Genomic DNA, 72089 nt, shown 5'->3' with positions numbered 1-72089 from the left:
CCTGTACTGGAGAGCATGTGTGTGAAGAAGCAGGAAGTAAAAAGGAACTCACCTTGTGGTATAACCGGCAAGAGAGAAAGCCTTTGAGCTCCAAACTGTTTCAGAGAGAATCCTTGATAATCCATGATATGGCGTTTCATCACGGCAGCATTTAGTTTAGACAGTAGCTGCCGGGTCCCGCATGAGCTCAGACCCCTCCTTTTTTATTTGTATCAATTTATTTTTTAAAGCTTTATTCCCAGAATCAGCACTTTTGAAACAGGAAGTGAAATAGAGGGATATGAGGCGTGGCTAGAATGGGTGATCTGTTTGGTATTTTGAGCAAAACACTTCATAGACATGCTTTTTTTTATATATCTGAGACCTGTGCTATTGCCTACAAATAGCATGATAGGTGACCTTTAAGGCTAAACGCAGGAAAACATTGAATGAAACGGAAGACTTTGTTAGATTAAAAAAAACATGGACGTTTTGCAACGGCACAGCCTTGCTCTAACTCACTTTGTAAATCCCATATTGTCTTTGTATTTTTTAGACTCCAGGACACACACCAGGACACACCCCTGCACACACACCTTCAAACAGCCGATGGGATGAAACCCCCGGCCGCCCCAAAGGCAGCGAGACCCCCGGAGCGACTCCCAGTAACCGCATGTGGGACCCCACTCCCAGCCACACCCCCGCAGGTGCTGCCACCCCAGGCAGGGGCGACACACCGGGCCACGCCACACCCGGACATGGAGGAGCCACGGGAAGCGTACGAAAGAACCGCTGGGACGAAACCCCAAAGACAGAGAGGGAGACCCCGGGACACGGGAGCGGCTGGGCTGAGACCCCGCGCACAGACAGAGGAGACGAGTCGGTGGAAGAGACTCCCACACCAGGGGCCAGTAAGAGGAAGTCTCGCTGGGACGAAACCCCCGCCAGTCAGATGGGATCCTCAACACCAACATTCACCCCGGGAAAAACCCCCATCGGAACGCCAGCTATGAACATGGCTACCCCGTCACCAGGTAAATACGCATTAATGTTTGTTCTTGTTTTATGTCTCCGGGCATCTGACGCCAGGAGCGTACTAGAGATAATAATAAAACTTTATTTATATACCACTTTTCATACAACACTGTCTCAGGGCTTAACATTTAACAACCTATGAATGTGTCATACCCACTTAACGGGAAGAAACTCAGCTAACTGACGATACGAACCATTTTTACCGAAACAAAACACAAGTCTCACAAGAAGCGTCTAAATGAGCCCTGAGCAAAAAAATGCTTAGTCAGAACTCACGGTAGAAATAGTTTATTACTTATCGGATCTGCACAAACAAGATATCGATTGGCAAGCTGAGATTCCACAGATTCTGTAAGTATCATAACTCGCGCCCAGACATCACAACTCGTAGCTTTACGGAGGAAAAACGGGAGGAATGTCTTTCCTATGCTGTTGTTCTGATCAAAAGTCGTGTTCAATGGCATTACAACGATAAAAACGCTGCTGAAGGTTAATCCAATGTGTCCGTCACTTTGAAATGATTACTGATAATCCATCTTCATATTTATGTCAATAACGGAGATTTCATATTAGCTGCTACGAGAGTCTATGACAGCTTCAGGTTTTGGGCATTCTGGCTACGCAGCACTCATTCACCAATGGGTAATGTTTAGATGGATTTGAGGAACTTCCCCTCGATTCCATTGGCTCTAACGGTTCAAAAGAGGTGGCAATCATCAAAATAGAACGAGGGGGGCCAGAGATTTGGCAAATGACCCCAAAAGTGTTTTATTTATTTTTAAACCTCTAAAAAGGTCAAATGTCACTTGTTTTGCATCAATCTTGATACAGGGTACTTATTATGTTGTAGTTTGGATTCCTAAAGCTTTTAGTCTACCATCCAAGGTTAGTTTTCACTAGAAGTAATTTGTTTTCTTTTGGACGGACACAATCATTTACATGTTTTTTACTATGTTCAATCTGAATTTACTTTAAAATAAAAAAATGTATATTGAATCTGACTTGTCTACATCCAACTCACAGATGTAACCTTGCTTTGAGATAAAAGATTATTAATGTAATCCTTCTAGAAGGGAAGATATGGTCATTTGTTCTGGGAATGTCATTTTCGAGCCTGAGACCTGGAAAACAGGCTCGGGGCTTAACAGGTTAAAAAGAAACAAGAAAATCCCCTCAGATTATTTGTTAGAAACTTGACCGGTTCATGCAGCAAAATATGACATTCATTCTCTGCAACAGGTACTGTAAGAGACAAGACAACTGAGTCAATGCAACAATATAAAACAAAGTGAGATAGCTAAGCATTATGAATAACTTCCCAATTTGGGTAAAGTACATCTAGCTATCCTTTTTAAATGAAAATGATCAAAACATACAATCAAAGTTAATATGAACAGCTGGTAAAACGAACAAAGTGACATCATGCACTGATTGCAGTAAGATATGTGCAATTGCATTTATACTAACAATGTAGATGTGAGGATTGAAGGTTGTTAAATCAGTTCCCTCTTCGGTTTCCCTCAGGTCACCTGATGAGCATGACTCCAGAGCAGCTGCAGGCGTGGAGGTGGGAGCGTGAGATCGACGAGAGGAACCGTCCTCTCACAGACGATGAGCTCGATGCCATGTTCCCAGAGGGATACAAGGTAAATGACCCCTACTTGCATCTCATTTTCAAAAAATAAAATACAAGTAAACATGATTTAATGTTCCATAGCAACAAATCCAAAACTTCATTTCATCACAACAAAAGGTGTTAACAGTAATGATGAGCTGAATGGTTATGAGCAGGACCTGTGAACTCATACTTGTTATTTCTTGTAACTGTAAAAGCTAACACACAGAACTCACGGTATAAATAGTTTATTACTTATCGGATCTGCACAAACAAGATATCTAATCTGGTAGGGCTGCTCAGTTAATCGCAATTACGATTATGGCTTGCAACGATTACGAAAACAACGTAATCGAAATAAAACGATTATTATTTTATTACTTTTTAAATTGGTTTGTCAGTTGAATTATACTTAAAGTTCAGGGTATACTTAAAGTTCAGGGTATACTTAAAGTTCAGGGTATACTTAAAGTTCAGGGTATACTTAAAGTTCAGGGTATACTTAAAGTTCAGGGTATACTTAAAGTTCAGGGTAATCAACTGTTAAAAACATTCTGTTCCAAAAAAAAATCTCCAATAAATTGATGTTTTCAAAGTAAATGGATAATCGTGATATTGATATTGACCCAAATAATCGAGATTATGATTTTTGCCGTAATCGAGCAGTCCTAATATCTAGCAAGCTGAGATTCCACAGATTCTTGAAATCTAGGTATCATCACTGAGCGATCAAAACTCGCGCCAGGGGAAGCAAACCCAGACATCACTCCACGTAGCTTTACGGAGGAAAAACGGTCTTTCCTTCTGATCAAAAGTTGTGTTCAATGGAATTAACTGTAAAAGTGATTTCTTTTTGATTGTTTTTGTTTACAACATGACGCTGATGACCTAATCTTTTATTTTCAAGAACAATGTACGCTAGAGGGGGACCAGGAACTTTTTTAAGCTTCTTCTTTTCCCTGTTGAACATGACAGAGACTATTTGAGCACTTTTTATTTTTTTGTACCTTGAACGTTTTTTTCTTCTCTCTGTTGTAATAATTATTATTAAAATAAAAAAAGATTGACTCCTGTAACTAACTTCCTGCGACTCATTCTCGCCTGTTCAGTCCCCACATGGCTGCGTCAGGGCTAGTATGTCGCTAGATGAACACCAGCATGAGAATTATCAGAGAGGATCTCCTTGCCTCTCTGTTCTCACCCTGCACCCGTTGGTTACATCGGATTTATTTATTGACTACAACTTTTTTAAAGGTAGCCAAAGTACTGACAGTTTTTCCTTCTCTCCAGGTCTTGCCTCCACCAGCTGGCTACGTGCCGATCCGTACTCCAGCTCGTAAACTATCCGCCACACCGACCCCCATGGGAGGCATGACAGGCTTCCACATGCAGGTGGAGGACCGAACCACCAAACAGATGAACGACCAGCCCTCAGGAAACCTGCCCTTCCTCAAACCTGACGACATCCAGTACTTTGACAAACTGCTGGTGAGCACAACACATAAATATATATAATGTTTGTCCTGTCTGAAGTTCAGGTGATGATTGTGGTTTTTGTTTTAGGTGGAAGTCGATGAGTCCACTCTGAGCCCCGAGGAGCAGAAAGAGAGGAAGATCATGAAGCTGCTGCTGAAGATTAAAAATGGAACACCGCCCATGAGAAAGGTTTGTCGCTGTTGTAACACACTTGTAAATGTATAAACACATACACACCGTCAACCACAGAAAATAAATGAAAGCAGAAAAACCCCATCCCGAAACATTCTATTGAAAGAGAGGAAAAATGTGAATGCATTTACACGATATAGACCTATTTAATAATGCATTCATTATATGGATATGACAGGAAATACCAAACACATACAAATTAAATTAGACAAGCACCCGTTCAAGGGACAAGTGATTCCTTTTTTGAAAGGAAAGAAAGTGTTTCTATGTTCTCCAGAACTAGTAGGATTTTATGAATTTCATAGTTAATTGATTAAGATATTAAAACACACAAATACATACGAGCACTCGCATCTACCAATGGAGTCGTGTGCTGTCCTTTAAGATGGACCTGAATTCCCAAAGGTGATAAAACGTGATAGTTTCAGCTCCTTCTGCACATTATTCCAAGCAGTGGGGGCAGCATATTTAAAAGCTGTTTTACCCAGTTCTGTTACTTTAGGAACCAGCATCTGAATAAAGTCTTGGGAGTATGTATGAAAAACTATTACGGTTTCCTGAGAGTTTAGTTCGGTTGAAACAAAGACTCAGTAAAACGTTTACCTTTACCATCCTAGAGCGCACAATGAACCTCTTTCCACATTAAATGACATATCAATATCCCTTTTTTTAAAACCTCACCAAATGTCCTCTTATAGCAATCCTGTGTATCTGTTCTCATGTCATGAATCTACCAAGGACGTCACATCATAAAACTCAACAATGGTACCTACTGCAAGATCCACACCCAGCGCTCAGCCTTTCCGTGGCTGCAGTGTGAATATTTGCTTGCTAAAGAATCTCCTCTCTGAGGGGCTGCTGCTCTCAGTGGAGGTCGAAGTGTCGGCCATCACTCTGCTGGGAGTAGCAGACAGCAACCATCATGAGACTGAAGCCTGTCTGTCTCACTGTCTCCTGAATGATTAAAGATCGTCTCCTCTCGCTTGTCTTTAGGCCGCTCTGCGTCAGATCACAGATAAAGCTCGTGAGTTCGGAGCGGGTCCTCTGTTCAATCAGATCCTGCCGCTCCTCATGTCTCCCACCCTGGAGGACCAGGAGCGCCATCTGCTGGTCAAAGTCATCGACCGCATCCTCTACAAACTGGACGACCTGGTTCGACCATATGTACACAAGGTAAGGCTCGGTAAAGATAAGATTAGTGCATTGTGTGAGAGCAACTTGATATTGTGGGAAACGGTATTTCGATCTGTCTACACACATACTGAAAGATTGGCAATAAAGCATACTTTGATCTATGACATAGACTCTGATCTCCTCCCATAGACACAAAGCGTTACATTAATGTTTGCATTAACATTAGGTACATATTTGTGACTCCCTCTTAGGGCTGCTCGATTATGACAAATCATGATCTCGATTATTTGGGTCAATAATTGATATCACGATTATTAAAAACGATTATCCATTTACTTTGAAAACATCCATTTATTGAAAAACAACAATTGAACGGTATGTTTTGAACAGTTGATTACTCTGAACTTTAAGTATAAATCAACTGAAAACCCAATACAAAAAATAAATAATCGTTTTATTTTGATTATGTTTTCATAATCGTTGCAAGCCAACATCGTAATTGCGATTTAAAATACGATTAATTGAGCAGCCCTACTCCCTCTTAGCCATAGTGTGAAGCTTTGCTCCTGCCAGACAAGTGCAGCTGCTGTGCTTTGTGCCATGCAGCTGTTGTTTCAAAACATCTGGCCAAATGAAAGCCAGGGTACGAGCCCCGTCGTCTAACTGTGGTGTCTGGGGTCCCTAAGAATGGCAACAAATAGTACAACAACAAAATAATTGCACATCTCATCCACTTTATATTTGTGCTGTTATTTTACATTTGAAAGTCTCTTACTGTGTTCAGTGTAATACACTCCTTCCTTGTGAATGAAAGCAACTTGTTTATATACCAGATTCTGAAACTAACTGTCCTCCTCACGTCCAGATCCTGGTGGTGATTGAGCCGCTGCTGATTGATGAGGACTACTATGCCAGAGTAGAAGGCAGAGAAATCATCTCCAACTTGGCAAAGGTAATGGAAACCTTTCATTTATTGTTTTGTCACACACACTCTGCCTTGCTTCCTGCGAACTATTCTCGCCTGTTCAACCTTTCCATGGTCAGATCAGGGCTAGTCGTTCGCTAGATGAAACTCCAACACGAGAGCTGTCAGACGTGACGTTCAGTTCTCGTCTGTTCTCAACCTGCACCCGTTGGTTACAAACAGACATTACATCAAATAGATGGATTTTAATAATAAACACTGTAATTACGGACAACAATTTCAACATATGCAGACTTTTTTGACACAAGGTTAAGAAAAGAGTATTAAATATCATGTGCACGTAGGGATGGTATCGTTAAGGTTTTAACGGTACTACTACTTTTATCGGTCCGGTCTTTTAACGGATAGGATACTCTTATCGGTTCTTTTGGAGGGAAAAATAAGGTAAACTAACTAAACAAATTGTGAACAAAACTAACATTGCTTTTTATTTCAATTAAATAAATAATATTTCACATCAAAAGAAACAATGCTTTAACAAATCGTATTAAATAATCTGTAAACAGAATAGCTGAAACTTTAACAACTAAATAACTCAGCTTCCTCTAATCATTAACCCATGTTTGTATCATGGAGTTAACTCCGTGTGTTGCTGCTAGCATACATAACACCTGACGTGGAAACGTTACTCGTGGATGGAGCTACAGAGCTGCTAGAAAGACAGTCGGTGCATTCCTCCGTCTGGATGTGGAGCACTTTTACAAGATGTTTAGACAAATTGCTCGTGTTACCTCCCTCACATGCTGAACTGTTATTGCACTTTTGGTAACGAGCATCGAGACGGGTAAAGTTTAACCACGTCGGAGCGAGTTCTCTCCGCCATCTCCTCCGTGTGTTGCTGCTTGTAGCAGCCGCGTGTGTGTACACTGCCCCGCCCCCTCCCACACAGACGGGGGAGAGATCTCATCTGGATTGGAAAGATCGAAAATACTAAAAAATAATCATAGACGCATCTTTTGTCTTTTTGACTGTTGGCGACACTAAAACTGCAATATAATGTTTGTGTAGCAATAATTCATGACATATATTTTTTAGATGTCTCCAGTGCCGATAAAAAGACAGATAACGTCGGAGCTTAACGGTGCCACGGTCTTTAATAGTTCTGCCCCGGGGCCCGGTTAATACTCAGTAATACCCGTTTAATGCTCGTTACCCATCCCTATTTTTGCCTCTATCTATAGTTTGCTGTAACAATGTAATTTCCACCTCTGTAGGACGAATAAGGGATTCTGATACAGTTTGATAAAATTAAGTAAACATTATTTGGATATTATCTCTGGCTGAAATAATAATATTTAGTTGCTCTTTGTAGCGCACTGTTAGTGGACAGTGTTACTATTATGCTGCTGTGTTAATTGTATTTTTGTAACTCTAGCACAACAATTTCCTTCGGGATAAATAAAGTCATCTTATTGTAAAAATCTTTCCATTTAGAAAGCAGCTTTTTGTGCTGCGTGTCTCCGACTACATCTGATCCCTAATATCTGGAGATATTTAACACTCATCTCCTTCCCGTCTCTCAGGCTGCCGGTTTGGCTACGATGATTTCCACGATGAGACCCGATATCGACAACATGGACGAGTACGTGAGAAACACGACAGCCCGAGCCTTCGCCGTGGTGGCCTCTGCTCTCGGTATCCCCTCCCTCCTGCCTTTCCTCAAAGCTGTGTGTAAGAGCAAGAAGTCGTGGCAGGCCAGACACACGGGCATCAAGATCGTGCAGCAGATCGCCATCCTCATGGGCTGCGCCATCTTGCCCCACCTCCGCAGTTTGGTGGAGATTATCGAACACGGTGAGTCATGGTGTTTGTATTTTATTATATATGTTGCATTGTTGGAGGAGCTCGGGCCAGAAGAATTTAATTGCCATTTCTACACGGTAGCTTTGTGCACATGACAATACAAAGTTTTTGAGTCATGGTTTGCACATAAATGGGATTCCAGGTCCTTTTAGACATTGCACTTTTATTGATTATCAAATAGACTTTTTGAAGCCCTTTATCTTACTTATAAAAGTCTTTTCTGTTATATATTTTTAAGAGGAAGCATTTAGGGAGTTTTTACAACCTTTTTGAAGCAACATGATTCCCCCCAGAAGTCCAGTGGGCTACTGTTAGATGTATGTGCTGTGTTGCCATTTATACATCTGTATAATGTTCTACTTTTTAAACTATCCTCATGTTCTCCTGAACTTATTTCTTTTTTCAAATGTCGCATGCATACATCATATTCTCCTTGAGCCCCTCCTGTCTATTTCTCCTCATGTCATTAATCTTTCAAGAACACTTGTTATGACGCAAAGCACAACACAGTATATACTGCAGGATCCACACCCAGCTCAATTCACAATGTGTACAATTGTACAAATATGTGTTTGTCTTATTGCCAGGTATTATTTTGCTACATACATTATATGTATTTTCATTATCGCTCTAATCTGAACCATACAATGGGTTTACAAGTGCCTGAACTTTACGGAACCCGCTGATTTCTTAAAGGGCAACAAACACTGTCATCATGTCTGGAATAAGCTGTTCTCAATCTCTGACTTTTGGTTTTATCTGTGATTCTGCAGGTCTTGTGGACGAGCAGCAGAAGGTCAGGACCATCAGCGCTCTGGCTATCGCTGCCCTCGCTGAAGCCGCCACACCGTACGGTATCGAGTCCTTTGACTCTGTCCTCAAGCCCCTCTGGAAGGGTATCAGACAGCACAGAGGAAAGGTGAGAAGACAAAACGAAATTAAATTGATTCCACAACGCAATTTATATTTGACAGCAAACAATTAGTGTTTTTTCAAGACGTAGGAATCTTAAGTTTGTCTGTCCGAAATGCCTTTTTTTACACAAAGATACATTTAAACAGTAAAAAGTACGAACATTAGGGAGTGATCAAGACTTCACAGTAAAATCATACGTTTGTAAAAATAAAATCACTGCACACTAAGCCTGCATGTTGCTGCAGTTTGCATAGTGCCGCAGTGACGCGTCCTAAAACCAGGAAGTAAACTCCTTCCGGTTCCTTCGACAAAAACGCAATGCAATTTCTCGCCTCTTCAATGTGTCTCAACCACAGACCTTATTTCCAGATGTTTTCCTAAATCCTGGAGAAATGGTATTGCTTTTTGTCGAAGGAACCGGATGTGGTAAAATGCGAACTTACTTGCAGGTTTTAGGATGCGTCACTGTGGCACACTATGTGGGTTCAAACTAAGGGCTAGACTTTGGAAAAGCTATAGGAACCCTGTTCATCATATATTTAGGTACGAAAGACATGCTTTTATTCACAGTTTATTTCCCCCTCCTTGCCACCAGGGTCTGGCTGCGTTCCTCAAAGCTATCGGTTACCTGATCCCACTGATGGACGCCGAGTACGCCAACTACTACACCAGAGAGGTGATGCTGATCCTCATCAGAGAGTTCCAGTCCCCTGACGAGGAGATGAAGAAGATTGTACTCAAGGTAAGAGATGAATACGTTTCTTAACCTTCTCCTGTAGCTAACTTCCTGCGACTCATTCTCGCCTGTTCAGTTCCCACATGGCTGCTTTTTTTTAAAAATTGGACTTCGCATGAAAACACAGTTGTGAATTTAGAACATTTAAAAATACAATATTTTTCTTCATACAAACACAAAGTGACTATTTACACATTTCTGCTTAAAAACTCAAATACAGCAACCATTAACGGATAAAGGAAAAAACAGCAGTAATCTAGATCTTTACAGACGCTAATAGTCATTACTACATCACACAATGTATACTTATAAACCACAAAAGTTGCTTTAATCAGGAATAACATGGAAGGTTTGTTACAAAAAGGTCACCTTAAAGGGGACCTATCGTGCAAAATGCCCTTTTTGATGTCTTTTATACATAAACTCACAAAGGAATGAATAACTTTCTGAACCTCCTCCTGTAACTAACTTCCTGCGACTCATTCTCGCCTGTTCAGTCCCCACATGGCTGCGTCAGGGCTAGTATGTCGCTAGATGAACACCAGCACGAGAATTATCAGAGAGGATCTCCTTGCCTCTCTGTTCTCACCCTGCACCCGTTGGTTACATCTGAGTCATCTGCTTTTTCTTGAACTGACAGAAAATATCCTGAGTTTCCTTCTCTGAACGTCTCTTGTGTTTTTGTCTCATTAAAGGTGGTGAAGCAGTGTTGTGGCACTGATGGTGTGGAAGCAAACTACATTAAGACTGAGATCCTGCCGCCCTTCTTCAAACACTTCTGGCAGCACAGGATGGCTCTGGACAGACGCAACTACAGACAGGTTAGTCAACACACTGAAAATCATCTTCTACTCCAAAATATGTCGGTACCAGAAGGCTCTGTAGGCTGAGATGTCTTCAGTCTTTTCAAGGAATCCATGATACCTTAAATAAGCTGATTTTGCATCTCCCTCACCAACATGAAAGCTGCTTGTTTTACAATATGTCAGCCCGTGTAATCAAAAGATAAAAATGTAAGCTGCGAACTATTCTCGCCTGTTCAACCTTTCCATGGTCAGATCAGGGCTAGTCGTTCGCTAGATGAAACTCCAACACGAGAGCTGTCAGACGTGACGTTCAGTTCTCGTCTGTTCTCAACCTGCACCCGTTGGTTACAAACAGACATTGTGTTTATCGCTTTGATTTATATGAATCACTGCCATTTCTATGACACATGTACAGTTTCAACGCACGCTTGTGGACATAAATATATACCAATGTGGCAATACACAACATGAAAGGATAGAACAGAGAGAGATCAATACACCACAGATATAGTTGATTCATTATTATTTCGCTGCACAACAAACTAATAATGGGAACACTACCGGCTTCAAGCATGTCAATCGTGTAGTGGCCCCCAGACAGAAAAGTCTAACACACTATATAGGTTTTCAATCATACACGAACATTTCTAACACACGAACATTTCTAGAACACATGAACACACGGACATTTCTAAAACACATGAACACACGGACATTTCTAAAACACATGAACACACGAACATTTCTAAAACACATGAACACACGGACATTTCTAAAACACATGAACACACGGACATTTCTAAAACACATGAACACACGGACATTTCTAAAACACATGAACACACGGACATTTCTAAAACACATGAACACACGGACATTTCTAAAACACATGAACACACGGACATTTCTAAACACATGAACACACGGACATTTCTAAAACACATGAACACACGGACATTTCTAAAACACATGAACACACGAACATTTCTAAAACACATGAACACACGGACATTTCTAAAACACATGAACACACGGACATTTCTAAAACACATAGTGAAACGACACATTCCAATCCCCAGCGTCATGGTGTAGTTATGCGTCTGAACCAAGTGAAGCAGACGCAATATACTTGAAATGAAAATTGTAAAAGGGTGTGGTCTTGTCAAGATGTAACGATGATATGATGTTGCCGTTTTTGGGAACTTCTGAAACTCACATGACGTTTGTTTGTAACCGTCGTTCTCCCTCTGCACAGTTGGTGGACACCACAGTGGAGCTGGCCAACAAAGTGGGAGCAGCGGAGATAATTTCTCGCATCGTTGATGACCTGAAAGACGAGGCGGAGCAGTACAGGAAGATGGTGATGGAGACCATCGAGAAGATCATGGGCAACCTGGGCGCCGCCGACATCGACCACAAGCTGGAGGAGCAGCTGATCGACGGCATCCTGTACGCCTTCCAGGAACAGACCACCGAGGTGAGAGCCATGATGTGTCAGAAACATCTTTCAACAGCTTGCAAAGTCAAACAAGTGGAGCTCCAGAAAGATATCTTGGCCTACAATATTCATATTTCTTCCACTGATTAGTAGATAGACAATCCAAAAGTTGGCGAAGAATGTAGTAAGTGCCGGATATACATGAAAACCTTTGAATCTTGAATAAGTGCCAATGATCAGAAAACATGGCAAACAGACGCTAATTGACTCCAACATTACCGCAGTCCAATAATCAGCTCAGTGCGTCAGGGTTTTATCTTTCCAGAATGTTTTTATTAACTCCATCCCTTGTCGCGTTCCTCCAGGACTCTGTGATGCTGAACGGTTTCGGCACGGTGGTGAACGCCCTCGGGAAGCGAGTGAAGCCGTACCTGCCTCAGATCTGCGGTACGGTGCTGTGGCGTCTCAACAACAAGTCGGCTAAAGTCCGTCAGCAGGCTGCAGATCTGATCTCACGCACAGCTGTCGTCATGAAGACCTGCCAAGAGGTACGCTAAGAGACACACAGATCTAAGAGACAACTTTCTTTTATTTTTTATTATTTATTCTACTTTTTCTATAATTTTAGACAGTTTATACATCCGAAAAACAAACAAAATGAGTAGAGGTGGGAGGGCAGAACGCAGCTTATACAGAGGCAGCTCTTTGGATAATTCCATAATTAAATACACACAGATAAACAAAATTATATATATTCATACACATACATATGTACACGTATACACCCCCAATTCCAGGGTTAAAATAATAAAGTAAAACAAATAAAACATAAATTCCTACAAGTCCATGTTCAGATAACAGACGGGTTCATTTCCCATCCTATTTTTATGTAAATTGATACTAAGATAATATGATAATAGTCATTATAATTGTTATAGTATTAATAATTATTATTATCATGTAATCATATACACTTTTTTTATCTATTTTGAAGTTAATCCAAAGACACAATGACCGGATAAAGATAAAAAAAATGAACAAAAAGCATTAGAAGACAACAAAAAACAGCAGCTAGGTTTTAGGCGTTTTCACACCGCAGTACTTTTCCCAGGAATAGCTCCGATAGTTCCTGGGGTTTTGCGTTCACACCAAAAAGATCTGGAATTAGAACTTTTTTTTTGCAAACCATTTTCCCCCTTTTCAGTCCCTGCGAGAGAGGTGGTACTTTCCAGGGGAGAAAAGGGTTCCCATTTCTGATTGGCTGGGAGGATTGCAAACCACGCCCCGTAAAACTCCGAAAAGTTTTTTGAAGTCGCCATTTTTTATTTGCTGGCATTAGCATTATTAGCATTAGCATTCATTAGCATTAGCCCCACGCACCAACGGAGAGAGAATAACTTATGGCAACACAAAAAAACATGGGAGATGAGGAGGTGTCGGCGTTCTGGCGATTTACTCGGAAGGTTAACTCCGGGGACTTCAGGCGGCAGTATACGCCGTGAAGTGGTTTGCGGCCTGCCAGTAAACCCAAAGCAGAAGAAGTGACGTCAGCGGCTGCATTTGTCTAATCTTCCCTCGGGAACTTATTCCGGTGTGAACGCGATTTACTAGATAGTTCCCGGAACTAAAGATTTCCGGCGAACTATTCCTGGGCAAAGTACTTTGTGTGAAAGCAGCTATTGCCATTTTTTTTAACTATACAAGTTATTTGAGATACTAATGCATGCTCTGTGTTTCTGTCCCTGCAGGAGAAGCTGATGGGTCATTTGGGAGTTGTGCTGTACGAGTATCTGGGAGAAGAATACCCCGAAGTGCTGGGTAGCATCCTGGGAGCTCTGAAGGCCATCGTTAACGTTATCGGTAAGTCGCCTCACAATATCAACAATCATTTTATTTTTCTTATTGGGTTTCGCGTGAATACACAAATGTGAATCTAGAACATGTAAAAATACAATATTTTCTTCATACAAACGCATTATAAAAAGTGACAATTCACACATTTCTAAAAACTAAATCTGCTTAAAAACTAAAATAAAGCAACCATTAACGGATAAAGGAAAAACACCAGTAATCTAGATTTTTACAGACACTAATAGTGATTACTACATCACACAATGTATACTTAAAAACCACATGAGTTGCTTCAATCAGGAATAACATGGAACGTTTGTTACAAAATTGTCACATTTTTAAAGGGGACCCATCATGCAAAATGCCCTTTTTGACGTCTTGTATGCATGAATGTGTCCCCGTGTGTCAGGGAACTCACAAAGGAATGAATAACTTTCTGAACCTCCTCCTGTAACTAACTTCCTGCGACTCATTCTCGCCTGTTCAGTCCCCACATGGCTGCGTCAGGGCTAGTATGTCGCTAGATGAACACCAGCACGAGAATTATCAGAGAGGATCTCCTTGCCTCTCTGTTCTCACCCTGCACCCGTTGGTTACATCGGAGTCATCTGCTTTTTCTCTGAACTGACAGAAAAGGTCCTCAGTTTCCTTCTCTGAACGTCTCTTGTGTTTACAGACACTAACAGTCATTACTACATCTCACAATGTATACTTAAAAACCACAAGAGTTGCTTTAATCAGGAATAACATGGACAGTTTGTTACAAAATTGTCACATTTTTAAAGGTCTCCTATCATGCAAAATGCACTTTTTGATGTCTTTTATATATAAATGTGTCCCCGGTGCGTCAGGGAACTCACGCAGCGTCAGAACATAAAACCCTCTCTCTTTTCCTCCGTACCCAAATCTCTAAAAACGGGGAACAACGGAGCTGATCCAGATTTGCGTCCGATATGACGTAATATCTGAAATGTGGACCCACGGCCCAATCAGAAACGTTGCTATCAGAAACAATGCCCGACTGTTTTGGACGTAATATGGTCGGTGTTTACATTAGCATCGCTAACACTCAGAGCTAACCTGTACTGGAGAGCATGTGTGTGAAGAAGCAGGAAGTAAAAAAAGGAGCTCACATTGTGGTAAACCTGAGGGAGAGAAAGCCTTTGAGCTCCAGACTGTTTCAGAGATAATCCTTGATGTGGTTTTGAACATGATGGCGTTTAATCACGGCAACAATTAGCGTATCTGCCGGTTAAAGCTTTATACCCAGAATCAGCACTTTAGTAACAGGGCTGAAATAAAGGGATATGAGGCTAGAATGGGTGATCTGTTTTGTATTTTGAGCAAAACACTTCATAGACGTGTTTTTAATATTTCTGAGACCTGTAATATATGCCTAAAAATAGCATTATAGAAGACTTTTAACTCTTAAGGCGAGACACGGCAGTAGGGCTGCAACAAACGACTAATTTGATAATCGATTAATCAAACGATTTATCGACTATTCGGACTATTATGCCTTGCACAATTTCTCCAAATCTGTTTCTTAAATCAACTTTTAGATTTAGCTTGATGTTGTTTTAGGCATGTGGAAACTAACAATGAAGACAATAAAGATGAATACTTGATTCAAAAATACATATATTATCAAGGCGAGACACGGCAGGCAAAAACATCGTTTTTCAAGTACTGCTCAATTTTGACATTTTGTGCTATTTTGATTCCATAACATGTTTTCTTTCAGGCTTTTGGAAGGAAAACGTACAAAATACACATTTAAGTGTTTATTTTACTATAGTTTGTCTATTTGCGTCTGTAGATTTCTCCTAAATTCACCAAAAGTTAGCATTCTAACGTAACATAAAGTACCGCGACCGCTGTGTGCACCATGTCAACAGAGGTATCGCTGGAAAGCTCCGTCTCTCCTGCACAATCTCATCGGATCCAAATATGGTCATTTCCTTTGTATCAGCAACCAATTGTGAAAGCACAAAGGGGTCTTAAACCAAGAAACGAATGACCCAGAACATGAAATACCTTCACGGAGTGCGTCGAGGCGCAAGCTGTCATCCAAAGAACAGGAGGGTTTAGCTAGCGCCTCACTGCAATCTTTAAAGGTCGTTTTTTTCTCTTACTCTGACATTTCCACTTTAGTAGCACGTAGATACACCAAACCTTCCAGTTTTATTCCTATCAATATTCTGAAGGTTTTTACAGAAAGGGTTTGTTCATATATCATTCATAGCCTGAATTATATAGCATTTTATACCTTAAAACATGGCGAAAATGGATATTTTGTTGACAGTATTTTCTGATTTATGGAGTGATAAAAAGAGATATCCAAAATCCCTTCTGTAAAAACTTTAGATTCTAATATGACTACAAAATGAAACAAGAATTTTGAACCTGGCTTTATCCAATGTTCAGAATTGTGTCCCTGAAATGTATTAAAATATGCGCATATTTAATGAGATTATGGCTCATTTGCATATTTAAACATGCTATTTCAGAAAACTTGTAATACAAAAAACAATTGTCTTAATGTAAGTAATTAACTGGAGACATTTCTAGCTGATATCTTGAAGTTAAAAAAATTACCCTATTCACCTGTAGTGTCTCGCCTTAAGTAATTGATATCATTTTTTCTTACATTTTTGCCATTGTGAAGGTGGTACATTTCATTCCACGATATAAAGAAAATCTTTAAATCTGACTTTGATTAAACCTAAGGAACCCCTTAACGTGAAGATCTGTTAAGCTCTCTATCAAATGTCAGGGTTTCGAATAGTAAACACCTGGATAGCTGCCAAGTAATGCCTCTCCTCATTGCAGGAATGCACAAGATGACTCCACCAATCAAAGACCTGCTTCCTCGTCTGACTCCCATCCTGAAGAACAGACACGAGAAGGTGCAGGAGAACTGCATCGACCTGGTGGGCAGAATCGCTGACAGGTCAGTCGGATAAAACCTGTTAGTTGTGTATTATTAAAGGGGACCTATCGTGCAAAATGCACTTGTTGATGTCTTTTATACATAAACTCACAAAGGAATGAATAACTTTCTGAACCTCCTCCTGTAACTAACTTCCTGCGACTCATTCTCGCCTGTTCAGTCCCCACATGGCTGCGTCAGGGCTAGTATGTCGCTAGATGAACACCAGCACGAGAATTATCAGAGAGGATCTCCTTGCCTCTCTGTTCTCACCCTGCACCCGTTGGTTACATCTGAGTCATCTGCTTTTTCTCTGAACTGACAGAAAAGGTCCTCAGTTTCCTTCTCTGAACGTCTCTTGTGTTTACAGACACTAATAGTCATTACTACATCTCACAATGTATACTTAAAAACACAAAAGTTGCTTCAATCAGGAATAACACGGACAGTTTGTTACAAAATGGTCACCTTTAAAGGGACCTATCGTGCAAAATGCACTTATTTATTTTATATGAAAATGAGCTGATCAGATTTTGGCCACTTTGTGATGTCATAACGATGTCTTGGCTTGTGTAACCATTAGCCAATCAGCAACCAAGGTAACCCCCCCCCCCCCCTCCACCTTATCACCTGAATCTCCTCCTAGAGCACCATTGAGTTCTTTGTAACCAAATGTCTCTCAGAGGGGCGTGGGGAGGGGCTCCTTATTTTCATCTAAAGTAACAGACAGAGAATCAGCACTTTGGAAACAGGGCTGAAACAGAGGGGATCATGGGTAATTCTGCAATGATCTGTTTGGTGTTTCAGCCAATCAGAGACAGGCTCTGGATATATCGGAGTCCTATAATATCCTGATGAAGAACAGTATGATAGGGGACCTTTAAGATATGTTACTAACTTGTCGTGTTTATTGTAGGGGTGCTGAGTACGTGTCGGCCAGAGAGTGGATGAGGATTTGCTTCGAGCTGCTGGAGCTGCTGAAGGCTCACAAGAAAGCGATCCGCAGAGCGACTGTGAACACGTTCGGTTACATCGCCAAAGCTATCGGGTGAGTTTCAACAAGACTTTCATCACTATCTTTTTGTATTTATTAGTTTATGTATCTGGAGCCTTTTTTATGACTTTCATAACCGACAAAACGGACTAAATGTATTAAAAAAAACGTAAGCTGAACTCATTTACAAAAATCTTGAATGTCTCCTTCCAGCTTTCAAAAATCCTTTAGTTGAATTAATTAATCAACACTCAAATGTGCACTATGCTTGGTTTGCATGCATACAGTAAAGTATTAGTATTCCCTCACATGTCAATGCTTTGTTTGATCATTAAACGGTTTATAAAATGCATTTTAAGTGCCAATAAAAACTTAAATTGATCTTTCTGACGCCTGCAGAAACCCTATGATGCTCCGTATTGATTTTCATGATCCGGGGTCTTGAATGTATTGAAAACCTATTTTACGAAATGAGTGTTTCTCTTTTCCAGCTCAAGAGAGTAATGCTAGCTATCAAATGTTTTTATATATTAAACTAAAGTGAGGGAAATGTACTTTATACTTAGTGATGCATATAATATAACAAGAAACAAGAGTTTATCCACCCTTGTTTTTGTTTTTCCCTGTTAGTTCAACCCCTATATTTGACCACTAAAAACCGACATTTAATAAGAATAAAACTTTAATTAGTCAGATCTCCCCTACTAGAATCCCCTTACATTTTCATACTTTATTTCAGCGTAAATCAATTATATTATTGCATTTTAAGTGCCAATAAAGCCTTAAATTGAACTTTCTGACACCTGCAGAAACCCTATGATGCTCTGTATTGTATGGCAAGCCGATTTAGCTTTTATTCATTTCTGGAGGATATATACAAATTAATTCTTACTAGTAAGAATGTTTATTTCTGATATCAAAAATTGAATTTTAACTAGTAAGAATGCAAATTATTTATCAGAAATTCAATTGTAACTAGTTATAATTCAATTATTTATAACTACTTAAAATTGTATTTCTGATATCAACAATTGGCATTTCGACTAGTTCAAATGTAATTCTTGATATCAGAAATTGGTATTTTTACTAGTTTGAATTGTAACTAGTAACAATTGAATTACTGATATCAGAAATTGGAATATGAACTCGAATTCCCATTGAAATGAATGAGAAACGATGCTAATCTCACTCGTTAAAATCGCATTTCTGATATCAAGAATACACATTACAACTAGTTACAATTTGAATTTCTGATATCAAGAATTTGCTTTCTAACTAATTCAAATTGAATTTGATATCAGAAATAAACATTCTTACTAGTAAGAAATTATTTTTTGATATCCTTCAGAAATGAATAAAAGCAAAATCGGCTTGCCATAGTATTGATTATTTCAACCAAACTATTCCCTGTTCTCAGACATATCTCTCCTAACACTTTCCCCTCCTCTCCCCTTCAGCCCTCACGATGTGTTGGCCACTCTGCTGAACAACCTGAAGGTGCAGGAGCGTCAGAACAGAGTTTGTACGACGGTAGCCATCGCCATCGTGGCTGAGACCTGCTCTCCGTTCACTGTGCTGCCGGCGCTCATGAACGAGTACCGCGTGCCGGAGCTGAACGTGCAGAACGGCGTCCTGAAGTCCCTCTCCTTCCTGTTCGAGTACATCGGAGAGATGGGCAAAGATTACATCTACGCCGTCACCCCGCTGCTGGAAGACGCTCTCATGGACAGGTGAGAGTCATACCGAAACACCATGCACTCAATTTTAAGAGCTTGGTTTATTTACTTTTCATAACGTGTCTTATTTCAAACAATACATTTCAGGACCCTTGTAGTACAAAAAAAATAGTTGATTTATTGGTTAAGATGTTTTAACTGTTACCTGTAGTGTCTGCACAATGTATGAGTTTAATAATGAATATCTTTAAAAGCTGTTTTCTCAAAATTAGTTGAGTTGGAAATGCATACACCAAACTGTCCAGCTTTTTCAGAGGTCTTTGCATACATTAGGGCTGTACCCGAATATTGGTTCGTTGGAGTACTATTCGGGTTTCAATTTCGTTATTCGTAGATTATTTAGAAGTTTGTTTTTCCCCCGTTTTTTTCCTTCAAATTGAATTTATTGAAATCTCCAATATCAACGTAAGAGCTTGTGCCTCTTCGGGGGTGCTAACACTTAACCATAAACGTTATTGTTTACTTTCTCCGTCTTTATATGTAGATATTACTTTTCTCCGTTAATCTCCGTCACGTTGTTTCCATAGCAACAACAACTTCCTGTCAACAGCGCTACCTCTCCTTCAAAATAAAAGCATGTCCATAAATAGGAAGCCAAGCCAAATTACACTTAACACATATGCAACGAAAGTAACAAACACAATGCAATATCCTTTTCAATTTCAAAGAACACAAATTGGGTTACATTAACAAATAACTATAAAACAACAATACTGTAGAATAACAAAATGAATGCCGTGAATACACCGACATACACGCGTTGAAGTGGTTCCTGCTGAATACTACGCACCCCCGCGCGCGGGTCGAATATTCGCTGCTGATTACTACCGAATATCCGGAGCCCGAAAAATGGTATTCGGGACAGCCCTAGCATACATATCATTCACGACCTGAATGTCTGTTTATGATATATTATGGATAAAGAGATATTCAAAATCTCCTCTTCAACAAAACGTTTGACTAATATGTCAACAAATAGATATCTGTATTACTATATTCAGATGTACCTGTCGTGTCTCTCCCTTAACTAAACATGGAGCTCCTGGTTTATAAAGACCCTAACGCCTGTCCTCCTGGTCCTCCTCCCGCAGAGATCTGGTCCACCGACAGACGGCCAGTGCAGTGGTGCAGCACATGTCTCTGGGGGTCTATGGGTTCGGGTGTGAGGATTCTCTGAACCACCTCCTGAACTACGTGTGGCCCAACGTGTTCGAGACGTCTCCTCACGTCATCCAGGCGGTGATGGGGGCCCTCGAGGGTCTCCGGGTCGCCATCGGGCCCTGCCGCATGCTGCAGTACTGCTTACAGGTGAGGAGGGAGAAATGTTTAACACTGCTAGATTGTTATCAACTGTGTTTGTAATAATAATTAGAGTAATACTGTCCTGCTGACATATTCTTTTTAACCACTATATTAGCCTCAAAGCGGAATGACACATTAAATTGACAAATGAAAAACTAAGAGGAAAAGTCTATGGATTTGTCCAATATATCCCTTTTTTAGTAGATGTAACTACGAATCAATTATCTACTACCTTTTCTTGTAATGGGTTGTCAACATTTCTATATTTGTATACTATTAAATCAAACATAAACTAACATGATTGGTCACTTTTAGATCTGGTCTCTTGTAATTTATTTGTAGCATTGATAGAATAAACGAAAAAAGGGATTTATTGTTAATAGAAATAATTGTAGTTGCAGCCATAAACGTAGCTTGCATAGGCACAGATATTGTGGCGCTCAAAACAATAACTCTGTTAAAAAGTGGTTACGGTTGCAGAAGCCAGCAAAAGTAAACCAAATGTATTAAACTCAAATTTAAAACTCTGTTCCGTTGAAAGTAGCGAGCAAGGAAGTCGCCGTGTTATCTCTTCACTTCTCCTAAGAAAGCCACACATAATAATATTTCATCATTGGGTCCCAGGGAGTAAGATTTGACAGCAAACACTTCAATTCAAAGTTATAATTGTTACAGAAATAAAAACTAACTGAATAATCGTCGTTTTGTCTTCAGGGTTTGTTCCACCCGGCCAGGAAGGTGCGAGACGTCTACTGGAAGATCTACAACTCCATTTACATCGGCTCGCAGGACGCCCTGATCGCTCACTACCCCCAGGTCTACAACGACGAGAAGAACGCGTACGTCCGCTACGAGCTGGACTACGCCTTGTAAATAAATAAAAATCACATGATCCCCCCCCCCCCCCCCTCTCCCACACTGTTAATGTCCAATATCGTCTCTACTCTCGGTCCAGAACTGAGTCGGTTTTAATTTAGCAACTGTCATATTTCCCAACATTCAGCCGCTGCTTCGTGCAACTCTCCATCGTCTGATTTGAAAAGCTAGCATGAACCTAGGAGAAATAAAAGGAACATTGTAGAGTCTGTATGTTTCATTGTTCTGTTTTTTTGAGTGTTCCTTGTGAGGAATGTCCGAGGTCGGACGAGCCTTGATTTGGGGAAGTCATCACGATGTTTTAAATATTTCCATTTGTTTTGTGTGTGTAATGAAAGGCCTCTGTACCGCCTGCTCTCTTTACACACAGCCCTCTCTCCTCCTTTCACAACTCTGTCTTTATTAGATTGTTGCTTTATTTAACCGAATAAAATGTTTGTGTATAAAACTTCAATTTCTGTGTCTGAGTTTTTATTTTCTTATAACTGAAGCTGCACATTAGATTTACATTCTACAAAAGGGAATGGAAACTTACTAAATTTCTAAAATCACTATCAGTTTTGTGCCCAAGTATTATCAAAATATAGTTAAAGTAGCGACGGTAGAAGTACCAGAGTGTAGTAATACTCTGTTACAGTAAAAGTCCTGCATTCAAAATGTTACTCAAGTAGAAGTACTCAGGTCTTGTTCTTGAGTAAAAGTAGAAGTACTCAGGTCTTGTACTTGAGTAAAAGTAGAAGTACTCAGATCTTGTACTTGAGTAAAAGTAGAAGTACTCAGGTCTTGTACTTGAGTAAAAGTAGAAGTACTCAGATCTTGTACTTGAGTAAAAGTAGAAGTACCAGAGTGTAAGAATACACAGTAAAAGTCTTGCATTCAAAATGTTCCTCAAGTGAAAGTATCATCAAAATATAGTGAAAGTAGTCATTGGTCAGATTGGTCCATTTCAGAATAATATATATGATCCATCCATCCATCTTCTCCCGCTTATCCGTGGTCGGGTCGCGGGGTAGCAGTTCCAGCAGAGAGCCCCAAACGTTATTTCCCCTCATCAACCAGCTCTGACTGGGGGATCCCAAGGCGCTCCCAGGCCAGCGAAGAGATATAATCCCTCCACCTGGTCCTAGGTCTACCCCTTGGTCTCTTCCCAGCTGGACGTGCCTGGAACACCTCCCTAGGGAGGCGCCCAGGTGGCATCCTAACTAGGTGCCCGAACCACCTCAACTGGCTCCTTTCGACACGAAGGAGGAGCGGTTCAACTCCGAGTCCCTCCCGGATGACCGAACTTCTCACCTTATCTCTAAGGCAGACGCCAGCCACCCTGCGGTTCTTTCGGTCATGACTATATGATATATGTTTTAGAATGATTGATCATGAAAGTGTTCTCAAAGCTGGTAAAGGTGCAGCTAGTTTGAATGACTTTGTATACTGCAGGGTAGCTTGTGAATTTACTCCAGGTGGAACTAAAGTCATTCATCCACATCTGTGAAGTAACTAAAGGTATTAAATGTGTGGAGTAGGCCTAGAAGTACACCATTTACCTCTGAATTGTAGTGGAGTAGATCAAAATAGGGTAACATGGAAATACTCAAGTTATAAAGCATAAAAAGTGGCACAATGTTAAAACGACTTCAATTAGGGGATAAGAGCAATCACATGGACCAAGAGTATTCTGTTCTCTGTCCTTTTAAAATTGACTTTAACGCTCCATTCGTGATCAATCTGATTATTCCAGGAGAAGGGGAAGCATATTTAAAGACTGTTTTCCCTAGTTCTGTTCTAACTTTGGGAACCAACATCTGAATAATATCATGGGAGCGCCGGCCATAGAGATCATGTTTATTTACACGTGCACAGACAAGAGGGAAGTTTTCTAATTTAATCAATTGTTTATTTGGTTTGTATTCATTCTATAAACTGTGATTAAGTCCATTGCAATTATCAAAGGTGACACTTTCACATTGTTTCAAACCTATTATATTATAAATATATATGAGGTGGGGCGCAGTGGGTTGTGCGTTGGTGTTCGGTCCAAGGGGTCACAGGTTCAAACCCCACTGCAGTCAGCATCTCGTTGTGTCCCTTGCTCCTGTGGGGATTGCCCACAGTATTGAGTATGTAAGTCGCTTTGGATAAAAAGCGTCTAGCAAGTAACATGTCATGTAATATGAAACAATAATTAAGACTAAAATCTTAACATTGGAGAAGGTCGAACCATGAAATGTGTTGGCATAAAAAATACTAAAACAAGTTCCCAATAATTCTTAGTTTGTAAAGTAACTAAAGCGTTCAATTAATTGTATTGCAGTAAAAAAAAAATACATATTTAATTAGTCATTTCACAAACACACAGGGAGAGCAAGCTAGCATTCAATATTCATAACGGAACTGCTTCAGACAAACAGGAATCTTTAGGGTTAACTTGTGTTGTTAGGCAGGATCCTCCTTATCTTCCTGCAGAGACACAACAACCCGATAAAGTAACGTGTGTGTGTGTGTGTGTGTGTGTGTGTGTGTGTGTGTGTGTGTGTGTGTGTGTGTGTGTGTGTGTGTGTGTGTGTGTGTGTGTGTGTGTGTGTGTGTGTGTGTGTGTGTGTGTGTGTGTGTGGGGCCTCCTTCAGCATGAACTCATTCCTCACATCATGCGCTGAACTCAGTCTGACATAATGGAGGCACATCTCTGAGTTCAGTTCAGTTTCCTGCCACAGACTGCTTGTAGAAACTGATGTGTGCTTCAAGCTTAATTCAATCAATCAATCAATGTTTATTTATATAGCCCAATATCACAAATGTTACATTTGTCTCAGTGGACTTTACAGTTTGTACAAAATATCAGTATGACAATACGACACCCTCTGTCCTTAGACCCTCACATCGTACAAGGAAAAACTTCCGGAGAAAACCCACAGTTTAAAGGGAAAAATGGGAGAAACCTCAGGGAGAGCAACAGAGGAGGGATCCCTCTCCCAGGACGGACAGACGTGCAATAGATGCCGTGTGTAAATTGAAAAGATAATACATTTGCAACATAGGTAGTCCAAATGTTTGGAAATGCATGTGTGTATAATAGGAAGATGAATCCACGAGGATATCCATCCAGGGCCTATGATCCAGGACCACAGCCACGACTCAAGATCCAGGGCTCGCGATCCAGGACAGAGGAGCGCAGGATCATCCATGACTCCGGATCCCGGCGTATATAGACACCAAAAAGAAAGACATTTGGGGAAGCTGGGTTAATCGGAACATGAGAGTACACAGGTATAGACAGAGAGAAGGAAGAAGTAAGATGTCCCCCGACAAACTAAGCCTATATCAGCAAAACTAGGGGCTGGATCTAATCAGCCCTAACTATAAGCTTTATCAAAAAGGAAGGTCTTAAGCGCACTCTTAAAAACGGATAGGGTGTCTGCCGCCCGAACACAAACTGGAAGCTGATTCCACAAATGTGGAGCTTGATAAGAAAAGGCTCTGGCTCCCATTGTACTTTTAGAGACTCTAGGAACAACCAACAACCCTGCATTCTTGGAACGCAATGCCCTAGTAGGACAGTAGGGTATAATGAGTTCTTTAAGGTAAGATGGCACCTGCCCATTAAGGGCTTTGTAGGCGAGAAGAAGAATTTTAAATTCTATCCTGTGTTCTATAGGGAGCCAGTGTAAGGCAGCCAGAACAGGAGTAATGTGGTCCCTTTTCCTAACTCTGGTTAGTACACGAGCTGCAGCATTTTGAATCAGCTGAAGCGACTTGACTGACTTCTTGGTACACCCTGATAATAAAGAGTTACAATAATCCAGCCTTGAAGTAACAAATGCATGGACTAGTTTCTCTGCATCGTTTTGAGGCAAGATATGCCTGATTTTTGCAATGTTACGTAGATGGAAGTAGGCGGTCCTTGAAATTGATTTTATGTGGGCGTTAAAGGATAAATCCTGATCAAATATAACACCAAGATTCCTTACAGTCTCACTGGAGGCCAAATTAATGCCATCCATAGTTAGTATATCCTTAGATAATTTGTTTCGTAGATTCTTCGGGCCAAGTACAATAACTTCAGTTTTGGTCGTGTTTAACATCAAAAAGTTTAAGGTCATCCACGTTTTTAAGTCCTTAAGGCAGTCTTGAATTTTATTTAGATGATTAATTTCATCAGGCTTGATTGATAAATATAGTTGAGTATCATCCGCATAACAATGAAAGTTTACAGAATGATTCCTTATAATATTGCCTAACGGAAGCATATATAATGTGAACAAAATAGGTCCGAGCACTGAGCCCTGTGGCACTCCATGGCTAACTTTGGTTTGCGTGGAAGATTCATCATTGACACGTACAAACTGAGAGCGTTCAGATAGATAGGACCTAAACCAGTCTAAAGCAGTTCCCTGTATGCCAACTAAGTGCTCTAGTCTTTGCAATAAGATATCATGGTCGATAGTATCAAATGCAGCACTGAGATCGAGCAAAACAAGAATAGAGACAAGTCCCTTGTCAGAGGCTATTAGAATGTCATTTGTGACTTTAACCAGAGCTGTCTCTGTGCTATGATGTGTTCTAAAGCCAGACTGAAAAGCTTCAAATAAATCATTGTTTTTTAAGTAATCACACAACTGTTTTGCGACCGCTTTCTCAAGAATTTTTGAGAGGAACGGAAGATTAGAAATAGGTCTATAGTTGGCTAAAACCTCTGGATCGAGGTTGTGCTTTTTAAGAAGCGGTTTTATCACTGCTACTTTGAATGATTGTGGAACATAACCTGATAATAAAGACATATTCATAATATTTAATAAATAAGTGCTAATTAATGGAAAAACTTCCTTCAACAGCTTAGTTGGAATTGGGTCTAACATGCACGTTGATGGTTTAGAAGAGAGAATCATTGAATTTAATTGTTCAAGGTTTATGGCTGAAAAGCATTCTAGTTTACTATCTAGTGCAGGGGTGGCCAACCAGTCAGAGGTTAAGAGCCAATATTTTTCTATTTTACTGCAAAGAGCCACATCAAACACACAGTCACTGATACCGCTTGTTTCAGTTTTTTGTTTTCTGGAGACAATATTTCAACCACGTCACTGATGCATTTTTGTGGCATTGGGATATATATTTTTTTAATCCTCTGGAGCAGAGAGAGGAGCTGTGGATTATTGTTATTGATTAATGCATCAGTGTTTCTTAGGGTCAAAAACACTAAACTCACAACTTAAAATGAAAGCGTTTAGTTTATTTAATAAAAGAGCACATGTTCAATGTGAAAAGTGACAGTAGTTATAGATTATTTGCAATTTGGTGCTATGTATATATTAAAAAATAATAATAATTATATATATTTTTTAAACACCTTGAATTCCAGGGGGGGCGTGGGGCTCCGTTGGCGGGGCGCAGCGCCCCTCCAAGACAATGGTAGGGGAAACACTGGATAGTGTTTAATCAACGATAGGTTTCCCCCCCCTCAAAGGTGATTGGTTCACTGCATCACAGGTATTATTGTGATTGGCTCTTGGGCCACATCAAAATTAGACGCGCTGTCATCCTCTCATACTGACTCCTGACACCACACATACACACGTAGGGAGAGCCGGGACGAAAGTAACACGGGACGAAAGTAACGGAGCGATTTTATCCGAGCCCAAACAACTTTGACCGGCCAAATTACGTCAGAATTATCAGCATTCAATACTTAACAGACCTACTAAATATCAGGTTTAACTCTGAGGAGTAGTGTTGTCACGATACCAACATTTTGTTTTCGATACCAAGTCAAGAATTGCGATTCCGATTCTTTTTCGATACTTTTCTTAAAAAAAAGGGAAACAGCCTTAAATGTAATTATTGTGCTTTATTTCACACCAGAACCATAACCATAACACAAACTTTTAAACAATGAGAACAATAAATAAAACAAATGACAATAATTCGTATTAAATCAAATTAATACATTTCTCACAGACGGGCCTCGTGGTGTCCGTGGCTTGCCCTCACTGTCAGAGATATAGCTAAAATACTTCCAAATGTTGCTTCTGGCGTCTTTTTTGTCAACAAGCCGAGGCGCAGCGGCAGTTGCACTCCCACTTGCAGCCATGCTTCTCGTTTTCTCACATGCTCTGGCAGCTAGCGCGTGCACGAGAGAGGGGAGGGACTTAGAGCGTGATTGAGAAGGGAGGGGCTGCAGGCACGGCTGCAGTGCAGGGAATGGAAGCAGAGCGCTGAACACACACGGCTCTTATTAAACGGCGCTTTCTCCCGGAGTACTTTCCCCCGTCATTCTTAAAGTACCGATACTAATGAAACGGAGGAATAGTAACGTTTTTAACGGCAGGGTATCGCGGTACCTTTCAAGTATCGGTACACCGTGCAACACTAGTCAGGAGTCAGTGTCTCTCCCCCAAACTCACACATATACAATTCGATATGAACTGAAGAGCCGCATGAAACTAGGCAAAGAGCCGCATGCGGCTCGAGAGCCGCGGGTTGGCCACCCCTGATCTAGTGTAATATTAGAACTTACGTTTCCGGGAGCTGTTGATAACACTATACTGGTCAAAGGCAAGAGGTCATTAATTTTGTTTCTAAGAGTAACAATTTTATCGTTAAAAAAGCACATAAAATCATTACTACTGAGTGCTATGGGAATAGAAGGCTCAATCGAGCTGTGGCTTTCTGTCAGCCTGGCTACAGTGCTGAAAAGAAATCTTGCATTATTCTTATTCTCATCTATTAATGAAGAGTAGTAAGCTGCTCTCGCTTTACGTAATGCTTTCTTATATTCATTGAGAGTAATATGCCAAATTAAACGAGATTCTTCAAGTTTAGTAGAACGCCATATCCTTTCAAGTTGTCTCGACTTTTGCTTTATTTTGCGGGTTTCGGCATTATGCCATGGAGCTAGTCTATGTTGTTTTATTTTCTTCTTTTTCAAAGGAGCAACAGAGTCTAATTTTATTCGCAGCGCATCTGTAGCACTATCAACAACATGATCAATTTGGGGTGGTGTACATTTTGTATAAGTTTCCTCCCTTACATGCAGACATGCTATCGAGTTAAGTATTGGTGGAATCTCTTCCTTAAATTTGGCTATAGCACTAACAGATAGGTTTCTGCTGCAGGAGCTTTTGACTAATGCTTTGTAGTCTAGTAACAGTACTTCAAAAGTTACTAAGAAATGGTCGGATAAAGCAGGATTATGCGGTTCGACTAATAGTTGCTCAATTTCAATACCATAAGTCAGAACAAGGTCGAGAGTGTGATTATAGCAGTGGGTTGGTTTATTTACACTCTGACAAAAACCAACAGAATCTAATATAGAGTTAAATGCAACAGTAAGGCTATTTTTATCATCGTCAACATGAATATTAAAGTCACCTACGATAATTACTTTATCTGTTTTAAGAACCAAAGTTGATAAAAACTCAGAGAATTCAGATAGGAATTCTGAATAAGGACCTGGTGCACGGTACACTGTAACAAATAAGATTGGCTGCAAAGTTTTCCAGGTCGGATGCGTAAGACTAAAAACGAGACTTTCAAAGGAGGTATAATTTAATTTTGGTTTAGTATTGATAAGTAAACTTGAGTCAAAGATGGCTGCAACTCCACCTCCTCGGCCCGTGCCTCGGGCAATATGAGTATTGATATGGCTGGGTGGAGTGGCCTCATTTATGCTGACATATTCTTCATGTCTCAACCAAGTTTCAGTGAGACAGCATATATCAATATTATAATCTGATATTAAATCATTTACCAATATTGCTTTAGATGCTAGAGATCTTATGTTTAAGAGACCACATTTAATATTCCTGTTTTGTTGCACTGTAGTAGTTGTTACATTTACTTTGATTAGGTTATTATGTATGACACGTCTATTAGGTTTTACCTTAACTTGTCCTTGGGCAGACACACACACCGCTAATATTGGGTATTTTATTGGGTTCGGGATTCCTATGGATGACTGCCTAGGAGAGAGCGCAGAGAAGCGTGTAAGACTGCGACTCCGCCTCCTGGTCTCAACTCCAGTTTGTCATGGATTAAGTCCACAAAGCCCTGAAATGTTTGCCGAAATGAGATCGGCACCTTCCAAAGTAGGATGAATGCCGTCTCTCTTAATCAGACCAGGTTTTCCCCAGAAGGCTGTCCAATTATTTACGAAGCCCACATTGTTTGCTGGGCACCACCAAGACAACCAGCGCTGAAATGATGACATGCGGCTATACATGTCATCATTGATCAGATTGGGGAGGGGACCAGAGAAGATTACGGTGTCCGACATTGTCTTAGCATAACTACACACCGACTCCACATTAAGTTTGGTGCATTCTGATCGGCGTATACGAACATCATTACCACCGACGTGAATAACAATCCTACTGTATTTACGTTTATTTTTAGCCAGCAGTTTAAGATGCGCCTCAACGTCGCCCGCTCTGGCCCCCGGAATGCATGTGACTGTGGAGGCTTCGGTCTCTAATTTCACGTGTCTCATAATAGAGCTACCAATAACCAGAGTTGGCTTCTCAGCGGGTGTCTCGCTGAGTGGGGAATATCTGTTAGATACGTGAACGGGTTGGTGGGGACCTGCGGGTTTCGCGTTATGCCCCTTCTGAACAGTCACCCAGTCTCCCTGCTGCTCGGGATTTGCCGGGGGACGGCTAATAGGAGCTACCTTTTGCCGGTCCGCACCGGCTAACATGGGCTTTACTGTAGCTGAGTTTCTTTCTAAGATGCGGAGCCGGGCTTCTATGTCTATGATTCCCGCCTCCAACCTAACAACTATACTACATTTAACACATGTACCGGTACCAGTAAAGGAGGTAGGGAAGTAACCAAACATGAGACAGTTAGAGCAGGAAATAGCACCCGAGGGTGGGGAAAGAGCCATGGCTAGCTATCAAGCTAAAGTAGCTACCGTTAGCAAACCCGAAAAGAGTGTAGGCAACTGTGGAGTTACAGTCGCTAAGAGAAGGAGAGTTGTGAGAGCTTAAGTTATAGTAACGTGTGATTACAACGTCAGGCAGTTGCCGTGATCAAGAGTTTTAAAACGATCGATTAAGTTAAGATAATAAGCTATCAGCAACAGAACGGACACACGGGATACCCGGAGATGACAACAACCGGAAGTTACAACATGCTTACCGCAATAGTGGTCCGGTAAACTCCGGTAAAATTCATTTAACATTTTAAATAAACTACTTTTTTTTTTTAAAACAACGAAACCAAAGAAAGAAACAGAAGGATAGTGAAGGGTTCTCACCAAAAGGAGACTTACAGGTGAACATAACAATGGCATTTTGATGTTTGATGCCCACCTTATATGAAATTGTCCATTTGACTTAGAGACAGTTTCATCCCACAGGCCATAAGACTATTAGACACCGATATCTACACTCTAGCTCTGTGTTTCTCAAATGGGGGCACGTGGACCCCTAGGGGTACGTTGGGGTACTGCAGGGGGTACGTGAGGTTTAAAATAAAAAAAAGGTTAATTAAAAAAATACCTTGCATGATTACAAAAATAATCTTAGTACAATAAGTTAAATAGAAAACACAATTTTATATAAAATATTCCTAGAACCACCTCATATAAACATGTCAAATGTGTGTATTGTATTTTATAGTTTTTCACAATATATCATTTTGTTCATTAGTTTGTTAAACATATTGAAAAACACCTTGGAAAAATCTGTTTTAAAAAAATGCCGTTATGTTATTTTCTTTCATGCATGAAGATGAACATATGTTTGTTGTAATGCATGCACAAAGGAGTTAATAAATCACACACTGAGGGAACATCACTATATTGAAATTATTTATATAGGCTTTTTCGATCAAAACATTCGGGGTCGGTCAGAGGGTACCTGGCTGAGAAAATGTTTCAAAGGGGGTACATTACTGAACAAAGTTTGAGAAACACTGATCTAATGTGCACATGACAATAAAGCCTTGAATCTGTTTAAGTCTCTTATGAATATTCAAATGTATTTTTAAACATATGGGACTTCAAAAAGTAGCAATGTATTTCGTTGTATTAAAAATAACATTTCTACCATGCGGCTAAAGACTAAATATGGTATGATACCAAAATGACCGTATGTAAGAAACTCCAAGGAGCGAAATCAAGTTTGTGATATAAAAACACAAGTTGTATAAAGATATATGTGTTAAAACACTCAGAACAAAGACATTTGTATACACAAGCAAAGCTAAAGTACCTTAAATGTGTTCAGAACTTGAGTACATTAGTTTATGTCCACCACCTCCAGTGTCACCCCTCCATCACACAGAGGAGGAATGAATGGGAGCCACTGGCAGAAGCATGCATGAGCGTTCACAGACACACAGTGGAAAACACCTCCCCCACACACTGCTGCAGCCAGCTTCACGCTTTGACCCAGATTACCCTGACATAACTGGAGGAAGAGTGTGTGTGTGTGTGTGTGTGTGTGTGTGTGTGTGTGTGTGTGTGTGTGTGTGTGCGTGTGCATGCATGTGTGCGTGTGTGTGTGTGGTTGAAGCAGAGGGGAATCCTTTTTAACTAAATCACACAGCTATTAATATCTCACACTGGGCTTATTCTACTTTAGCTTGTTTTAATGAGTATTAACTTAGATTTTTTAATGTATTTCAATGTGATTTTATAATGTGTTTATTTTGTACTATGTCCTAATGATTTTAATTTTTTTATTGTAAAGCACTTTCAATTGCCTTGTTGTTGAAATGTGTATACAAATATACTTGTGTTGCCTTCAAAACCAGAAGCTTATTCGTATACTTACTTACTGTGTGTGTGTGTGTGTGTGTGTGTGTGTGTGTGTGTGTGTGTCCTAGCATTACTATACTTGTGGGGACCTAAATCTGTTTACACAGTCACGTGTGGGGACTCACCTCCCTTATGGGGACAAAATGGAGGTCCCCATGAGGGGAATCATTCATTTTAGGGTGAAGACTTGGTTTGGTTTAGGGTAAGGGTAAGGTACGGGTAAGGGTAAGGTTTAGGTTTAGGGTAAGGGTAAGGGTAAGGTTTAGGTTTAGGGTAAGGGTAAGGTTTAGGTTTAGGGTAAGGGTAAGGTTAAGGGTAAGGGTAAGGTTAAGGTTTAGGTTTAGGGTTAGGGTAAGGGTGTTAATGTAATGTCCCCTGAAGTGATGTATACATGGTATGTGTGTGTGTGTGTGTGTGTGTGTGTGTGTGTGTGTGTGTGTGTGTGTGTGTGTGTGTGTGTGTGTGTGTGGGGGGGTGTGTGTTTAATAGATAGTTTGCTCTACAGCCTGTAAAGTATTTATGGCTCAGCATTACTCACATTTGGTTGAGCTGCAGCTCCTCTGACCCGGGTCACATGTTCTGCTGCTGGGAGGCTCATTTGTTGAATGCATCAATTTATCATGTGATGATGGTAGCTGTGAGAGGCTAACATGCTAACAAGCTACCACGCTGATGTTTAGCTGTTTATACACCAACTCAGTTTAATATCTGTAACTCAGGACAAACACTGTACTATATTCATCCTGGGGGAAAGTCATTTGTGTGACAGTGACATTGTAAGAGGAATAATTTTCACATTAGCTGATAGAGCCATAGAAAGAATAAAACATGTAAAATCTTCCTGAAAGTCAGCAGAATTCATCCTATCTTTAATATCTCGACTCCATTTCATACCAATAGTTGTTTAGGATATTTCAGTCTGACCTACAGTGATGAGCTTGTGGATAAAAAGCATCTTGAAGTTTTTTCTAAATCTTTTCATCTCCAAGACACAACGAGGAGCCTCTTCGGTTTCCCTCCCTTATGATCTTTGGAATGCGTCTCCATGAAATATACATGGTGTGTGTGAGTGTGTGTGTGTGTGTGTATGTGTGTGTGTGTGTGTGTGTGTGTGTGTGTGTGTGTGTGTGTGTGTGTGTGTGTGTGTGTGTGTGTGAGATCCCTGCTGAAAATAACAGCTTAGACCACCTTAGCTGGTCAACCAGCCTGACCAGCTAAGGTGACCAGCCTGTTTAGAGGGGTTTTGGACACTTTAGCTAAACCGGCCATCCTGCCAGGATGATCCTAGCCAGCTAAAAAAAACAGCACAGACCAGCTTCCTCAACCTCAACGAGAGCAAGACTGAAGTCATCTTCTTTGGACCCCGACCTCCAGCCTCTCCGGTTGATATTCTGGGCTCTCAATGAAAACATCCTCCCCTCTGTCATGAACCTTGGAGTGACCTTCACTAGCACTTTTCAATTTGACAAGCAGGTCAGCACCGTAGTCAAATCCTGCTTTTTTAAAATAAGACTCTTGGCCAAGACCAAGTCGTATTTATCTTGTAAAGACCTAGAAAGGGTTATTAACGCCTTTGTTACCTCGAGACTGGACTATTGCAATGCTCTGTATGTGGGTATGGACCAGGCCTCATTAAACGCCTGCAGCTAGTGCAGAACGCAGCTGCACGTCTTCTGACTGGCCACAAAAAGCGTGACCACATCACCCCAATTCTGGCCTCACTACACTGGCTTCCAGTTCGGTTCAGAATTGATTTTAAAATCCTTTTATTTGTTTTCAAAGCCCTAAATGAGCTGGCTCCGGCCTATATAGCCAAACTCCTCAATCGCTACACCCCAGCCAGAGCTTTAAGGTCGGCTGACCAGCTGCTGCTGATAGTGCCCAAGACCAGGCTCAAAACCCGAGGGCACCGAGCCTTCGCAGTATGGGGGTTATTCCCTATCTTTATTCAAGAGCGTGGTATTTAAATTTGAGAGCATACTTTATTGATTTCTTTCTTGAGGGATTTTGACAGGATTGTTGCACAAAAGTTTCGAGCGCGCACAGAATAAATCTGAGAGCAGAAATTTCACGAGCGCACAGAAACAGCCTGAGTGCGAGGAGAAGGTTTTAAACTGGAACACAGGAAATCGGTAAGCAGCAATATATCTGAGTGCAAGCGTACAGTTTGAGCACAAGCAGAGCTAATCTAAGTGCAAGCAGGCACTATTTGAGTGTGAGGACAGGGTTTGAGGGAAATAAATACATAAAGTATGCTCTCAAATTTAAATACCACGCTCTTGAATAAAGATAGGGAATAACCCCCATACCGCAGCAGCTGGCCCCAGGCTCTGGAACACTCTGCCCCTCCATGTGAGGTCGGCCCAGACCCTAGGGGTTTTTAAATCCTCACTAAAGACTCACTTCTTCTCTCTGGCCTTCTAGTCAGAGCGGAGCATGACACCTGACTTTTCCCTGTGTTTTTGTTTTTTATATTTCTGTTGTAAATGATTGTCTTTTATTGTGATTGTAGTAAAGTGTTTTTATTACATGTACAGGACTTTGGCTCGACCAAAAATCGCTTTTAAATGTGCTATATAAATAAAACTTGATTTGATTTGTTTCAACCACCGTCTCGCCGTTCCCCCGTGTCCCGCCCTCTCTGTCTGTCTGTGTCTGTTTCAGTTTCGCCAGCAAGACTGCAGGTAGACAAGCATAAATACCAGCTTCACCAGCATAGACCAGCTTACCAGCATGACATCCATGCTGGGCTATGCTGGTTTAGCTGGCCAGGCTGGTCTTGAACCAGCAAGACCAGCCTGGCCAGCTTGTCCAGCCTGGTAAACCAACTAAACCAGCCTAACACCAGCTAAAACCAGCAACCATCTTAAGCTGGTCTATGCTGTTTTTTTCAGCAGGGTTATGATCTTCGGAATGCGTCTCCATGAAAAATACATGGTGTGTGTGTGTGCGGGCGTGGGTGTATGTATATTTTCTGGTACTCGGTTTGCCAAAAACCACAGGATTTTGTTGCTGTAATGTGAGATTGTGCAGACACCCTTATGTAAAGTAGAGATGTAACTGTTCATTGCCTTTATTTTTATATAAATATGGTGTTAGTGCAAACATTGCACTATAACTTAAGCTGAAGCTAACAGTAATAACTATAAGATCTATCTGAAATAAATAAGTGTACTGAAACAAATACCAATAACTGTATTGCATTGTTTTCTTATGCGCAATTACTTCATACTGTTATTGTGCCCCCCTCAGAAAATAACTGGCCCCCCAGTGGCCCCCCCAGTCAAATTGGTCTAGAACCGCCACTGGTGTGGGGGGGAGATGACTGTAAATAGATTGTTTCCACAGTGAATCATTATGGACGCTACATGAAGTGACACGAGCTGGAGATTGTGGACTATAATTTCCATTTGGTGACAGGAAACAACAAACAAAGCATTATTTAATACAGTTTCTTTACATTTCTTGTGATTTTGCTTGTTTTCTTTGCTCTAATTTACATAAAATCTACTTAGAATTTGACAAAATCCCTAATAAACCACAAATAATAAAAAAAAGTGGTCTGACCTAATATAATTTTTTTATTATTATTATTATAGCGTCAATGAAAATCTAATAATTAACAAAAGGTTGTTTCAAAAGGTTGAGGGTTTTTTAATGATACAAGAAAATACAATTTCCAATTTCTTTTTTTACATCATGTAGCTTTAGTGTAAAAATAATAAATAAAACACATTTTCATGCATTTTGTTGTATTCCTTCTGTAGGCTGCAGTTGTTTATACTATATATTTCCTCCCTGGCTGTCCGGAGGAGGGCAGCAGGAGGAGCTGCTTGTTGATGCTGAGGAAGCTGCTCCTCACTTCTGCATCTGAGAGGAGGAGGAGGAGGAAGAGGAGGAGGAGGAAGAGGAGGAGGAGGAAGAGGCTCCAACTTCCTGTATGTCTCAGCTGAGTTCAGCCTCTCTCTCCGGGAGGCTTGTGGCTCTGCAGACCGGGGAGGAGGAGGCTTCTGTGGGGGGTGTCTGAAGGGGGAGCTCCGTGCACCAGCAGCCCGTAAATGTGGATTATTTTTGGGTTAAATCGTTCCTGCTTCACCCGCCTCGGCGCAGCAGCTTCCCCGCGGATAGAGTGAGAAGAGCCGGGTTGCTGGCCCTGGTTCTCGGCCTTCAGCACCATCACCCTCCGCCTGATTGTGATAGAGAAGCCGCTAAAAGGCTGCAGGAGCACCGGTAGTCTGCTGCACCGACCCCCGCTGCAGAGAGACCCGGGGGGAGGACCGGAGACCCGGGGAGAGCAGAGGAGAGGAGCCGTGCATGGTGCTCCGAGCACCGGGGAGAGGAGGACCCAGAGATGGCTGTCCTCAAACTGGCCGAGCAGGTAGAGCTGTTAGCTTAGCATCAGAACCACAGTCAGAATTCCTTTATTCTGCCCACAAAGGGGACATGTACGTTGTTACAGCAAAGCATAGATACAGCAGGAGAAGAACATAGAACAGTATTATATAAAAAGGCATGCATATAGAATTTTAAAATGATTAGAAGTACACATTCAAGTCGATAGTCAGTAGCAGCAGTATTTCTCAAATTAAATAAGTCTAGCACTGTGGAGGGAAGTGTTGTTTATAACATTGGTAAGATTATTATTGCATTTAACGCTTCATCATCACACTTGAAATACATGTATTTGTTATGTCTTTGTGTGTGGATACTCTGGGAACAACTGAGAATAATCAGCACATGTATCCACTGCAGACTGAGCCTGGGATACAGTAATACAGCTGCACAAACTGCACGTTAATATTGTGATTTATGTTGCCTTATATATTTTCGGTGTTCCGTTAAAATGAGGACAGCCCACTTCACTTCCTGCTCGGTCTGCTTCCGCAAAGCATCACAGCTGCACACCACAAATACCCTCACTTATGAAGATGCAGATGTATCTTTAAAAGTGCAAACATTCATGCAGCAGACCTCCAAACGCATGCATTTCTGATAAGATGTCATGCCAAGGAGACATATTTGAGAACCTCAAGGTCTATTTATCTGCTCTGTAGCTTTGGCTTGTGTCACATGATACTTCTCAGCAGTTTCAATCTCCCGTTTGGACTGGAAAGACCGCACAGTGTGCACAAAAAGAAACATTTCAATCTGTTGAAAACGATGGTGTGACACAGTGTGAAGCTCCAAAGCAGCTACTAAAGGAATATTATTGCACATTTTGTTCAATCCATTTCAAAAGTGGAATGTAAAACTGCATATCTAGCAGATCCTGATTAGATAGTATATTATTTATTTATATAATCAATGATTGCTTTGTTTCTAACATGTGAGAAAACTAGGATTAGACTAATTATAACTAGTAAAATACTACTCTATTAGACAAAGTCCTGTATTTCAGGTCTGCAACTAACAATTCTTTTGAAGGTGATGTCTATAAATGTCCTGTTTTGTTCTTCAGAGCAGATATATATGACTTTAATGTGATTCTAAACACAGAAAAGCAGGAAATCGCTGTATTTGAGAGACGAAATAATAGCATTTTCTGGCTTATTTGCATGAAAAACAACTAAATAATTGTTATTATTTGTAAAAAATCTACTTATCGATTAGTCCACTTATCAATGCAGCTATACTGTATTTAGATAAGCTAAATGTACTTGCTCCATGATAAGTAAAAGTAATCATAGCAATTATTTATCTTGCATTTGTCCCTTTTCAGTGTTTTTCTGTATAATAAGTATGATGTTTTGGGTGCATCATATTCTATTGGATCATCATATTTTTGTAGCTTTGTCCTGTGAGAACCGCGTTTCTCTAAAAAGTCCACTTATCATGAGTTTCTCAGAAGAACAGCCCTGTTTTCAGCTTCGTGACGATGCATTTCCAGCTGATCCAAGAGGCTTTTAAAGACTTTACTCAACTTATAAAAGAGGAGAATTGACCAAACATATAGAGAAACACTTCAGACATTCACAAAGCTTCACAAACTACAGTATACTTCTCTGAGATGTAGTGGAGTTGAAGTATAACGTAGCACAAAATGGAAAGTACCTTTAAATACTTGAGCTCTGCGCCCTGATTTGACGCAGCTTCTTCACTTCGTATCAGATGTGTCGTTAACTTCAAGGAAGGACAGACGTTATTTTATGAAACTGAGTTGTGGGACTTCCTGTTGTTTTCTGACAACATGCTGATGAGGATGATAAGTGGATGCCTCAGCTCACCGTTCATCATGTGCTCGTCCAGAGAGGGTCACATGGAAGTCTGCTATCATGTTAACCTTTGATATTAGATGATGCTCAGAGTGTGTGTCCCGTCACATGATGGTAAACATGTTAGAAACACATATTTTTGCAGCTCTGACAGTCTTTTAAAAAAAGCTAACATTTATGATTTATTTTGTTTACCTGCATTCACTCAAGTACTGCACTTTTGCACAATTCTGGGGTAATTATTTATACTTTACTTAGTATTAGTATTTTCCTTATGATTCTTATCCAGTATTGTCTGAAATGAAGAAGAGCAAAGGGAAAAAATGCCCCAAATAATAACAAAGTGCATCTAAAAATCACAAGGTTTTTGTTGATTTTTAGTTATTTATATATTCCAATATGCTTACCCTAAATGAAGACATGTGTTTATGTATTTGTATACATGTTATACACTAATTAGTACTTTATAAAAGTCACAGTACATTTGGTGGCAAACACTGTACTTTTTCTACACTGCATGTGTTTGACAGCATAGTTTAAACGCAGATTCAGATTGTTAGCACAAGAAAAACATCTCCTCGAATGAATTACTTTTAGTTTTAAATAAAGTCTGATTACCTTTTAGCTTTTGCTTAAGTAAGCATTTGAATTCAGGACAGAGTACTTCCTGATTCCTGATGTTTACATGCATGATACTGACGTGTTTCTGGGTAGGAACCTCATATATTCCGCTATACAGAAACCAGAGGAAGCACAGGAAGTTGTTGACTTTTGACTTTCCGGACGCGAGTGTCTCTCAGTGGATCAGCCCGTAGACGCTTATCAGATTCTCTTTCCTCCTGTTGTTTCAATGGTTTCCTCTATTGTCTCCTGTCTGTTAAACACAGGTTGAAAAGTGTTTTTATTTTATGAAGCACTGCACTGTTAGGAGGTCGTCAGAAGTGTGTCGCTGACCCCGAGGGGAAGGAGATGAGCCGGTGAGAGAGAGAGAGAGAGAGACTAACTATACTTGCGGGGACCTAAATCTCTTTACACAGTCACGTGTGGTCACTCACCTCCCTTATGGGGACAAAATGGAGGTCCCCATGAGGGGAATCATTAATTTTAGGGTGAAGACTTGGTTAGGGTAAGGCATGTGTTGGTTATGGTTAAGGTTAGGATAAGTCTCCAGGAAATGCATGAAAGTCAATGTAATGTCCCCTGAAGTGATGTGTGTGTGTGTATATATGTGTGTGTGTGTGTGAGCAGCTGCTTAACTTAAAGCTGTTTACAGAAGCTTCCGGAATGCAGTCTACTGTACACTGTATACAAAATGCATCTTAAAACCAAGAAGGATTTATCTTCTACCATGAAACTCACTTCCTACATGAAGACAGGAACAAAATATGTTCCCCCCCAAAACAAAGAGAATGTTGTTGGAGAAGATTCTTTGTAGATAGAAATCATAAAAATAAAATGTCTGTGCAGAGAAAAGGCTTTAATGAAGGTCATGTCTCTGAAACCCGTATTTTCCATACCAGATTACAGGTATAGAAGGACAAGTGTGTCGTGTGTGTGTGAAAGTTTGTGTAGGATAAAAAGAGAATTTAGAGCTGTTTCCAATCCTTTTTCCTTAAAGCTTCGCAAACTATCGCACCCTGTCTGACGTTAAGAGACATATGTTATTGATATTCCATGTCATGTTCAATGCATAACAATAACAGTGCAGAATAAATGATACACTATACACTTAACCCAACTGCAATAACTGCGGGAAGTTTGTGTAAAACAAGCCATTTGGATGATTTATGAGCAGATTATATCCTGTGTATATTGCATGAAGGAGATTTTCTTTTTTTAGGAACTTTAAATACAATTCTGTGTTTATTATGTGTTTTCTTATTTTACAAGAACTTCTTCTCACTGTAATTGTTTCTTATGAGGTTTGGGAGACACTGGTTGTGTTAAGGACACACATGTATCAGAGTTTCTATGAGGACATATGCATGTGAGATCTATAATGTTTGAGATGCATTTAGATAGCACGCAGGAGTGTTGGGTTAATATTAGAAGTGTACAGAGCTGAGGTCATGATGTCACTTCCTGTTAGCCGCTGCTCCGCTAGCTGCTGTGACTCAATGCAACTTCTCCTTCAGCATTTCACTTATGTCTTTTCTGTAAAAGTGAAGCCTGTAGTTTATTTCCATACTCTGAGCACCTGCTTAACTAGAAATCTTCTTGTTTTAGTTAATACTAGTTAGTTTGTTGAAACTAACAGGATTGTAACTTGGTTTTGTCCTCATCCATAAAACTCTCCATCGCGGTTCTGAATTATTGTTCTACTTTCTTTCTGGTTGTAATAGAGAGGCGAAGTCCCGCCCTTCTACTTCCGACCCATGGGACCTTATTTCTGAAAAAGTATGTATTGAAGTCAATGGAGAGAGAAAACGTATCTTTCAATCCCGTTTGAATTGTGCCACGAATTACACATATGATGTTTGTCAATCTTAAAAAATCATTTCCATGTCAAAAAAGTCACAGTTTGTCGTAAAACTGTTGAAATATAAGACTATGAAAAATACGCAACTAGAAAGACTACAAATCCCAGAGTCCCGGTCCCGCATGCTGGCTCTTAGGAACCGACTAACTCCCCTCGTGTGTATGTACAGCTCTCAACGTGCCCAGACTTGGAGTGATTTCCACCTCTTTGAATACTTTCCGCCTCATTCTGAAAGAAAGAAGTGAGATGTTCCAACGTGACGGCCGTCTGGGTGTGTGGTGCGAGGCGGGAGATGTAGTTCATTGAGCGGTTTCACACAAGAAAAGTGTTTAAAAAAATTTGACTTGCAAAATGATCTTTTAAATTGACAAACATCATATGTGTAATTCGTGGCACAATTCAAACGGGATGGAAAGATAATCTTTCTCTCCATTGACTTCAATGCATGACTTTTCCTAAATAAGGTCCCATGGAGCTCCCCGGAAAGGGAGGGACTTCGCCTCTCTATTTTTTCTGTCCTTCTGACGAATCATAACTTTTGGCTTGCTAACTTCTAAGACTTGTTATGGGGAATTGTGTTTATTGGTAAATACAATAAAACATACAGTGAATATTGTGGATATAGTCCCTAAATATAAAGATATAAAGAAAGCCACATGATACACTGTTGCGTATGAAGTTTGCTATAATCAAAGGGGCAGTTTTAAAGCTCGAAATCCAAAGAAACGTATTCAACTTTGACTTTAAGACCGTTGTAGACACAATTTAGCCAACTAATATTGGCAGATATGCAAAAAGAAATGGTAGCCTATTGAATTGCACACATACAGGCTGAATTTTTATGACCATATATTTGATTGGTTGGATAATATATTTGGTCATGTAGTGTTTTTGATTAAACGTTGCTCAGTAATTCCTGTTCATTTTAATCTCTGTCATTGCAACGTTTATTTCTCAAATGAGAACTACACCAGCCCCGAGGGAATTCTTATTATAGTTTTAAAAATCTTTGATAGAGTATAGCCAAATACTGTCTGATATTTCTAGTCTTCTTAAATATTTATCGGCCTTGTTCGGTCTGTAAGTGCTGGAATGAGTTTGAGCAAATCTTCCCATAGATGCTCCCTAAATCTCTTTTCCTTTTCTCTTGCCAGCACCAGTCTCCCCCCCCCGGCTCTCACACACACTCTGCTGCCAGCTGAGTGTTAATGTGTGTGTGTGTGTGTGTGTGTGTGTGTGTGTGTATGTATGTGAATGTGTGTGTGCAGCACTTAGAGAGAAAGCATAGCTAAAAGAGAACATATGCTGCCAAGCGTCAGCTGCTTCTTTAAAGACACAGTCCCCCACTACTCTACTCTCTCTACCCTAAATGTGATTCCTTTCTCATCTTAAAGAAGCCATATTGTGCTTGTTCTGGTTTTTCATTCCCTGTAGTTTGTTATAGAGGTTTTTTGTGCATGTAAATGGTCTGCAAAGGCTATAATCCCAAATGTCCAGGACATAATGACATCACTATGTAACACTCACACTTCTATTGGCTAGCGCTCCAACACATTGTACATGAAAGGCTAAGGGGCGGGACATCTCTAAGCGGTTGACCAATCACAACAGAGCCGGCCAGCTGACCAATCAGAGCAGACTGGGCTCTGGTTTCAGACAGAGGGTGAAAAGAGGTGCAGCAGCACAGGCAGTATGAGAACAATAAAGAGCTTTTTGAACATTAAAGCATGGAGACATGGAGAGACACTACATACTGATATACACCTGAACATCAGCAGGAGAGGACTCTTTAAAGTAGAGACACTACATACTGATATACACCTGGACATCAGCAGGAGAGGACTCTTTAAAGTAGAGACACTACATACTGATATACACCTGAACATCAGCAGGAGAGGACTCTTTAAAGTAGAGACACTACATACTGATATACACCTGAACATCAGCAGGAGAGGACTCTTTAAAGTAGAGACACTACATACTGATATACACCTGGAACATCAGCAGGAGAGGACTCTTTAAAGTAGAGACTCTACATACTGATATACACCTGAACATCAGCAGGAGAGGACTCTTTAAAGTAGAGACACTACATACTGATTATAACCTGAACATCAGCAGGAGAGGACTCTTTAAAGTAGAGACTCTACATACTGATACACTGAACATCAGCAGGAGAGGACTCTTTAAAGTAGAGACACTACATACTGATATACACCTGAACATCAGCAGGAGAGGACTCTTTAAAGTAGAGGACACTACATACTGATATACACCTGGACATCAGCAGGAGAGGACTCTTTAAAGTAGAGACACTACATACTGATATACACCTGAACATCAGCAGGAGAGGACTCTTTAAAGTAGAGACACTACATACTGATATACACATGGACATCAGCAGGAGAGGACTCTTTAAAGTAGAGACACTACATACTGATATACACCTGAACATCAGCAGGAGAGGACTCTTTAAAGTAGAGACACTACATACTGATATACACCTGGACATCAGCAGGAGAGGACTCTTTAAAGTAGAGACACTACATACTGATATACACCTGAACATCAGCAGGAGAGGACTCTTTAAAGTAGAGACACTACATACTGATATACACCTGGACATCAGCAGGAGAGGGACTCTTAAAGTAGAGACACTACATACTGATATACACCTGAACATCAGCAGGAGAGGACTCTTTAAAGTAGAGACACTACATACTGATATACACCTGAACATCAGCAGGAGAGGACTCTTTAAAGTAGAGACACTACATACTGATATACACCTGAACATCAGCAGGAGAGGACTCTTTAAAGTAGAGACACTACATACTGATATACACCTGAACATCAGCAGGAGAGGACTCTTTAAAGTAGAGACACTACATACTGATATATACCTGAACATCAGCAGGAGAGGACTCTTTAAAGTAGAGACACTACATACTGATATATCACCTGAACATCAGCAGGAGAGGACTCTTTAAAGTAGAGACACTACATACTGATATACACCTGAACATCAGCAGGAGAGGACTCTTTAAAGTAGAGACACTACATACTGATATACACCTGGACATCAGCAGGAGAGGACTCTTAAAGTAGAGACACTACATACTGATATACACCTGAACATCAGCAGGAGAGGACTCTTTAAAGTAGAGACACTACATACTGATATACACCTGAACATCAGCAGGAGAGGACTCTTTAAAGTAGAGACACTACATACTGATATACACCTGGAACATCAGCAGGAGAGGACTCTTTAAAGTAGAGACACTACATACTGATATACACCTGAACATCAGCAGGAGAGGACTCTTTAAAGTAGAGACACTACATACTGATATACCCGAACATCAGCAGGAGAGGACTCTTTAAAGTAGAGACACTACATACTGGGACTCTTTAAAGTAGAGACACTACATACTGATATACACCTGAACATCAGCAGGAGAGGACTCTTTAAAGTAGAGACACTACATACTGATATACACCTGGAACATCAGCAGTGAGAGGACTCTTTAAAGTAGAGACACTACATACTGATATAACACCTGACATCAGCAGGAGAGGACTCTTTAAAGTAGAGACACTACATACTGATATACACCCTGAACATCAGCAGAGAGGACTCTTTAAGTAGAGACACTACATACGATATACACCTGACATCAGCAGGAGAGGACTCTTTAAAGTAGAGACACTACATACTGATATACACTGAACATCAGCAGGAGAGGACTCTTTAAAGTAGAGACACTACATACTGATATACACCTACTCACAGGAGAGACCTTAAAGTAGAGACACTACATACTATACACTGACATTCAGGAGAGGACTCTTTAAAGTAGAGACACTACATACTGATATACACCTGAACATCAGCAGGAGAGGACTCTTTAAAGTAGAGACACTACATACTGATATACACTGAACATCAGCAGGAGAGGACTCTTTAAAGTAGAGACACTACATACTGATATACACCTGAACATCAGCAGGAGAGGACTCTTTAAAGTAGAGACACTACATACTGATATACACCTGAACATCAGCAGGAGAGGACTCTTTAAAGTAGAGACACTACATACTGATATACACCTGAACATCAGCAGGAGAGGACTCTTTAAAGTAGAGACACTACATACTGATATACACCTGAACATCAGCAGGAGAGGACTCTTTAAAGTAGAGACACTACATACTGATATACACCTGAACATCAGCAGGAGAGGACTCTTAAAGTAGAGACACTACATACTGATATACACCTGAACATCAGCAGGAGAGGACTCTTTAAAGTAGAGACACTACATACTGATATACACCTGAACATCAGCAGGAGAGGACTCTTTAAAGTAGAGACACTATACATACTGATATACACCTGAACATCAGCAGGAGAGGACTCTTTAAAGTAGGAGACACTACATACTGATATACACCTGAACATCAGCAGGAGAGGACTCTTTAAAGTAGAGACACTACCATACTGATATACACCTGAACATCAGCAGGAGAGGACTCTTAAAGTAGAGACACTACATACTGATATACACCTGAACATCAGCAGGAGAGGACTCTTTAAAGTAGAGACACTACATTACTGATATACACCTGACCCATCAGCAGGAGAGGACTCTTTAAAGTAGAGACACTACATACTGATATACACCTGAACATCAGCAGGAGAGGACTCTTTAAAGTAGAGACACTACATACTGATATACACCTGAACATCAGCAGGAGAGGACTCTTTAAAGTAGAGACAACTACTACTGATATACACCTGAACATCAGCAGGAGAGGACTCTTTAAAGTAGAGACACGTACATACTGATATACACCTGAACATCAGCAGGAGAGGACTCTTTAAAGTAGAGACACTACATACTGATATACACCTGAACATCAGCAGGAGAGGACTCTTTAAAGTAGAGACACTACATACTGATATACACCTGAACATCAGCAGGAGAGGACTCTTTAAAGTAGAGACACTACATACTGATATACACCTGAACATCAGCAGGAGAGGACTCTTTAAAGTAGAGACACTACATACTGATATACACCTGAACATCAGCAGGAGAGGACTCTTTAAAGTAGAGTCACTACATACTGATATACACCTGAACATCAGCAGGAGAGGACTCTTTAAAGTAGATGTCACTACATACTGATATACACCTGAACATCAGCAGGAGAGGACTCTTTAAATATAACTCCTGCAGCTCTAGTTGTGACACTACAGCAGCAAACATTTAAAAATGAGAAGCAGAAAGCAGAGGAAGTGTGAGCTGTGTTTCTTAAAGCAGAAGTGAAACGCTGCTCTGTGGTTCCTCTTGTTTCTGAGAAGGAGAGGCTGTGCAACAGGAAGTGAGGCAGGCTGCACACAGGAAGTGAAGTGAGTTCTCTGTTAGATCTGAATCATCATCAGGAGCACATCGAACTGGCAGCCCACATTTCTGCAGAGCTCTGACATCGACTTTTACTCTTTAAATAATCAATGTAGCTGTTGAACTCTATCGGTCGGTGTTAAAGGACCATGCAGGGATTTAAATCGTGTCACTTTTGTGTAAAAAATTAATAAAATCCATCCCATTTGCTCTGTGAACGCCACTACATGTAAGATGTCCTGCATTGTAGGGCTGCAACTAAAGGTAATAGTGACAGTTATCCCTTAAATTCCCATGTGATATCTTTAAATGTCTTGGCTTGTCAGTCCAAACCTCAAAATATGATCTATTATAGGAATTGTCTTCATATTTGAGAGGCTGAAATGGCATTTTTTACTTTTTCTTTTGCATGAAAAATGACTTTAATAATTATTTGTTCTTATTATTATTGGTGCTGCTTATATTTCTGCCATTGCATCTGTAGTTAAGAGCTGTTTCATGAATATAATGGAGTAAAAAGTGCACTATTCACGTCTGAAATGTAGTCGAAGTTAGTACAGACTTAAGTAAGTAATGAAGTTAGTCAGTAAGTACTTTAGCGAGTTGGTGAATAAGTAAAAAATGAGGTAGATTAGTCGGTAGGAGAGAAATAAAGAGGGTTGGGAGAGAAAGTGTGTGTGTGTGTGTGTGTGTGTGTGTGTGTGTGTGTGTGTGTGTGTGTGTGTGTGTGTGTGTGTGTGTGTGTGTGTGTGTGTGTGTGTGTGTGTGTGTGTTGTGTGTGTGTGTGTGTGTGTGTGTGTGTGTGGTGTGTGGTTGTGTGTGTGTGGGTGGGGCGGTGCCTCTATTTACCTCCTATCTGTAATCTGGTATAGAAAATACGGGTTTCAGAGACATGACCTTCATGGAGGCCTTTTCTCTGCACAGACATTTTACTTTTATGATTTCTATCTACAAAGAATCTTCTCCAACAACATTCTCTTTGCTTTGGGGGGGGGGGGGGGGGGGGGGGGGGGGGACATATTTTGTTCCTGTCTTCATGTAGGAAGTGAGTTTCATAATCCTTCTTGGTTTGAAGATGCATTTTGTATACAGTAGACTGCAGTCCTGAAGCTTCTGTAAACAGCTTTTAAGTTAAGCAGCTGCACACACACACACACACACACACACACACCACACACACACCACACACACACACACACACACACTCTTATATACCGTGGGAAGGATCATGCTCTCTTAACATGCGGTAAATCGCCCCTCGAACACTTCATCTGGTCACGTCTGCTCTCTGATGAATTCCTTTCACTGTTAAAATGCTCCGTGTGTGTTTCTGCCATAGACTGTGGTTTCTGCATGTCGGCCATGTTGCCTCTGGCCATGTGATTAACGTTTTGTCTTCTCCCTCCCCCAGCCTCCTCTCATCCAGGCGATCTTCAGCGGAGACCCTGAGGAGATCCGCATGCTCATCTATAAATCTGAAGACATCAACGCTCTGGTGAGGAAACACAAACAAAGTGTAAACATCAACACTGCGAGGTCACTTGTTAATCACAGCCCTCCCAGTCTTTTTACTTTTAAAACCTTGTTAAAAATATATATGTTATTATTAAAGGTAGGGTAGGTAAGAATGGAGGAACCAGCTCGAGTGCGCTAGAAATTGAAAATACACAACCGGAAAAAATCGGCCCCTTCCTTCAGACTTCCTCACAGAGCCCCTCCTCCAACACACACGAACGAGCACATGACCAATGAGGGCACGAGGTAAGTTTGTGCCCAGATGGAAGGCTGACAGGCAGGTAGGCCATCCAGTTACTTTAGCCAACTCAGATGATTGGTCGTGCTTTTTACAGCGCCACGGCTTCCACAGATGACATTTTTTTAATGTATTTATTGTCAAAGAATTAAATTTATTCATTGCTATCGGGATGTTAAGAGCATTCCATGGAATATAACAACAAGTTAAATAAAGTGAAAATACCTACCCCACCTTTAAGGAGCCCAAGAAAGTTCTCGATCTCTTGCAGAAGTGAGCATTCAGTTAAAAAGTCGCCGTTTCATTTCTTGGAAACAGACAAAATGTTTGTTAACAGGCCCTTAACAACATACTGAGTGCCCTTCCTTCCTTCCTTCCTTCCTTCCTTCCTTCCTTCCTTCCTTCCTTCCTTCCTTCCTTCCTTCCTTCCTTCCTTCCTTCCTTCCTTCCTTCCTTCCTTCCTTATAAACCATCTGCAAAGGTGATATTTTAACCATTTAAAATCTTGCATTGTTTACATCCATGTTTTCTAGGTCTTATTCTTCACTTCCTTTGCTCTGTACACACATTTGCATCCTCTTGCAGTTATAAAATACAACCCCACAGGCAACCTTAACATGTTTTCTAATAATTAGGACATCTTTGCCTCATAATTTACATGTTTACCTTCTCACAATTTCAAAATGTATGCCTTAAAACTACAAGAGAACATATCTCTATCAAATGCCTAATGCACATTTCGTCACTGGATATGTTTTTTCGTAATTATGAGATGCAAAATATGAGACCTTTTTAATTCATATTTATGAGAACAATTGCGTTTAGTAAGCAGCCAATGCATTGGTCAACATGTGCAAAAGTCCACACAGAGATATTGCATATATTTATTAAGGATTTAACCGATAGCTGGATGTATTTATATCATTTGTATGGCCATAACTTAATGTAAACAGCGTAGTTACTCTTTGTACTACGCCCTTATGCTTATACACAGGGTCTAAAAGTACTTATCCATCCCAATATGTAATTGTATGCTAATCTACAAAAAATCCCTTTCCTTTATGCATCTTAGCTTCAAATCAGCTTTTGGGGAAATAAAAACCTCAGATGTCTTCAGGCGTCACTTCCTGTTGCTCTCAGCAGTGAGTGGAGGAGGTCAGAGTTCAGAGTGTGTGTGTGTTTATCTCCATCATGTTGCATATATGCACAACACATGTCTGTATCCACACACAGTGTTTAGTCTCTGGAGTCTAGAGAGGGTTACAGGACTCTTCGGCCCAATCCCAAACCACGCCCTACCCCTCCGTGACGGAGTGAGTGCCACTCGCAGCTCAACGAGGCTCCTCCTGTCAGATGGAGGGAGTAAATACAGCGGCAAGCTTTGGGACAAACTCTCCTCTCTCCGGCAGAAACAGGAAATGCCGTAACTGTATTTAACAACGGTTTCAAATCAGCATCTAGACAACACATTTAAATTAATTACATTATTTTATCCAAAGCGACTTACATACATTCAGTACTGTGGACAATCCCCACAGGAGCAATTTGGGGTGAAGTGTCTCAGGGACTCAACAACATGCTGACTGCAGTGGGACTCGAACTTGCTACCCCCTGATTCAAAGTTCGAGAAATTTAAATGAATAACTCAAATAAAACTCCAAATATCTTTCATTGTGTTTCAAAGCTCTTTTAGTTTTAAACCTGATGTTTATAAGCTTCTTAGTTTTTGCAACAGTCTGTAAATATACACAACTTTATAATAAAATGCACAATTTTACCTTTTCTAGACTAAACACAGGTATGATCCTAAGTTAAAACATATGAGGTCATCATGAGGTTGTTAACATCGTAATTTATCAGTGGATGTTTGCTGGAACTAGGCTACTTGTAAACAGCGTGTTTCCTGACGGACACACACAGCGTGACTCCGGTCAGGTAGAGACCGGTCTCAAGTCAGCACCGCTGGCAGACTCGCTGTTTGAGGGCTTGATAGCCCACTCCCCCTCCACGCTCGTTGGTTTGGAACAGCACTTGATGTAGCGGACCTCCGGGGCGAACGGAGGGGTAGTGGTAGGGGTAGTGTTGTAGGGTAGTGTGTAGGGGTAGTGAAGTAGGGGTAGTGGTTGTAGGGGTTGTAGGGGTAGTGAGTAGGGTGTAGTGTGTAGGTGTAGGTGTAAGTGTTAGGGTGTAGGGTAGTTGTGTAGGGTGTAGGCGCGGTTTGGGATTGGGCCTTCTTCTTCCTGTGGTGGAGTGTGGAGGAACAATGGAGGGTTTGACACTTAAAGCCCTGAGCTCATCAACTGTGAACTGATATCACTCCTCCTCTGTGGACCATCATGGAGGAGTCACAGATTATTATAAGGGACATTAACGTTGTGTGTGTGTGTGTGTGTGTGTGTGTGTGTGTGTGTGTGTGATGGCTGACTGATTTAGAAAATAATAATAATTAAAACAGAAAACTTGGTGGAAAATTGCAATTTACATTTAATTTTAAATTGCTCTCTAGATTCCTAAAGTGTCGGTACCCTTTTTATTTTTTACACCCCTGCTCCTAAGACACCTTACATCTGGCTTTACTCCAGCTCTGTGGATATTGAGATATCTAAACGGTTGCTTTGGTGGCGTATCCTATTGGTACCTGTAAACATTTATTTATTATTATGTCTTTTAAACAAGAACCATGTATAGAAATCCATCTGGAAAAGGGTTCCATCTGTAGTCCTAATGTGGACCTCCACTCTCTTAAACCGCAGCACCTTAGAATAGGTGCAGCTTATTAATGAAGGTTAGACTCTCATACTTTTACATTATTACAATATCTCCTCCTCAGGATTCAGAGAAGCGCACCCCGCTGCACGCTGCCGCCTTCCTGGGAGATGCAGAGATCACCGAGCTCCTCATCCTCTCTGGTAAAATCATTTCACCTTCTCTGAGTTTTATCTTCCATCTTTCCGTTAAAGGTCACCTATTATGCAAAATCCTCTTCTTCATGTCCTTTCTACATCAACAGGAACAAAGATTCTCTCTCTTTTTCTCCTGATCCATTTCTATAAAAACCTGTCTGAAAATGAGCTGATCAGATTTTGGCCACTTTGTGATGTCATAACAATGTTTTGGCTTGTGTAACCATTAGCCAATCAGCAACCAAGGTAACCCCCCCCCCCCACCTTATCACCTGAATCTTCTCCTAGAGCACCATTAGGTGCTTTCACACCGGATTACTTTTCCCAGTATCGTTCCGATATAGTTTCCGAAAATTTGCGTTCACACCAGAGGTTGCGCTAGACTTTCTCGCTGCCCCTCATTTTGACGGACAGGATCGTAAAACTTCCGTCAAAATCCAGAATTACCCGTCGGCCTTTACACAACTCTGACGAGGCGGGGGGGGGAAGCATTGTGAACTGTCAACGGGGGGGGACAGTTCACATGCGCCGTGTTATGCATGGCTGCTGCACCTCGCGGGAGCGTGCACAGCGTAAAGCCAAAACTCACAGGACATTTCAATTATTTGTGCGGCACAGTTAGGTTTGGAAACGGTGTCATTTCCTTTTTGGAGGGCATGCATAACGGCATAACACCGGAGCCTCGCTGCGGGGAAACTTTGGGCGCTGTTCCGAGTTTGTTCTAATCTGTCAAAATATGACGGACTGCTTTCAGATTTGTCCGTCATTGTTAAAAAAAATCCGTCATAGACGGAAAATATTCGGTTAACGCGACCTCTGGTTCACACCAAAAAAATCTGGAACTAGAACTTAGTTCATGAGAACCTTTTCACCCCCTTTTCAGTCCCTGCTAGAGAGCAGGTTCTCTCGTGGGAGAAAAAGGTTCCTATGTCTGATTGGCTGGGCGGATTGCAAACCACGCCCCGTAAAACTCCCAAAAAGTTTGGTGAAGCTGCCATTTTATTTTCCTCGCATTAGCATTATTAGCATTAGCATTAGCCCAGCGCACAAACGCAGAGAGACTAACTTATGGCAACACAAAAGAAAACATGGGAATGGTGGAGAACCCGGAATAAGTTCCCTGATACCTCATTCACACCAACACAACTCAGACAGGTTGCTTCACCATGAGCAGAAACCTTTATATATACAGTCTATGGCAGAAACTCTGAAACTCTTGTTAAGTTTCTCCATCGTTGTACAAACTGGATAAAACGCAGGCTTTTTGCTGTTGTTCAGGAGTTGATCTGTCTCTGCCCCCGCCTCGACGTAAGCGTGACGTATGCGGTGCTTTTGCTCTGGCCGGACAATTTTTTGGTGCTTGAAACGAACCGGATTCCGGAGCTAAGAGGCTGCTCCGCTGCGGTGTGAAGAGGAAAACCCGGTGCTTTTCAAGCTCCAGCTCCGAACCCGCCCTGAAACACCGTTGGTGTGAATGAGGTATGAGGGAGGATTACGCAAATGATCCGCTGACGTCACTTCTGCTTCTTCTGCTTTGGGTTTACTGGCAGGCCGCAAACCACTTCACGGCGTATACTGCCACCCGAAGTCCCCGGCCGGAAGTCCCCGGAGTTGGGGACTGGCTTCAGTAGAAGCTGCTGGGACTCCCAGCAGCTTCTACTGAAGCCTTCCGAGTAAATCGCCAGAACACCGACACCTCCTCATCTCCACCGCTTATTCCGGGTTCTCCACCATTCCCATGTTTTCTTTTGTGTTGCCATAAGTTAGTCTCTCTGCGTTTGTGTGCTGGGCGAATGCTAATGCTAATAATGCTAATAAAATGGCGGCTCTACAAAACATTTCATAGTTTTACGGGGCGTGGTTTGCAATCGCCCAGCCAATCAGAACTGTGGTACTTTTTCCCCCCAGGAAAGTACCTGCTCTCAGCAGGCGCTAAAAATGGGGTGAAAAGTTCCCGGCACTTAGTTATTTTTATGGTGTGAACGCGACATCAGGGGTACTAACGGAACTAAACGCGAAAAGTACGGGTGAAAAGTACTCGGTGTGAACGCGGCTATTTTGTTCTTTTTAACCAAATCTCTCTCAGAGGGGCGTGGGGAGTGGCTCCTTATTTTCATCTAAAGTAACAGACAGAGAATCAAGCACTTTTGAAAAGGGCTGAAACAGAGGGGGATTATGGGTTAATGCTGCAATGATCTGTGCATAACACGTATTAAAATGCCAGATTATAAAAGAGCTTTATTTAAATGCCTTAGTCTGCTTCCTCTTCTTTTCTAATTACACCTCAAGGGTAATTTTTTTCCTACAGAGGAAGTACATATTTATAAAAAACTCATTAACATATTTAGACATATATTTAAAATAGTTCTCAAAAAGCTGGGCACTGTAGTTCCTATCAGACATGATCTAAACAGGGAATACATGTGCATATGTTTAGGACTATTTTCAGCGGCGGATGAATACACAATCGGCGTAATAGAGAGTTTTTTTGGCAGCAGGACGGTGTGTGTGGGATTGGTCTCCAGTAGCACCTGTGTGTCATTGATGTGTTAATATATCTATTTTATTAACATTATTTTCTGCACAACAACTGGAGCGCTGTGGCTCAGAGGAGAACGCCTCAATTACGCTCTGCATTAAGGCGGCGTGATATTAGGGAATTATGGGAAAACATGTTTGAATATCGGGATAATGAGACAGAAAGCGTCTGCCTTTCTGCAAACTGCTATAGGCACGAAATTACTTGTTTAATTATTGAAAAAAATAGAACAAATTGAACATTGAACTTACAACAATAGGCACAAATAAACAAAAATAAACAAATAAATACTTAATAGTAAAAAGGTATCTTTCAAAGTTCAACATAGCAGTCTTTCGCAATGTGTTTATTGCAATAAGAATGAAAATGTTAATGTGTTGGGTTTGTAAACTGGAATTTTTCTGCTTCATCTTTTTTTTTCTGCAGGGGCTCGGGTCAATGCCAAAGATAACATGTGGCTCACCCCCCTCCCATCGGGCGGGTGGCATCCCGGAGCGAGTGTGAACACACACACACACACACACACACACACACACCACCATGACTAACACACACTCACGGATGAGAAGGAGGCCAACTTACACACTAAAACTTACACGCAAACTTAAGTTGGTTTATTGTTATGAACTACAACAACAATCACTCTTTAGGTACTTCACACACACCACACACACACACACACACACACACACACACACACACCCACACACCACACACACACACACACACACACACACACACACACACACACACACACCATGTATACAACACTTCAGGGGACATTACATTGACTTACATGCCATTTTCTTGGAGACTTATCCTAACCCTTAACCATAAACCAACACATGCCCTAACCCTTTACCCTAACCCTGTCTTCATCCTAAAATTAATGATTCCCCCTCATGGGGACCTCCAATTTGTTCCCCATAAGGGAAGCCAGTCCCCACACGTGACTGTGTAACAGATTTAGGTCCCCACAAGTATAGTAATGCTAGGACCACACACACACCCGCACGCACAACACACACACTAATTAGACTGTAAAGTACGTACAACATTTTGGGATAATGCGTATTCTCTTCAAGGATTTATGTGGCTTCCATTATAACTGACCCTTACTAATAATTATCTTTGATTAACCTCCGATCAGATACTTATGAACAATGGATTATTAACTAGAAACACAACTGCCATTTATCGTATGTGCTTGAAACAATCAAAGTGAAATGAACACTGAATTAGATTAGGTTTTTTATCGACCCTAAATGAAGGAATTGTTTTGTTACAGCACCATGTAAGCAAGAAGGTGTTGAACAAATGAAAAACTAAATACAATTAAACAGTAAATGCTTAAATATCATCAGAAGAAGGATATCTAAAGCGTATCTATAGAGGAAATTAATGAAGAGGTTTTTTTACACTCTTGCTTTGCCACCATGACTCAGGTACCTCGTGATATTTACCTGAAAACATCTTTTATTGTCCTCTAAACACATCTCACACACAGAGCTTCACCTCAGAGAATGTGGGTTATACCAGTTAGTCTGTCACCATCACTCCCATCACAAACTGGATATTCAACATGGCTGGAATAACTGCCAGCGCTCTGCCCCCCATTACATACAGAGACTCTACGAGGTTAAATACCAAAGAGTTAACGAATCTGTCTGAAGTCATGACTCTGAGTCTTTATTCATTCACACAACGGTATGTTACAGGTTTACGCAAAGCAGCTGTACACATGCTTTGGATAAAATCACTTTCAGTCCATGTGGGGAGATGTTTGCACTCAACACAAGGTATTAAAAGTGAGGACATTTATGGCGCGTTTCCACTGCAGCAGGTAGCTCGCTTTAAGCGTGCCGAGCCGTGCAGGGCCCGTTTTTGGTTGCATTTCCAAGAGGCCTAGTACCGGCTAGCGGGTCCTAATTCACAGTTTTTCTGGCCCCATAACATCGTGGTTCTAGGGCCAGGAACAACCAGGCTGAGTCGGTTTGAGTATGCTAAACTAGAGAGAGAATCGCTGGCAAGGGGACTACAACAAGATGAACATGTTTGACCGTGATTTAATTGTAATACACGTTTCAAAATGATCCCGAAGTAACAACATACTGATACCGGTTAGTAAAAACCATGAATTAATGCTTTGACAAGTCTGCAGACAGACGGCAGGCGAAAAACCCTTTAAAATGCGTGTTTTCTAAATGGAGCTTGGCTAAGCTAACGTTTTGCTCCGACCGTCCACACTCACAACAACGGCCTATCCAGACATAAATAAACCAGCGACTGTATTCTCCATGACACAGGCAGTCTGTGGTTTGTACTTGTTTAACTTTTGTCTAGTTTCTGAACAGATATGAAGAGCTGTGAGCTCTGAGTGCTAAGAGCTAACGGCTGTGTTGTTTTTCTGGGGCTCTCATTGAAGATGACGTCACGGCTCCGCCTACACTGCGTTACTATAGCAACTACCCCAGTTCCTAAACTGTAATGGAAGCGCAGCATAAAGTGAGCCGGGCCTAATAAGGCCTAACCAAACCGAGCGAGGCCGAGCGAGGCCTGCAGTGGAAACGCGCCATAACAGCCTGTAGCTTTATTTACAACATTGAAATAACAAGATCTTACAGTGTATTGAAATTGAATTAAGTAGAGAATAAAATATGCCTGCTACGATACCTCAGAGAAACACGTGATTTTTTTAAAATATATATTCATAGGCCTATGCCTTTCCAGAAACACAGTTATGTTAGCTTACCTTATTCATTTGTTTTATTTTGACCTTGTTTTGTCCTTTAATTCATTCCGAATAACCCGGAAACTAATCCTTATAGTAAATAAATAGCTTGATATTCTGGTTTTGTTTAGCCTGCTCATTAGGGTATTTGATAATAGGCGTTGTTTGTTTGCTGATGTACCTTGTGGTCATGTCTTCTACCACAATGAATATATGCCACATCAAATAATGACAAAATAAATGGCTGTTTCGGAAATTCATTCAAATTTTAACATAATTTTTAAGGTCATGTTGATGGACTTATTTGCAGCATCAGGTTCATTTTCACATATTACTTCTAGTTGTGCTTCATGTGTCAGTCTGTCCATTTATTCTATTTAAATCTCTCTTATAACTTATGCTGCCCACATATTCTCACTCTCAGTTTCACTGTGAAGTACGTCTCATTTCAGGATCTAAAGATAACTTTTTAAAACATCCCTAAATAATTATCTCTGGTGGTCGCGGTGTGTACATAAATAAGACATGAATACTGTTCATACAAAGAACTGATAGATTCGTAGCACACAAGTGAGGCACAGAGGTGTGAAGTAATAGAGTACAAATACTTTGTTACTGTACTTAAGTACATGTTTCTGGTATCAGTACTTTACTCTACTACTTATTTTCTGATGACTTTTTACTTCTACTTCTTACATGTTGAACACAAATACCTGTACTTTCTACTTCTTACATGTTGAACACAAATACCTGTACTTTCTACTTCTTACATGTTGAACACAAATACCTGTACTTTCTACTTCTCACATGTTGAACACAAATACCTGTACTTTCTACTTCTCACATGTTGAACACAAATACCTGTACTTTCTACTTCTTACATGTTGAACCCAAATACCTGTACTTTCTACTTCTTACATGTTGAACTCAAATACCTGTACTTTCTACTTCTCACATGTTGAACTCAAATACCTGTACTTTCTACTTCTTACATGTTGAACTCAAATACCTGTACTTTCTACTTCTTACATGTTGAACTCAAATACCTGTACTTTCTACTTCTTACATGTTGAACTCAAATACCTGTACTTTCTACTTCTTACATGTTGAACTCAAATACCTGTACTTTCTACTTCTTACATTTTCCAAACAGGCTGGTTACTTTAGTTTGAATGTGTGTTTGGTGGCGTGATCATTATTATTTAGAGCCTATTGATTTGAACACGATCCGTGTATCCATCATTTCCAGAGGCCTGTACTACGAAGCTGGTTCAACCTAACCTGGATATGTTTGAGTTAGCCGGTTGGCCTAATCCAAAACATACGCGCTCTCGCTAAACGGTACTACGACGCGGGTTATCAAGTGGATCGCTCAAGCCAGCCGTGCGTTCACATGAAAGGGTTGGTATTTGGAGCATTCGACCAATCGCAAACATGGAGAAGCATACTGACAGCGCAGCGTCATACTTCCTGAATGAAAAGTCAACTATAATATTAGACATATGAAGAAGTTCAACTTTAAACATCCATGACTCAAACACTTTATCCAGGATCAAAGCCACAGAGCTGCACCTGCAAGGTGAATACAGCTGGTAACAGAACAAGTGTTTGAATGCGTACATTAACAGGTTTATGATATCACTGCCCCGTCTAAAACACCATCTGACTTTCATTACATTTGACTCGAGTGTTTCGTCAACTTAATGTGTTGCTTAAAATAATACTTCTGCATACAGTATGTGACACTGTGAGTGTTGCACGGCCAGATACGGCTCAGCTGACTCAGATCAGGAGATATATGATACATTATGAAGTGATATGCCGCGGACTGTACTTAATGTTACTCTGATCCGGTTATTTATGTTGTGGCAGATATTTAAGTAAGCTTTCTTAACGCTAATGTTATAATAGTCAGATTGCTCTGAAGATGGAGGTGATATTCTATTCATGTTCACGTTCACACAGTCGGTGATTTTTGCCGGCCGTCTTTCCTGCGACGGCAGCTTTTCTGTATTTCCTTTCTCCTGTAATATGACTTGATCGCTTTAAACTCCGCACACTGAGCTCTGATTGGTCAGCAGGCGGTGCTTTCACTGAGTTGAGCTCTTAGCCTGCAACCTAACCTGTTCCCGACCAGGTTAGCCGCTAAGCATAAGTTACCATGGAGAGATCTAGCCTGCTAAAAAGAGAACCAGCGTCGTAGGGACCGGAAAGCCGGAGTTTTCCCTGAAGTTGGCCGCTAAGAGAAAATCCTGCTTCGTAGTACAGGCCTCTGGTCTTCTCTAAAGAAGAGGGACCAATGGAAACGTTGTCATGTTGCCGTTGTTCAGCATGGAAACATTCATTAGCTAACAATGACATTATTGTTCTATTAATATAAAGGGAGGTCAGGTACTCTTTAAAGCAGCTGCTAGTTATGGGTACTTTTTACTGAAGTACATTTCAAAGCCTCTTTACTTTTACTTGAGTAAAGAAGATTAGTCAGTACTTCTACTTTCACCAGAGTATTTTTTAAACACGAGTATCTGTACTTCTACTTGAGTAAAGGATGTGTGTACTTTTGCCATCTCTGGTGAGTTATTGATCTCTTAAAATAAACTCTCTGTTCCTCCTCAGGAGTCGGTGAGGGTTCTGATCCGTCACTCGGCCGATGTGAACGCTCGGGATAAGAACTGGCAGACGCCACTTCACGTCGCTGCAGCAAATAACGCTCTGCGATGCGCAGAGGTCATCATCCCCCTGCTGAGCAGCGTCAACGTGTCGGACCGCGGAGGACGCACCGCGCTGCATCACGCGCTAAAACGGACACACGGAGGTAATGCAGACAATCATTTATGTTTTGTTTTATCAGTTAGATTTAAAGAGTCCCCTCCTGCTGATGTTCAGGTGTATATCAGTATGTAGTGTCTCTACTTTAAAGAGTCCTCTCCTGCTGATGTTCAGGTGTATATCAGTATGTAGTGTCTCTACTTTAAAGAGTCCTCTCCTGCTGATGTTCAGGTGTATATCAGTATGTAGTGTCTCTACTTTAAAGAGTCCTCTCCTGCTGATGTTCAGGTGTATATCAGTATGTAGTGTCTCTACTTTAAAGAGTCCTCTCCTGATGATGTTCAGGTGATATCAGTATGTAGTGTCTCTACTTTAAAGAGTCCTCTCCTGCTGATGTTTCAGTGTGTATATCAGTTATGTAGTGTCTCTACTTTAAGAGTCCTCTCCTGCTGATGTTCAGGTGTATATCAGTATGTAGTGTCTACTTTAAAGAGTCCTCTCCTGCTGATGTTCAGGTGTATATCAGTGTGTAGTGTCTCTACTTTAAAGAGTCCTCTCCTGCTGATGTTCAGGTGTATATCAGTATGTAGTGTCTCTACTTTAAAGAGTCCTCTCCTGATGAGTTCAGGTGTATATCAGTAGTAGTGTCTCTACTTTAAAGAGTCCTCTCCTGCTGATGTTCAGGTGTATATCAGTATGTAGTGTCTCTACTTTAAAGAGTCCTCTCCTGCTGATGTTCAGGTGTATATCAGTATGTAGTGTCTCTACTTTAAAGAGTCCTCTCCTGCTGATGTTCAGGTGTATCAGTATGTAGTGTCTCTACTTTAAAGAGTCCTCTCCTGCTGATGTTCAGGTGTATATCAGTATGTAGTGTCTCTACTTTAAAGAGTCCTCTCCTGCTGATGTTTCAGGTGTATATCCGTATGGTAGTGTATATACTTTAAAGAGTCCTCTCCTGCTGATGTTCAGGTGTATATCAGTATGTAGTGTCTCTACTTTTAAAGAGTCCTCTCCTGCTGATGTTCCAGGTGTATATCAGTATGTAGTGTCTTCTACTTTAAAGAGTCCTCTCCTGCTGATGTTTCAGGTGTATATCAGTATGTAGTGTCTCTACTTTAAAGAGTCCTCTCCTGCTGATGTTCAGGTGTATATCAGTATGTAGTGTCTCTAACTTTAAAGAGTCCTCTCCTGATGATGTTCAGGTGTATATCAGTATGTAGTGTCTCTACTTTAAAGAGGTCCTCTCCTGCTGATGTTCAGGTGTATATCAGTATGTAGTGTCTCTACTTTAAAGAGTCCTCTCCTGCTTGATGTTCAGGTGTATATCAGTATGTAGTGTTCTACTTTAAAGAGTCCTCTCCTGCTGATGTTCAGGTGTATATCAGTATGTAGTGGTCTTCTACTTTAAAGAGTCCTCTCCTGATGATGTTCAGGTGTATATCAGTATGTAGTGTCTCTACTTTAAAGTAGTCCTCTCCTGATGATTTCAGGTGTATATCAGTATGTAGTGTCTCTACTTTAAAAGAGTCCTCTTCCCTGCTGATGTTCAGTTGTATATCAGTATGTAGTGTCTCTTACTTTAAAGGAGTCCTCTCCTGCTGATGTTCAGGTGTATATCAGTATGTAGTGTCTCTACTTTAAAGAGTCCTCTCCTGCTGATGTTCAGGTGTATATCAGTATGTAGTGTCTCTACTTTAAAGAGTCCTCTCCTGCTGCTGTCCAGGTGTATATCAGTATGTAGTGTCTCTACTTTAAAGAGTCCTCTCCTGCTGATGTTCAGTGTGTAATATCAGTATGTAGTGTCCTCTACTTAAAGAGTCCTCTCCTGCTGATGTTCAGGTTGTATATCAGTATGTAGTGTCTCTACTTTAAAGAGTCCTCTCCTGCTGATGTTCAGGTGTATATCAGTATGTAGTGTCTCTACTTTAAAGAGTCCTCTCCTGCTGATGTTCAGGGTGTATATCAGTATGTAGTGCCTCTACTTTAAAGAGTCCTCTCCTGTGATGTTCAGGTGTATATCAGTATGTAGTGTCTCTACTTTAAAGAGTCCTCTCCTGCTGATGTTCAGGTGTATATCAGTATGTAGTGTCTCTACATGTCTCCATGCTTTAATGTTCAAAAAGCTCTTTATTTCTCTCATACTGCCTGTGCTGCTGCACCTCTTTTCACCCTCTGTCTGAAACCAGAGCCCAGTCTGCTCTGATTGGTTAGCTGGCCGGCTCTGTTGTGATTGGTCACCCGCTTAGAGATGTCCCGCCCCTTAGCCTCACGTACAATGTGTTGGAGCGCTAGCTAACTTTGGGATTTTAGCCGTTGCAGACCCTTTCCAAGCACACAAACCTATACAGACTGTAGGGAAAAGAAAAGCCCCCAAAAACTAAAATGACTGTTTTGTTTCCACTAAGAAATGTAAATGTGACGCACCTCGCTGCCCTCAATGGAAACACCAAGGTGACACATCTTCCATCACAGACTGAAAACCCACCTGTGTTGCTTGTACCTTAGCTATTAGACCTGACACACACACACACACACACACACACACACACACACACACACACACACACACACACACACACACACACACACACACACACACACACACACACACACACACACACCGTTTTTGCACTTACTGGGATTAGCACATTTGAAGCTAATACAACAGCAATTCTAATGATTAGGCTTGTTTGCAGCGTATACATCTGCATTTTCCTTCTTGTTCTGAGTTTGTATCTTCATGGTTTCTTGCACTGTGGATAAAAGCCTCAGCTAAATGTAATGAAACACGGACACTCACATACTCATTGTTTTAAGCAGTACAATGACACCAAAATCACAACTTTCCTGCAGCAGCATATCCACCAATAAACAGGCAGTGATGTAACCGGCCTTTGTGCTATTCTGGTTACTTCTGGTTAGAGCAAACAGGTGGGCGGCTGCAGGCTGTGTCATTGAGGTTATTAAGTGGGCTGTTCACTTTGGAAACGCTCCTTTTGTTTCAGGGAATCCATTCACAAATATGTTGAGTCTAAAATAACCGAGCAGAGGCGCAGATTTCTGAACGGCTCCTTCGGTTTCTGTCTCTGAAAAACAGTGTTTCTGCAACGAAACTGCCCAGGATGTGTTTACAGTGCTGGTTATATAAAGACCCAGCACACACACACCACAAACACACACACCACACCACACCACACACACACACACACACACACACCACACACACACCCATCACACACACACACACACACACACACACACACACACACACACCCACTCTTACATATTATATATATAATATCTTGTTTTAACGCCTAGAACCTCCTAAAACCACCAGACTCACGGACAGTTTCATCCCACAGGCCATAAGACTGTTAAACCACCTGAACTTTTGAAAGAACACCCACAACATTAATCTGTTTGTAACTCATATATATCAATAATCAATATTCCAATTACTTGTATATAGACTATTCTGCACAATTTGGGTTGTATTCAATTTTATTGTATTTACTTATCTGTTTTTATTGTGTTGGCTCTGTTGGAGGAGCCTGTGACCTAATAATTTCATGGTCCTGCACTGTAGCTATGCACACAGAATACGACATAAAAGCCTTGAACCTAGTTTTCCTCGTGTTTTGCCAGATGGTGAACCGGCTCCTGGCTAAAGGAGCGAACATCAACGCCTTCGATAGAGAAGGACGGCCGGGCGCTGCACTGGTCGGCGTTCATGGGTGAGACTCAAAGACTTTCATTTCCTCGAAGTAGAGTAGTGTCGGAATGAGTCCATCTAATAAATAAAGGAGATTTTCAATACAGCTGGAGCGAGAAGAAAAAGACACAACATTATTAGATTAGATTAGAATCTTTAATGACCACACAGCCAGGCTGGTGGAATGTGTGTTCAGTGCAGAGTATTACAGCTTGTTCCATACATTCAACATACAGTAAACAGACAATAAAAAGTACAACACACGGCACAGGGCAAAGACATATAACATAACGTCAAGGTGTGGTGGACTGTGATTGTTCATTGGGGTTATTTAGAGTCCATTTAGTGTCCGTATTAAAAGTCATCACAACAACAATATAAATACGTTTTAGATGTAAACAAACATGTGGGTAACTCCGGTTCACTGTAGGTGGAGTTTCCATATTTATACAAACTCTTTAACAAAAATGGGAATATTTGTTTAAGCACAATGAATTGGAAAAAGCATGTCCTGAGGCATTTTCTGAGCACAAGAGACATTGCACAAGTATATATCCCCACAAAGAAGAAGCAAACACATAATCACAGAAAATACAAGAACGAAAGTAAGAAAAAAAGAAAGAAAATCTATATATATATACAGACAGTAAACAATAGTTTCGAAATGAACATCTCAAAACAACATAGATGATTAACAATAATGTAAGTGGACATGTGATGAATATGTCATATTTAAAACAATTAAGATAAAAAGGGTGTAATTTATCACAATTTTACCTAAAAAAAAACGGTTAATAAAAGCAGTTTTGAGTCCATTCATTGATTAAATCAGCTGACCCGAAGATCTCAGCTTGGGTTCTGGACGTTGTTAAACAAATAACCAATGACTGTTTCTCCTCTCTCTGCGGCGCCCCCTGCAGGTCACCTGGACGTGGCGTGTCTGCTGGTGAGTCAGGGGGCGGAGATCAGCTGTAAAGACAAAACGAGGATACACCCCCCTCCACACAGCCGCCTCCAGCGGGCAGATCGCTGTCGTCAAACACCTGCTCAACCTCTCTGTGGAGGTAACACACACACAACACACACAGCACACACACAAACACACACACACACACACACACACACACACACACACACACACACACACACACACACACACACACACACACACACACACACACCACACACACACACACATTCTGACAGTTTTAGTTTGCCTACACTTGAAGACTTCCACTTTTAACCAACACTTATTAAGAACACATTTTCAGCACACACTGCAGTCACACCTTTCCTCGGCCCAGTATAACAAGTCTTATTTTCTGTGATAACAGATCGACGAGTCGAATGCGTTTGGGAACACGGCGCTGCACGTGGCGTGTTTTAACGGACAGGATGCTGTTGTCAGTGAGCTCATCGATTACGGAGCTAACGTGAGTCAGGCCAACAACAAGGGCTTCACGCCGCTGCACTTCGCTGCTGCGTCCACTCACGGAGCACTGTGTCTGGAGTTCCTGGTCAACAACGGGGCCGACGTCAACGTACAGGTACACCGAAAGTCTCACATAACAAGCCAAAACACCCAGGAGTTATGGAACAACAATATCTTTCATGGTAGAGCATGTTTTCTCAAACTTTTTCATACCAAGGACCACTTAACCAATAAAAAAACACTCAGCGGACCACCTAACTCCACAAATATCCAAAACACATCGTTTTTTACAAATCGCTGAAAATGGTACAAACAAGTGGCAACATGTGTGATGAAGGTGTTTATCTGGGGCTATATCATGCAATCGAAAGTGAAACTTAAGCTCGCTCCATTGCAGAGATATTCCCGCGAGAGTGTGAAAAACTTCAATAAATGTATTTATTTCAATGTGAAATTTAAAACCCAATATACTCACGAGACCACTAGGGGGCGCTCACGGACCACCAGTGGACCACACTTGAGAAGCACTGATGTAGAGTAAAGTTTGTGTTCACCTGATGAAAGTTAGTCCAATATTCTCCCTCTTTTGTGGCTCAGTTTTCTACCAAACTCCTGAGGGAAATATCTGGCCTTTTATCTGCTAAATAACTAGTCAAATTATAAGCTTGGTACTTTGGTACAAAAACAAAACTGAACAAGGATTTCGGATTTACATTTGCCAGAGACAATATTTTAAATGCTACTGTTGTGAGACAAGCCTACCCTTTCCATTTCGCTGTCCATTATTTTATACTCTACTTGTTTCTGAAAACGACATTTATTTGACAAATTAAACCATAAACCTGTTGTTTTATTTCTCCTGCCCTTTCTTCAGAGTCGTGACGGAAGAGTCCTCTTCACATGACGGCGGTTCACGGACGCTTCACTCGCTCACAGACCCTCATCCAAAACGGTTAGACCTCCTTATGATCGTTTTAGTATCTCAAACTTACACCTGTTGCATGTTCTCTGTTTGAAAAATCTCACTGGTCCCCGGCTTCAATCTCAGGATCCATGTATCTGTGATCCTCTCCAGAACGGAAGTAGTCATCACATACAGAGCATCAACTAGTTCCTGAACAGTGTCCTTCACATGCTGATATCCAAGAGAGGGAGTTACACAGTCACAAGATGGAGGAATAGAAAGCAGTATTCAATGTTTTACTTTCAGATTAGCTCCACGTCAGAAATGAGCATGCTTGATGTCTCTCTCCATAGAGGCTGAATCATCATGTTAATCACATAGCTATCATAGCCTCAAACAGTCCTGATGCTCTTCTAGTAGGGCTGCTCGATTATGGCAAAAATCATAATCTCGATTATTTGGGTCAATAATTGTAATTGCGATTATTAAATGCGATTATTCATTGACTTTGAAAACATCCATTTATTGTACTTTAAAACAAATAGAAATATAACTTGAACTTTTTAACTGTTTGAATTATACGTTCAGGGTGAATCAACTGAAAAAACAATATACAAATAAATTATACATTCATATCTACATTTAAATAAATAATATCAAAATAATAAATAACCAATAAACAAGATCAACAAACATGTTGCAGTGCACTGTCACAACCTGAAAACTCCTTACATATTCAACATATTCCACTCAGTTAAACGTTGAAGGCTGGCCAACCGTCATGGTCCAGAAGTAACAGGAAATAAATGTTGAACTAAAATTTAAGACCAAATAAAAATGTTTTGGCCACCATGGGAAAGGCTGGTAGGGCTGCTCATGTCATCTCTTAAAGATGTTTTGCTAGAAACTAGGGCTGCTCAATTATGGCAAAAATCATAATCTCTATTATTTGGGTCAATAATTGATATCACGATTATTAAAAACAATTATCCATTTACTTTGAAAACATCAATTTATTGGAGACATTTAGTTTGAACAGTATGTTTTTAACATACTGAACTTTAAGTATAACTCAACTGAAAAACCAAAAAAAAATAATAAATAAATAAATAAATAATCGTTGTATTTCGATTACGTTGTTTTCGTAATCGTTGCAAGCCATAATCGTAATTGCGATTAAAATACGATTAATTGAGCAGCCCTATCTTCCAGGTAATCACACATCCTGTCATGTTCACAGCTACAGATAGGATACCTTTGTTATCATGTTACTCTCATACTGGAAGAGAACATTCAGTATTTTCCCAACTTTCTCCCTTTAAAAATGGTATTGTGTGTCAGGTGGGGAGATCGACTGTGTGGACAAAGATGGAAACACTCCTCTGCACATCGCCGCGCGATACGGTCATGAACTCCTCATCAACACGCTCATCACCAGCGGAGCAGACTGCACCAGGTCTGATGGTTCACAGATGTTTGTTAATTATTACAATGAGTGAAAGCCGGTATAAGTTGTTTACTTTCTGCATCTCTCTCTAGGCGAGGAGTCCACGACATGTTCCCTCTGCACCTGGCGGCTCTGAACGCTCACTCTGACTGCTGCAGGAAGCTGCTCTCCTCAGGTGAACCACGAGGAAGAATGGAGTTTCCTGATCAAATTGACTGTGACTGACCCCGAGTTAAGACCCCAAAAAAGTCACGTCAGCGTCATGCTTTCTGTCTACCAGTTCCCCCCCTAATTACCCTATAGACTATGTTCAGTTCAGTTCACAAAAAAAACCCACATTAAGATGGATTACACTTTGTAGAATAAATAAATAATAACTATTAAAAGAGAAAACATGCCATGAGATTAAAAAATGTATTCTAAGAAAAGGTAAAATAGTAAAATATAAAGATAATATGACAAAATGTTATTTATTAAAATGTTAAAATACTGATGAAACCATTAAACATCTGGTACATTTTAAAATTATGGTAAAGTAGTAGTTGTTTTCTTAGGCGTCAACCTAGCTTTTATGCTCAAATTATAAAGAAAAATAGACTTGAAGTGTAAGTTTAAGGGTGCATCTAATGCTTGAAACATGCAAGTATGATTTAGAATTGTTATTTAAACCTTGACTGCCCTAATTGTAATTGACGGTTAATTCTTCACACACACACACACACACACATACCATGCATACACCACTTCAGGGGACATTACATTGACTTACATGCATTTCCTGGAGACTTATCCTAACCTTAACCATAACCAACACATCCCTAACCCTAACCCTCACCAAGCCTTCACCCTAAAATGAATGATTCCCCTCATGGGGACCTCCATTTTGTCCCCATAAGGGAGGCGAGTCCCCACACGTGACTGTGTAAATAGATTTAGGTCCCCACAATGATAGTAATACTAGGCCACACACACACAGGCTATATTCAGTTGTATCTATATTCTTAACTTATTTTACAGTGACTTTTTGTAAAATAACGTAACACTGATATCTTAATCTTAATTTTCTCTTGGTTGTGTTCTGATTCAGATTCTGTGTTGTCTTCACTTTATCTCAGTGTAACTTTCAATGGAGTTTGGCTCTGTTTTTTGTTTTGTTTTTCCACGCCCAGTGGTGAATTCCTGCACAAACACACATATTCAGCTCGGGCCAAATTCAAGTCATAATGTTCCAGAAACACAACCAGACCTCAGAGTTTAACGACTCACTGATGGCTCCTCTCTGTTCGGCTGAATCGTCCTCAGCATCACACTGACGCATGCTCTCTGATTAAAGTTACTCAGTGTTGTTTTCTGAGGAGATATAAGATCAACAGAGAGAACTAGAGGCAGTGGTGGACAGTATTTCTAATGTTATGCTTGATCTTTTCTACTTTACCCTTATTTTAGGTAAGATTCGTTAGATACGTATCAGACTGTTTACTCCAATACATTTAAAGTGGACCTATCATGCTATATTTGAAACATATATTGTAGAGCCATACCTATATAAAACATGTCTGTGAAGTTTTCTTTTCAAAATACCAAACAGATTATGCATTTTAGCCATGCCTTATTTCGCTCTATTTGCTTTTAGCCCTGTTTTTGCAAGGGCTGATTCTGTGACTACAGCGCCACCTACAGGCCTGGCATATGTTACTACAGGGTCTCCAGCACTTTCGATGGCCGTGGCTGTCTCCTCCCTATCGGTGGAGAGTTGCCCATATAGGCGGAGCTCCTCGCTTCTGACGTCAGAGATATTTCAAATCTGGATCAGTCTGTATCAGATCTGTTGCAGCCCCGTTTTTAGAGATTTGGGTACGGAGGAAAAGAGAGAGGGTTGTGCTTTCTGACACTTGGTGAGTTCCCTGACTCACCGGGGACACATATTCATGTATAAAAGACGTACACAAGTGCATTTTGCATGATAGGTCCCCGTTTAAAGAAAAGTCATAGTAGCTTTTTACATTTAAAAAACACATGATATTCTATATAATGAATGCAGTACTGTACTACTAATGTAAACAGTACTTTTGTAAGTATTGAAAATTGGCTCCACGTTGACAACATATCACTTAAAATGCTCCAAGTTAGTGATCAAAATAGGATAATATAATATCCTATAATAATAAAATACTGTGAAAGAGCCATTCTGCATACTTTACATTTGTATACTTTAAGTACATATACGTCTGTACTTCTACTATTAACAATCTGAATTCAGGATTTATTTGTAAACAAGCATTTTAAGACCATATTCAAGTAGTTTTACCCATACAAGGTGTTTTTAGTGTATATTAGTGCATGCAAAAACAGTGTAAGGGGAATTCAATAATAACAATATGCAAGAATTAGATATATTGCAGTATATGTGAATTCAAATGGAGAGGGTCTGAGTACTCTTCCTCCTCTGGGAGAAGCAACAGGGAAAGGCAACAATCCTCTTCTTGATAATTTAAGTCTTGAGTCTGCAGGCGAGCAGCAGGGAAACTCCTCATGAGTCTCTGCTGAGTCGCTGCTTTCTGTTTCAACAAAAGAAGTCATTTACATGTCTCTGTGTGTTGGTGTGTGTGTGTGTGTGTGTGTGTGTGTGTGTGTGTGTGTGTGTGAGCAGAAGTGCTGCTGAGCTTTTGTCTTCGTTAAACCCAGAGATAAATCAGATGCCAAAGTCTCTTTTACATCTGCAGAAAGCGTGAAAATTAGGCACATTTTTAACGAGAAAGAGTTTAAAAAGCCAAGAACACGAGACGACAACACACTGATTTAATGTTGTGATTCAGTGATGCTACAATTCACTCATGTGGTGGATACCTTTAACCAAAGAGCAACTAGAAAAACTGAATTCAACCTTCAGAAAAACCCAAAATCCAAATTTGCATCAAACCCACACAAACAGTTCAACAGTGTTCTTTATTATAGATACATATATATACACTTACTTACTTAGACACTTGCTTACTTAGACACTTGCTTACTTCCTTACTAGCTTATCATCTACTTTCCTTCTTGGTAACCCTCTTACTCACCTACTAACTAACTACTAACTAACTTACTTCCTTACTAGCTTATCATCTACTTTCCTACTTGGTAACCCTCTTACTCACCTACTAACTAACTACTAACTTACTTACTTCCTTACTAGCTTATCATCTACTTTCCTTCTTGGTAACCCTCTTACTCACCTACTAACTAACTACTAACTTACTTACTTCCTTACTAGCTTATCATCTACTTTCCTTCTTGGTAACCCTCTTACTCACCTACTAACTAACTACTAACTTACTTACCTTACTAGCTTATCATACTACTTCCTTGGTAACCCTCTTACTCACCTACTAACTAACTACTAACTAACTTACTTCCTTACTAGCTTATCATCTACTTTCCTTCTTGGTAACCCTCTTACTCACCTACTAACTAACTACTAACGTCCTTTTACTTCTTTATATCTTAATTACTTACTTACATACTTTTTAAATGTACCTACATTCTGTACTTCCTTCCTTCCTTTCTTACTTCCTCATTTCCTATTTACTTATCCTTACCCCTTACTGGCTTTCTTACGTACTTACTTACTTTCTGACTTATCTACTTACTTAGTTACTTACTCACTTGCCTACCACCTACTTACTTGCATACATACATACTTACTTGTGTACTTGATTACTTATTTGATGATCTGGAACGTATGTTTGTCAATAGCTTAAAACAACCTGACATGACGAGAAGAAATAAAAACACAACAGTCAAGGGCTCTTTGAAAAGTCCTTGTGATCATTTAAAATATTTTTTATATATTAGGTCGGAGCTGTCTTTGTTTCTCTGATTCCTTCCTTCCTCTTGTATATTTTAATTTAGGATATACCCTCTCTCTGTGTTAACACTTGTAGACGTTTCCCTGTTTGCACGTCCAGTCTCACCTAACTTCCCCCCCACCTGTCTCACTGACACCTGTCTCTCTCTCTCCTCCTGTCTCTCTCTCTCCTGCTGCTGCTGTGTGTTTCCTCCTCGTCTCCCTGCGCTGCCCCCTTCAGGCCGGAAGTTTAGCTTAATGTGTAACGACTCGGTCCTGTGTGCAGGCTTCCAGATCGACACTCCTGACAGCCTGGGGAGGAGCTGCCTGCACGCCGCCGCCGCCGGGGGGTGAGACACCGCCTGCACTTTATAACAACATATATGTGTACTTTTGGGGTCATAAAAGGAAGGTTTAAAAGGCCTTGAAGTATTAGAAATAAAGTCTAAACGTCAGATGATCAGACAGGTCGTGAAAAGTCGCTTACTAAAATTGTAATCCTCGTAGAAAGTTATTTTTATTCAACAGCATACAGTTATTCTATCGGAGCATGTATCAAAAGTAGGTAAACAAATATTCACATAGGTAGAAAATACTGCTTAACATAGAAAGTTTACTCTGAACTATAAACCCACTTTATTTAGAGATGAAACCGAGAGCGAGCTCACAATAAATGTTTATCCAAGGCAGAGAACATTTGAGTCTTATTTGTGATGAATCTTTCAGTCTGGACAGTGAATTCACTTTTTGCCATTTTTATTCTATTCCAATTGTATTTATTAGCCTGATTGTCTGTTGTGCCGTCTGACCTATAAAACAACAATTAAAACTAGTTCTGCTAAATCCTTCAATATGCAGTTTATAGAAAAGTTTTAAGCAGCATTTGATTAGTCACTTTGGCTTATTTGGACCAAATGTCTTGTTTTTAAACCCATAAAAGAGTAAATGTATGTAATGTTATACAGTCAATGTTATTCCTGCAGTATTTCTAATGGTATAACCTGTTTCCGCAGTAGTGGAGTGTGTGAAGCTGCTGCTGAGCAGCGGGGAGATCACAACAAGAGGGATAAGTGCGGCAGGTGAGAGAGTAAACACTGATCAGTTACGACCAGATTGATAATTCAAACAGAACAGTTAATTGACGATGGTTAGTGCTTTTTTATGCATATAAATTAAGTGTCCTCAAAATAAATCTTGCACCTGACACCTACAGTAATTATAAAATCTGTCTTAATGGCTAAATGGTTTATCTCTGTGTCAGGAGTATCTGTTCTAGAACATTTCTGTGTTTCGCAATATGATAAGAGTGCCAGCAGTATTTTATAGTAGCCTTTCGTTATTATGTATATTTTCCACCTGTATATTTTTACTTTTTAATGCCATTTTATTTCTATTTCAGAAATATTTTGGGAT

The 72089-nt window shown here is 40.6% G+C and overlaps 2 protein-coding genes across 3 annotated transcripts in view; both read left to right on the top strand.

The window, feature by feature from the left end:
• sf3b1 (splicing factor 3b, subunit 1) overlaps nt 1–22259 on the top strand; it is a 29524-nt gene extending 7265 nt beyond the window's left edge. The window contains exons 7-24 of one of the 2 annotated variants that reach the window (XM_034200774.1): nt 536–1013; nt 2539–2660; nt 3920–4117; nt 4193–4294; nt 5291–5470; nt 6297–6383; nt 7940–8210; nt 8993–9138; nt 9730–9876; nt 10566–10691; nt 11932–12153; nt 12480–12662; nt 13863–13974; nt 16798–16918; nt 17814–17945; nt 19349–19621; nt 20719–20935; nt 21644–22259. In XM_034200774.1, the coding sequence (XP_034056665.1) occupies nt 536–1013; nt 2539–2660; nt 3920–4117; nt 4193–4294; nt 5291–5470; nt 6297–6383; nt 7940–8210; nt 8993–9138; nt 9730–9876; nt 10566–10691; nt 11932–12153; nt 12480–12662; nt 13863–13974; nt 16798–16918; nt 17814–17945; nt 19349–19621; nt 20719–20935; nt 21644–21802 (3276 nt within the window). In that variant the 3' untranslated portion in view covers nt 21803–22259. The remainder of the gene's footprint in view (nt 1–535; nt 1014–2538; nt 2661–3919; nt 4118–4192; nt 4295–5290; nt 5471–6296; nt 6384–7939; nt 8211–8992; nt 9139–9729; nt 9877–10565; nt 10692–11931; nt 12154–12479; nt 12663–13862; nt 13975–16797; nt 16919–17813; nt 17946–19348; nt 19622–20718; nt 20936–21643) is intronic. The other variant, XM_034200775.1, reaches the window with a different exon arrangement.
• A 24146-nt stretch (nt 22260–46405) lies between these two features.
• On the top strand, nt 46406–71026 carry LOC117536048 (serine/threonine-protein phosphatase 6 regulatory ankyrin repeat subunit B-like; the record flags this gene model as incomplete). The annotated part of the gene is given in 15 exon segments (XM_034200772.1): nt 46406–46921; nt 48069–48152; nt 51241–51319; nt 54279–54352; nt 59200–59381; nt 59383–59398; nt 62998–63048; nt 63050–63086; nt 63985–64043; nt 64045–64128; nt 64399–64611; nt 65373–65448; nt 66742–66856; nt 66940–67022; nt 70963–71026. Coding segments are annotated over 15 exon segments (1247 nt in total), but the record flags the coding sequence as incomplete, so codon positions are not given.
• Nucleotides 71027–72089: the final 1063 nt, after the last annotated feature.

Source organism: Gymnodraco acuticeps, unplaced genomic scaffold (assembly GCF_902827175.1).
Source record: "Gymnodraco acuticeps unplaced genomic scaffold, fGymAcu1.1, whole genome shotgun sequence".
NCBI classification, from domain to species: Eukaryota; Metazoa; Chordata; class Actinopteri; order Perciformes; family Bathydraconidae; genus Gymnodraco; species Gymnodraco acuticeps.
This window is presented reverse-complemented; position numbering and strand designations above follow the sequence as displayed.